This window comes from Chionomys nivalis, chromosome 4 (assembly GCF_950005125.1).
Source record: "Chionomys nivalis chromosome 4, mChiNiv1.1, whole genome shotgun sequence".
Classification (NCBI taxonomy): domain Eukaryota; kingdom Metazoa; phylum Chordata; class Mammalia; order Rodentia; family Cricetidae; genus Chionomys; species Chionomys nivalis.
In genome coordinates this window covers 70,441,177-70,513,265 of record NC_080089.1, presented here as the reverse complement: position 1 = coordinate 70,513,265, position 72,089 = coordinate 70,441,177, and the positions used below count along the sequence as shown (strand labels likewise).

The 72,089-nt window shown below is 42.7% G+C and overlaps 1 protein-coding gene and 1 pseudogene across 1 annotated transcript; both read left to right on the top strand.

Annotated features, from left to right (window-relative positions):
* LOC130873529 (vacuolar protein sorting-associated protein 26A-like) overlaps positions 1 to 12,077 on the top strand; it is a 26,177-nt pseudogene extending 14,100 nt beyond the window's left edge.
* A 14,145-nt stretch (positions 12,078 to 26,222) lies between these two features.
* Aqp9 (aquaporin 9) lies at positions 26,223 to 59,073 on the top strand. Its single transcript, XM_057768593.1, has 6 exons — positions 26,223 to 26,351; positions 46,284 to 46,410; positions 50,353 to 50,490; positions 52,463 to 52,581; positions 56,305 to 56,522; positions 58,899 to 59,073. Exons 1-6 carry the CDS (start codon positions 26,241 to 26,243, stop codon positions 59,071 to 59,073), a joined length of 888 nt encoding a protein of 295 aa, XP_057624576.1. The 5' UTR covers positions 26,223 to 26,240.
* The last annotated feature ends 13,016 nt before the right edge of the window (positions 59,074 to 72,089 follow it).

The following is a 72,089-nucleotide window of genomic DNA, read 5'->3' as shown; positions in this document are numbered from 1 at the left end:
ATCTGGAATTCCTTTGCCTTTCCTATTGCCTAAAAGATGGCCTCTTATAGTTACTGATTTAAGAGATTGTTTCTTCACTATACCCTTACAGGAAAAGGACAGAGAAAAATTTGCCATCACAGTGCCTACTTATAATAATTCTCAGCCTACTAGGAGATATCAATGGACTAAATAGAGAACCCTTTGTTATACTCAATTCTGAGTTAGTGTGAGTCTACTTTATAGTATCCGCCTTCAGAGAATAGAACAAATTCTAGACAAATAAAGGAGACAAGACAGTTTATTTGTTGATAGGACACATACACTGTGTTTGCTGGAGAGTGACATTAATGATGCTTCTGTTGAAGCCCATGGCAACACAACTCATGGATATGGGGGGTATAATAGGAAGATCCTCATCTAAGAAGAAGATGAACTCAGTCTGAGGATCAGGAGGTTGAGACATTCTTAGGACATTTGTGTAAGGATGTTATCACCGTATTACAGAAACAAAAGTAGAGGGTAAAGATGATATTTCTAAAAAATTTAGTGGTTTTGTTTAGAGGAGGTGTTTCTCTGTATTGCTTTGGCTAGCCTAGAGCTCAGAGATCTGTCTGTCTCTGCCTCTCAAGTGTTAGATTAATTACATCTACCATCATGCCCACCCAGCTCAAGGATTAGACTATGAAGGAATCAAAAGCACAAGAAATAGAAATGAGTCTGCAAAGTCAGTCCCCTTTTCCTGTCACAGAGAGGCAGGAAAGAAAGGGCTTATGAAAAAAAGTCATCCACAAAATATTATTCCTAGAGAAAAGATAAATGTAGTTAAGACCAGAAGGAGGAAAAAGTGGAGAAGTAGACAGTGAAGGAGTTCTTGTCAATCACAAGCTCTCCTGGGGATTCTGAAGAGGAGCTTGGTAGAACTTGCCTAAGCACTTAGATCAAAGCCATTCCTAATGCAGGAGAAGAGGAAACTACACAATGAGTGCATTTCCAACTCAACACAAACAAACAGCATTATAAGCAGAGTACTTTTCCCCCTTTAAAAATGCCTACATTGGGTTTGAAGAGATGGCTTAGTGGTTAAGAGCACTGGCTGCCCTTCCAGAGAACCCAGGTTAGATTCTCAGCACCCAGTGGAGACTCACAACCACCTGCAGCTCTATTTCAGGGAACTGATGCTGTTTTTTGCTTCTGCAGGCATTGCACATGTGTGATACACACACACACACGCAGACAAATACTCGTGCACATAAATAAAAAATTAATATTAAGATTTTCACATTGCTCTTCTTTTAAGTCTCCTATAAAGGAAAATATTTTCATTGCTTTAAAGTGGTTGAAATAAAAGTAATTTTTCATTAAGTGAAATAATTATTCTCCTATAAACATTTTTCTTCTTTAAGTGATACAATAGAACACATTCCAGAATAGCATTATTGGATGGCAGACAAAACACTCAAATGAAGGTCACAGTGTCTTTAAAGGGTACAGAATTGCTTTCTGGCAGACATGAGAGAAGGATCCACTCAGAAGCTCCTCCAAACACTCAGAGGCATGCATAGAAACTTTGTCCCAGGAATGTTTACTCCTCTTCTTCCAACAGATGAATGGAAATAATACATGATTACTCTCTGGATCAAAGTGTCTCAAGTCTTTAAAGGAAAACATTATGGATGGGAAATGATGGGGAAAAACAGTTATCAACAGTCATCCAGTGGCAGAGAGGGGTGGGGTGAGAGGAGAGGGTACTCTTGGCGGGGCAGCAGTGTAAAGCTGTAGAGTTAGGAGTGCAGGGTATTAGTGACTTAGGATGTCCCAGCTGGGAGAAACTAGAGATGAGATGAGAGAGATAAACCACAGTCATTTGGCTGAAAACCTGTAAGGCTGGGTACAGATATGGGCTGATCTGATAAGGAAGAGGAAGTCCTCAAAAATTTAACAGGGGATTGACCAGGTAAGAGTTTGAGATTGAGAGAAGAAAAAAAACTGCCTGGGTTGTTGAAGACTGTTAGGAGAAAGGCACTTCACAAATTTGGGGCATGGATTGTCATGACACATTGAACAATGAATGGCCCCTCAAAGATCCCAGGCTCTAATTTATAGAGTTCATGAATGTTATTTTATGCCAGCAAGGGTCATGGTGGTGCAAATATGGTTAAGTTAAGGAAGTTCAGATTGGGAGAGTAAACTGGGTCACAAGAGAGGGGCCAGTGAGTAAGTACTGAGTTGTGGGAGATGTGAAAACCTAGGACTCCAGTCCCACAGGGAACAGGTCACAAACCAAAGAAGGCAGCTGGCCTCTGGAGGCTGAGAAAGGTGAGGACTGGAATAACTCTAAGATGAACAGCCTTCTAAAGACGATTGTTTCAGAATACTTGAAGATACTAATGAAAATTATTAGTTTGCAAAGAAAATGTATATATTATGCAAATGCATGATGTCTTTAAAGTGATATTTAAAGTGATAGTAGAAGTTTTATAAGTCCACTCACAATCATCTATGGGCATTCTAGAGAATATCTGGATCCCATGCTTAAAACACCTTGGAGCTGATAGATTATTTCAGTGTATACTTAATGCATATAACAAAAGTCTAAACTGTATTGATGAGGTAAGGAAAGTGGTGTAAACCTGAGTTATTATAGCAGAAGTTCAATACCTAACATGAGAACAAAGTTCTATCAGTGTTCACTCCGGGTTTTGAAACCTGGGGGAACAAGGGAACAGGATTGTCAGCAAGAAATGGAGAAGGTGAAGGATTGGGAGCAGGCTCCATCAGTAAAGATAAGCATAACGACCTGTGACCAGACCCCCAGAAATCACACACGAAAAAGAAAGAGCTAGGCATGTTTGAGTGTGCATAGAACCCCATCTGGGAAGCCAGAGTCAGATGGATTTCTGGAGTTCACTGGTCAGCCAGCTTAGCCTAACTGACAAGTTCTACGGTAGTGAGAGCCCTGACTGTAAACTAACAGAAGAGATGGGCAGATTCTTGGACCAGCACTTGAGGGACAACACTCTGGCCTCCACATGCATGCATACACATCAGAATGTGTACTTCCACACAAATGCACACCTTCATATACTTGCACTCCCATTCACAAGTACCACACACACACACACACACTCACACACACAAATGGAGACGATGGAAAGACAGACAGGCAAGTTTGCAGGGAAAAGACAGGGGTTAGAATTCATGGTATGGCAGCCACTGTGAGTTCAGAATCAAATTCTGAACTTCCCAGGCCTTGGGATCTTGTGGTGGGGGATAGAATATGAGGAAACTCAGAGATGAGAGATGAGGGTCAAATAGAATGACTAAAGTGTAGCCAACAGCTCTGTTAGTCAGGAGCTATTTTGCTAGCAAGGAACAGAGTGGGGCCAAAGGGCCTGGAGTTGCATTTCACTGATCCATCAGAAGAGGGCGTAGCAAGCATTCTGGAGGAAAGCATGGACTTGGGGTTTGGAACTGCCTTGATGTGGATCAGGATTTATCCAATGCTGTTCATTCCAGGTAGACAACAGGAAGCCTATTTCCAAGTCGTTAAATGCAGTGACCGAGCTGGCCAGAGGGCTCAGTTCTTAAGAAACCTTGCTGCTCTTCCAGAGGACCTGAGTTTGGATGCAGATCTTTTTGTGGTAACGTGGCATGGCATGTCTCTAGTTTCCTAGGACCTGTGAATGTAATACACTTGGTACTTTTTCTGAGTCTGTTTTATGCCTCCTTTCATGTCATCATCTGCCTGACTATCATATAAAGGAACACAGAATGATGTTTATGAAGTGACTTTTGTGGTGCCTCATGGTGCTGAGTGGTGTCTGCATGGGGTCAATGGAAAACAAGCTTAACCTATCTAATCACATCTGCCCTGTATCACACGCCAAGAGGGTGTTACTCGAAACCATTACTACTCATCTGTGTTGTGAAACTTCTGAGGCATGATGTTGTCATAAAGGAAAGGGCTGTTTGGAATCTAGAAAAAGTACTGACAGAGAGGAACACTAATGTGTGGTAGTTACTAGGTGTCCTATAAATGATGATAGACATTCCATTTGCTACTCAAAGCTGGCCTCTGAGGTTTACATTAGAATAATCTCTTTTGCACAAATGGGGAGACTGAGAGACAAAGATGGTAATTCCCTACTGAAAGTTTCCTGCCTACTAAGTGGTAAAAGAAAAATAAAAATTCAAGGTCTCTAACTCTGGGGTCTTCAAGCTCAACCCTGAATTCTAATCTCTCTCAAGAATAAGGAAAATATTTTCATCACTGCTTGCCCTGAGTGCCAAGTCATGACCAGGGAACTGGTTCCTTCCATGGGTAGGTCCCCAAAGTTAATACAGGTCATAACACAATCAAGCCAATGTCTGAATCTCCTCCAAGACAAAATGATGAGGGTAAAGATGTTGGGCTTCAAGTTACAAAGGGTTTCTTGGTTACATAAGAAAAGGAATAGGAACTGTTGAAATTTATCTGGAAGACAGGTGTGAGGACCAGGACCATCTAAAGCAAGGGAAGAGACACAGGGTGAAAACCTGGTTTAGAAAAGGGGAGTAGGAATAATAAGGAGTCCCAGGATAGAAGGCATCAACTTTGGAAAGATGTATGTAGAATCAAGAAGGAGAGCCCATGCTATAGAATATGAAGTAATTCCTTCTTTTGGAGGGAATAGCCTTTAGGTAGAAGGAGAAGTTTGGTTATAAGGTTTTGAGGAGCTGATGAAGGCAGCCAGTTCTTTGGTCCAGTTCGTGTTTGCTAAGATTCCAAGATTCCTCACCTGTATGATTCCCTGCCAAGGATGCATGTCCAGGTGCCAACAGGAGTAAAACACCTGCCTGTCACACAGTAAACTGAAAAGTAGGCATTTGGTTATAAGGCAAAGTGAACTTGGAAGGTGAGTCATCTTCCAGGACCTTTGTTTTTCTTCCTGCCTTCTTCCTCCTCCTCTTCTCTTCTCTTCTCTTCTCTTCTCTTCTCTTCTCTTCTCTTCTCTCCTCTCCTCTCCTCTCCTCTCCTCTCCTCTCCTCTCCTCTCCTCTCCTCTCCCCTCCCCTCCCCTCCTCTCCTCCCCTCCCCTCTCCTCTCCTCTCCTCCCCTCCTCTCCCCTCCCCTCCCCTCCTCTCCTTTCCTGTCCACTCTTCTCTTCTCTTCTTCTCTTCTTCTCTTCTTCTCTTCTCTTCTTCTCTTTTCTTCTCTCTCCACTCCCTTTTCCTTTCTTTCCTCCCCTCCCCTTCCCCCCTTTTCCTATTTTTACTTTGAGTCAGGGTCTCCCAATGGATCCCAAGCTGTCTTGAAACTTAATCTGTAACCCAAGTTGGCCTTGGACTTTTGGGTTTTTTTTTTCTTACTTTTGTTTTTTTTTTGTTTTGTTTCTTTAATTAATTAATTTATTTATTAAAGATTTCTGCCTCCTCCCCACAACCGCCTCCCATTTCCCTCCCCCTCCCCCAATCAAGTCCCCCTCCCTCATCAGCCCTAAGAGCAATCAGGGTTCCCTACCCTGTGGGAAGTCCAAGGACCTCCCACCTCCATCCAGGTCTAGTAGGGTGAGCATCCAAACTGCCTAGGCTCCCACAAAGCCAGTACGTGCAGTAGGATCAGAAACCCATTGCCATTGTTCTTGAGTTCTCAGTGTCATCTTTATATATGAGGCTATCTCAGACTTTTGAGAGACGGAATTACTGCCATCTTCCCAAGCATGAAGACAACATATTGAGTCTCAGTCAGTTCCATTCAATCAAAATCCTGCTTTCAAAGAGAGTCGTTTTTAGTACACAATATTTCTTTTTATTCTTTGATGTAAGTTTAACATTGCTTGATGTAAATTCCGTACATTTATAAATGTATTTTGATCACATCCACCCTTTCCCACCCTTCCCCCAAACCCTCTTCTACAAATCCCCTCCAACTTCATCTCTCCACCCCCTCCTCCTCCTTCACTCACTGAGACCTGAAAATTAGTGCTGCTTGCATGTGAATAGCTGAGGGGCCCATCCACTATCAGTGGCCACACCCTGACTCTCCCTTCTCCAGGAGCCTTCAGCTACCACTGGGTCCTCAGATTGGGTTGAGGGTTTGTGAACCCCTCCTCCATCCATGCTGAAATACTGAATGACTTGATCTTGCTCACAGCTGCTGTGAGTTAATGCAATGGCCGAGGCATGTGCAGAAGTCTGCATTTCACACAATGCTCCTCCCCATCCTTTGTCTCTTACATTCTCTCTGCCCCCTCTTTCCTGATGTTTTCTTAGTCTTGAGTGTACATGATGCTATAGGTGACCTACTTAGGGCTGAGAGCTGATTGTCACTTCTTCCATAAGAGAGTTTTTCAGACTTTCATTACCATCTTTATAGGGGCCCAAAGTTGTAGGAATTCTATATACTAAGACTTATTTCACTTACTCATAACTAATGATATTATATTCCATAACATTCCAGAAATCTTCTATTCTCCTTCAGTTTCTTCAGGTTCCCCAAGTTTCACTACAGGTGAAGTCTATTTTTGAAGTAAAATATTCGGGAAATACTTTGCTCTATTTTTCTCTATCATACATACAAATGCAAAAGCAACCTCCCAGTTCTTCTTTCAACTAGACTTTTGGCCCTGACCTGCCTACTGTCCTTGAAGGAAACCAATGGACAATAGTTCTAGAGGGAAGAGCTAGGGGAGGGATTTGTGTTCAGATCCTGACCTCACCACAAGATGACTGGAAGTCACGGGGTCTTTATGCCTTTGTATGGCAAAGTGGGTAGGTTATATATACAAAGAACCACCTTTCCCACCCACCCCTAATTCTGTGACCTTATTCATTTATCTGCAAGAAAGTGGGAGTGTTAATAAGTTAATTTCTTTGGCAACAACTTGCCAAATGAAGTGGCTGGTACCTAGCAACCAGCTGGTCCTCATCTCTGCTTCGATTTTACCCTAAGTTACTTGATAAGATAGAACTTGTGTACATTCACCAAATTTGCCAAGACCATGTTCATGAAAATGCTAAGTGGTAGAAGAGAAATATTTGTCTTGGGCTCCAGGGCTGTTTTTCTTCAATCTCCTGTGCCAAGGACCTAGTGCTAAGTACATAGTCACTCAAAACTTAGTCCATTGTGGTGGCGCACATCTGTACTCTTAGTACCAGGGGATGCTGAGACAGGAGGATTTTTAAATTTAAGACCATGTAATTAACCCTAGTTTAAAATGTTTATCAAATGTTTGTTGAATTGTACAAAATCAATGGAGAAAATGAAAATAACAAATCACACTGTACAAACAGCATAGGCAATATGTCCAGTCAATGTGTTTCAAGACAGCAGGTCAGACCACTTTTAAGGTATTGTTTACAATTTTCCATGTACCAAATATAAAACATCTTTAAAGTTACAGGAAAATGTTCATATGAGGATACTTTGATAACCATTTTGAAGCAAACTGATTATAATGTTTTCTTTATTGTCCTTCAAAAACACACCAAATGTCAACAGTCAAAAAGGCTTTGATATCATGGAACAAACATGCACTGGGGAGCCTTGCTTCATTTGGTCAACATGATTTCCCTTAAACAAATTCTCTCTGTGCAAATGTTCATCATCTTTGAACCCAAAAGATCAATGGCTAAAGCTTGGGGGAGGGCATGAAAGGCCTGGATCTAAGGATGCTCTATTTATACACACAGTAGCTCTGACTATGTTCCACTCAGATACCTCAGTCGAAATGAGTTGACTTTTAAAAGCTTCTTAACTGCCCATGTGATCATTAATCGATGACTTTTCTATTCGTCAATCCATCTGGGAAAACTACTAAGCTAAGTGGCGATGGGATTAACCACTTGGAAAAAATCTATCTTGGGTCAGCAATGAAAAACTTCAGCAGCTAAAATCCTCAAGCCCAAGATCTGAGTTCAATTCCCCAGGACCCACATGGAAAGAACTGACATTGAAAATTGTCCTCTGACCTCCACATGTGTAGGTTACATGACACCAAATGAATAAAATGTTCAAAGAAAAAAAAAGGATGTTAAAAAAATAGTTATCTGAATAGATAGGGCTGGAGTCTTCAGATTCTGTGGATTAAACGTGAAGATGTGCATAGGTTTCTTACACAGCATCTGTCCATCAGAACTATGGAATTTCAAGACACACCTTTGGCTCTCAAAGACAAAGGTTTTGCTGTCAGACTCAGTGCTGTGCACTGAGTTTCTGTGTCATGATCCATTCAAAACTACATTTTGTTTCCAGGTTTCTGGAGGCCATGGAACTGTATTTTCTACTTACTTGTGAAGTTAATGTTTTGATTTGTAAAATCGCCCTCTGTGATTTCAGACGAGTAACACTTTCCCTGCATTTATGTCTCAGTGTCTTCAGAAAGACAATGGGGAGCCACGGAATGGTCCTCAGGAACGGATGTCAGGTCTTCTCTGAGGACAAGATAAGGAGTCACCTACCTGAGAAATACATAGGTGACCTCTACTGTTTCTTTCTTTCCATCATTTCACAGCAAGTAAGCCATTAGGAGAAGAGCTCTAAACACTGCTCCTTTGTATGTAATGACCCCACAAGAAGTATAAATTGTCTGTATAGAAACTTCTAGAAGAAATGTGTTCTGCTGTGGAGCTTTTATTGGCCCATTGATGTTATATGTGAGTGATGGCAGGACTGGAGAGTTAGCCCAGGGGTTAGGACAACTTCCTGCTCTTGTAGAGTGCCTAAATTCGGTTCCCAGCACCCATACGGTGGCTCACAACTACCTGTTAACTCCAAATCTTGGGGATCTGATGCCCTTTTCTGGCCTCTGAGAGCACCGAATGCTTGTGTACATGCACTCAACACACTCAAATAGACACATAAATAAAAGTCACAATTTTTTTTAAAATGATTAGCCAGGAGACACTTACTTGCTAGAACAAGGAGCTCCCAGGCTCCCGGGACTGGAGTGAGGGCTAGCAAGCACTCAATAACCAGCAGAGATTGAAGGGGGAATCTCCCCATTGGCAGAGCTCAGAAAACAAGCAATGAACTCATGGTCCATCTGCTGAGCAATCAGGAATGCTCTGCTTAGCTTCCCAGCTAGAGAGAGGCAAGGGGGTGGGAGATACATGGAAATACTGGGGAACAAAAGTCTTACTTGGATCTTTTCTAGTTCACTGTTAAAGTGTGAGGCATGAACACTCTATTTTGACTCCCCACCTTAGTAAATAATTTGGGTTCCTCTCATAATAACATGGCAGTCATAGTGCTAAGTGCCTTGCCGCTTACACTGACTGTTATGGTCATGTACTGATGTCCAGCTGTGTGCCTTTGTTATTTTGCTAGTTTGTTATTTTGAAGGCAGGAATGCAGTGGCTCACTCCTGGCCTGTGTGACCAGCTGCATGCCATCAGGAGAAGCACATGATTGGGCCTGTGGAATCAACACAGGCCTAGAGACGCGTACTGGACAAGCGTGTGGCCCTGGTCTTACTCTCACAGTGAGCTTCAGTTCTACTCAAGGACTCTTTCCCCAATTTTGTGTATTTATTCTACAAATAACACAGTGATAAAGAAACTCTGAAAGTACGAATTAAAATCCATTTATAATTCCAGGTTTCCTTTCAGGTTTTGCTAAGTGGGATTTCCTCGTGTGTTTGAGCAATAAACAGTAGGAGATTGGGCTCAGGGGTCCGAAGACTGCAGTCGGAATCCTCACGCACTCATCGTCCTGCAGCATGGCTTGGGGCAGGTCACTGCTCTTGCCTGTCTTCGGTTTTCTCACTCTTAAAGAGCGGGGTCTCTTCTCTAACCCAGCATGTACCTGTGGAAGTTCTGTGTGCCATGGGCATACTAGGTCCTGAGTGAATGGTGAATGCCAATTCTAACCTTCAGGCTCTCACAGTATAGTAGGAAACACAGACAAATAAGACCTTGCCTCTTATGCTTGCCTTTTTGTACCTTAGAGGATTGTTTTGGAGTCTTAACAAGATACTTCTTGAAAATGTATGATAAATTGTGATGACCTATTTTGTGTGTGCATGCATACATATGTGTACCTATGTGTGCATATTCATGTGAGTGCATGAGTATGGTATGCATGTAGAGGCCAGGGGACAACTTCTAGTGTCTGACCTTTCTTTTCTTTTTTCCGTGTTTTTGAGATCATGACTCTCACTGGCCTAGAGCTCACAAATTAGACTAGGCTGCCTGACCAGTGAGTCCAAGGGATCCAGCCCATGTCTCCCTCCCCAAGACTGATTAAAAGCTTATACTACCATACTTGACTTATTTTTTTTAAAACATAGGTTTGGGGAATTGAACTCATATCTTCATGCTTGCAAGTCAAGTTGCATGTCAACTTTATCCACGGAGCTATTACCCCCATCAATGAAGAGCTATTTTTAGAAAAATACTTACAAATTGGTCTTCTGTGAATAATTTCATTGTGAGATGTTCTGTGTCTTCCCTGTAAACAAAAGATCTATAGTTTTTATATATAAGAATGTAGTTAGATCTGTATATATGCATGTGTGTGTGTGTGTGTGTGTGTGGTTTATGGACTTTCAGTAAAGTGGGGTGGTATTTCTGATGCAGAATGTTTGGCCCAGCTCTGTAGAAATGCACAGGGTTCTGTGTTGCCTCTTCTCAAAGGCATATCCATCTCTCATCAGTCTCAAAGAGACATAATTTCTGACCAGAGATGCAGATAGGAAGACCTCAGGATAAGGAAATGACAAGATATTGTTGACAATAGTCAACAAGCCCAACTGTGAGGAGCTTTACAAGCAGGCACAGCTGAATTCATGGAGTGGCTATTTGTCTGAGTATAGTGAGTGCTAGGCAGCAGGAGTTTGTTGTCAATGTTATGGACATGGTTTTTGCTTTTTCTTTGTGTGTTTTGTTTGCTTGCTTGTTTTAACCTAAGCTAATGTCTAAAAGCTTATTTCTGGGATTTTGTAAGTACCCCTGTGCCAGAGTTCTTGGGTAAAACAAGCTATATCAGACTGTCCCACAGCTGAGGAAATCCTGAAGAGGGATAGCCTCTGAAAAATGGGAATGTCACAGCATCTGTCACAAGCCACATTCACACCAAAATCTTATCAGTAGTGTTGGCTTCAAAACCCATTCCCAAGGTTGAGAGCTCTCCTGAAAGGAAGCTGAGTGACATGGGCACCTAGTGGTGGTAACAGTGAATTCTCTTGGAGCCTTTTTTGTCCTGTTTGTGAACTCGATGTTGCCCTTAATCATGGGGAAGCCAGAAAAATGGCAGCAGTGGAAACTGAAGAAGGCAAAGTAGAAAAACACTATCCCTTCTATAATGAAGGATCTGTTTCAAGAAAGGTAGTCCTGCCTTTCAGCATCCTGGAAAGAGGCTAGAGCAATAAGGAATTAGGATTGAATTTGTAGGTCAAATTGAACTTTTCAATGACAAGAGTAATACTCATGAATCACAATCCTAGCGTCAGCTTTACCCAGAGAACTGACTCAGAGCAGAAGTTATGATCTGGGATTTATCCAAGTGGAAAACCATGTGAGTCATACATCAGTACCAGTGTCCGCCTGAGGTATTTTCTTAAGGTGATGGTTGTGAGGAGGCTGGCAGACTTAGTGAAAGAGTGAAGTCTTATTGTTCACCAGCTTGCTACCTAGCCTGATGTCAACTCTGCTAAAATGGAAGTGGGCATTGAAGACTGTCTGCACATAGATTTTGAATATACTAAGTCAAAGTATCATTTAAAGCATGTGATCCTTGGAAAGCTTTACTTCTTATCAGTGAGAATGAAAACACAACACACGGAGTTACAGCCGACCAAGAAAAAGACCACAGGAATTGGAGCCAGCACCATAACAGAAACAGAAACAAAGGCTAAGTATGAAGTAATGGATGGAGCAGCAGCAAAAGGAGAATCTATTTCCATGGCTGTTCTTAGCAGGGTATGACCCATTTCCCGCAATGAGGGGTGTGAATAAGAAGTTTTCAGTAAGGTGCTCTTTGAACCTCGGCTTGTTTGTGAGAGACAACGGGTACTTCAAGCAGCAGATCATCCTGCAGAGAAAGCACCCGAGGAACTGAGAAAGCAGAGGATGGACTCTCACCAGCAATTTGAATTTCCAGGATCACAGGCATCCTGAGATGCGAGCAAAACAGGACAAAGCAGCAAGAACAAGAGCTTTAGCCAAGAGGTGATGCTCAGCAGGTTAAAGTTGGTCGCAGCACGGGGAATGACCAACTCCATGTCTGGCAGTCTTCCTTGTCCTAAAGTGTTGCGTGTGTTTTACAGTATGACCAAAGAGTCTTTGTGGGGGGGGGGTGGAGGGAAGGGGGACCTTCCCAAGTTTGATTTGGGTTCAACTTATTGTCAAGCATCTCTTGCTGTGAAAAAGCTGTGGCAAAGTTCATTAACTCATACAGTGCAGGTTCCCTTGAGCCCTTTAGGCCACACCAAGAAACATGAAACAGCACTGCTATTTTTGAAGGAACTGAGTGCATTATACACACTATCTGTATGTACCTGTTCACACGTGGGGAAATAAGGAGCTGGACCTAAGGGCTACATGAGTAAGTCAACTTAAAGAAGATTCGGGTCTCAGCATCCATGTCAGGCAGCTCACAACCCTCTGTAACTCCAGCTCCAGAGCACAGGACTCTTTTACTGTCTTCCATGGGCACTACACTCACATGCACATACACCACAATACAACATGCAGAGAGACATAATTCAAAATAAAACAAAATTTTTAAAAGGAAGAAAATGGTTTTAGTTATCAAAAGGTGAGGTGAATAGGGTTTGGACAGGAAGCCTAGCAGGAAGATAACATTCTAGTTGAAAAGTTATTATCACAGGCAGGAGTTCATAGGCAGAAGTGAGCAAGGCATGGTGTGAAATCCATATGAGTCCTCTCAAGTGAATACAGTTTCATGTTGAGAATACTGAGGTGTATATTTTGGCAGCCACAGAGGACTCATACTCATTTGTTGTCTTGGCCCATGTTCTGCTGCTGTAACAAAATACCTAAGGGCAGATAATATATAAAGACAAGAGGAGTATTCAGCTCACAGTTCCTGGCTGTATCTTGCATGGTAAAAGACAGCAAGCTCGCCACTTTCACCATAGCCCATCTGCCCACAGAGTCATTCATTCAGCCATAGACTCATGCATAGTCCACAGATGGATGCATTCATTTACCAGGGAAGCCCTCACTCTCAGCACTGCTACACTGGGAACCAAGTTCCCAGTGAATGAACTTTTCAGGGACCATCACAGCGGGAAATCTTAAGTGTGGATTCTGGTCTTCACCTTAAAGATAATAGGGGAGTGTAGGGTAAAAGTCCAGCCAAAGAAACCCACCCGGACTCTGAAACCAGAGCCATTAAAGAAATGATTTAGCTCTAAACCCGGACCCAAAGAAATGTACTCTGACTCTAAAAACCAGTGCCAAAGAAACATGTTTTGTTCCTAGAATCAGAGTCAGTGAAAGAAATATGCCCTGACCCCAAAACTAGAGCCAAAAGGCTTAAAAAGGCCAGTGAAAGAAACACAGTTTGGCTCTGAGATCAGCCATCTCTGCCCCTGACCAACTAAACTAACCAATCTCTGAGCAGGGAAAAACTAACCAATTCCCCTCCCCCATCTCCCTGAGAAAACTCCGCCCCTAAGAAGCCCTATCTATATAAGCTCTGTGCCTGTTCAGTTAGCCTCCGCTCTTCTTGCAGATGCAGCCACTTTCCTGGATTCTTCCCTCCCAATTAATCTCTTGACCGAGGTTTGGGCAGAGACAGAGGGGAGCAGGGCTGTAACACTTTCCCTGTGGAAGCCTTCCCCTAGCAGTGCCAAGATGTTACAACTTCGCAGGAGAAGTCAGAAGAGGAGGCAGAGTAGGGCTGGAACACTTTCACTGGGGGAGCCTTCCCCTAGCAGAGCCAAGCTGCGGAGCGCCAGAGCCCATTTGTAACAAGTTCCCTAGGAAGCCCTTTCCTGGGTAGCAGAGCTGTCACATTGGGGAAACCTTCCCTAGAGCAGGGCTGTAAGCTGCTAAGCTTACTGTGGTCTGTGCTATCCCCTGGCTCCCGGCTGCCAGAGCGCCCTTCCACACGAGCTGTAACAGTCAACAATCTCTGGTTCCCACTGCCAGGATCCCTTTTCTTCTGAACGGTGACACCTCCAGGGAGTCACTGATTGTTATAAAAGGAAAAGGTGTAAAACCATTTTTTAAAAAAGATTTTGTCCTTTCAAGCAATATGACACACAAGGCAATTCTGACTTTGGGGAGTGGGAGCTCATTTAGTCCAACTCAATATTATTTTTTCTTTTCAATTCAAAATGAAGGGGCAGGAGAGAAGACTCAGTTTTTAAGAGCACTTGCTGCTGAGCGTTTGTCTCCCAGCTCCCAATCACCTGTCATTCCAGTTACAGGGAAGTCTGATGTCCTCTGCTGACAGACCACATAGGCACCTGTGTGAACGTGCACATACCCACACACAGATATACACACATGTACATAAACTAAAAATTATAAAAATAAACCCTATACGTTTCTTTTATTATTCCTATAAATACTGACATTTAGAAGGTTGACTTTGTTACAAAAAAAAAAAAAAACCCTTTTCTGTAATGTTGAGAAGCCACTTACGTTTCAAGATCTGTTGGCTTATAACACTGACAACATAAATCATTGTGAAAGGGTAAGAATTTACAAAAATTTGTGTGTGCATGCGTGTATGCACATCTGTATTAACACATTACAGCTGTAAATTATAATGGCAACAAGAGGGTCTTGTTTACCATGTGCTGGTTAATCTGCTTACGAGAACTCACGCCCCTACCTCTATTCTATAAGCCTACTGCACAGATTCACTGAGTCTGGCACATTCCAAATACATGCTTGTAAAGTGACCTTGTACTGGTAAAATAAATCATTCTACAAGACTGACCGTAAACATAAAATGTAGATCTAATTTTTACTCAACAGATTGAAAACTGAGGACTGAGAGGCAAACAAAAATATAACTAATAAACACAAAAAAATGGAAGTAGTAATTATTATTTAAAGAAGAAGACATAAAATGTTTAATGTTCAAAGAGAAAAGTTTACTTTGACAGAAAGCATAGCTTACTGAGAAGCTGTGTTGATGATTAAAATTCATACAATAACAGCTTAGGGTACAGAAGAGCAAAACTACATACAGCAGTTTCTCTTTCATACACAGTTACATATGCATGAGATCTATGTGGTTATATATATAATATATTTATTATTTATATATGTGTGTGTGTGATTTTACTCATAGGCATATGTGTGTACCTACCTATATGTGTATATGAAGGAATAGATTTCAGGATTTGGCCTTGTGCAGTTTTAGGAACTATTTGGCTGCCTCTGAAAGATTTATTGCCTTATCCCTGAAGCTTGAAGTTCATAGGACAATCAGGAAGAGAATATGGGTGGGGAAGGTCACCAAGAGGGAGGCATCAAGAGTACTCTGGAATCTGCCATCGTCATGTGGGGTTTATAAAAGCAGACTGATATCCACTGAAATTCATCAGTTCCAATTGCCTCTGACCTTGGATGACATGAACAGCCTATAGAAGCTAGGAGGCTTCACTGTGGAGTTCCATCTGCTCACACCTCGTGTGGGGGCTGAAGAAGCTGAAGAAAGAGCCAGGCAGCATGGAAAGGCTGTAGGTGTGGATATGGCCTCATTCCAGCAAGGTGAGCCATCAGCTGAGTGACAACATATGAACTACAAACCTCTGACCTCTGAAGCTGTCGCAAGAGTTTCTCTCAGGACGCACCCTACCAAGAGAAAGGAGAAATGGGGGAGGGGGGATACACTCAGCTTACCAGAGTCACAGGCAACACAACACTAACACAGACAGCAAAACTTTTCCCCGAATTGAAAAATATGAGATAGATAAAGAGGAGCAAGCAGAACTCTAGGATGGCCCCTGGGTTTTCCTGATCTAGCATACGTACACACTATGGTCCTCTGAGTATGAGCCGGACTTTGTGAACAGAAAAAGAGCTTGCCTATGTGCTGTGATTAAGTTATGTTAGAGTGCACAGGGGCCACCCGATGCAAGATCCCCAAATCAGTTGACGTTGAGATGATAAGAGGATAATTATTCCCAATGGATATAGTTCATTAGGTGAGCCCTTAAAGTGTACTAAAATCTCCTCAAAGTAAATGATTTCAGTCTGAAAAGATCTGGGGAGGAGGTCACACTGTAAGAACCAAAGGACAGCTGCTACAACCCACAACCAATTGCTGGCCACACAAAGAAAGCCTTAGTCTCTCAACAACAAGGAAAGGAAATCCGCCAACACCTTGAGGGCGCCCACACACTGACTTTTCTCTGGCCGAGCCTCCAGATGATGGCATAGCAATCAACGCCTTGATCTCAGCCTCATGAGGTCCCGAGCAGAGAAGCATCAACACCAGGCTGGATTATTGGCCCCTTGAATCTCTGCCATAACACATCTGTGTTGGTTGGAATTAAGCTTGAAATAATGGTGGTAATTTTGTTATGCAATGTAAGAAACTACTACACTCATTACAAAGCAGCACAAGTTTAAATAATCACAAACCTTGACTACATAAATATATAACTTCGTGCAATGCAAAGATAGACTTTGGAAGTTTCCAGAACTTTAAAAGCTTTGATCAAAAGAAAAAAAAGAACTTTGATCATATATCTTAACCCCACGGACTTTTTAAAGATATTTCAAAGCTGAAATCTTAGACAACACATTTCTTTCCTAAATATTCAGAAATCAAGCTAGTCACTAGCAATAAAACTTTCCAGAATGAGCATTCCTGAAATCACGTTATGGACAGTCATTTGGTCTTATCCATTTGCATCTATGCAGCTACTCAAGAGTGAAACATTTAAAAATGTAACTAGCTAATAACATAAAAATGGAAGAACTTATTTAACATGAACTCATTCCATACTCCAAAGCCATTTGGTGAAATTTAATGGCCATCCTTGTTTAATTTTACATCTTAGCGAGTGTGGAGCTACAGCTTGGTGATTAAGAGTTCAATCTGGAAGAATAACAAAATAAGAGGTTTCTAAAAAAAAGTGAATGAGTTATCATTTGTTTTATAGCTGATTTCTCAACTTCTTTATGTGCCTTCTTTTTAGAAAAATTTCAGAGATTAAATGCTGCTTTAAACTATGGTACTTAGATTTTGTTAGATTGACAAATACATTAATGTAGTTAAATTGGTTTTAAAATACATTTAATTTTTTTTATTTATTATGTATACAGTGTTCTGCCTCCATGTATAACAACAGGTCAGAAGAGGCCACCAGATCTCATTGTAGATGGTTGTGAGCGACCATGTGGTTGCTGGGAATTGAACTCAGGATCTCTGGGAGAGCAGTCAGTGTTCTTAACCTCTGAGCCATCTCTCCAGCCCCTAAAATACATATTTTTATCTGGAACCAAAATCACATGCTAAGACTAGTTTGACCTTTGAGATGATCATCTTATTTTACAATCATTTGCAGTGAAACAATGTTCCAGTGAGCTTTAAAATGCATACGGTGCTAATTGGTAAAATTATTAGTAAATTATTGGCCTCAATATTTTACTGCTAACTTGCAAAATTACAAGTGTTTTTACATAAGAAAGTGCATAAAATTTTTAAAGAAAAAATTTTGTTCTGTTTTTTTCAGAGGACCTGAGTTTGGTTTCCAAGACCCATATCAGGCAACTCCCAACTTCTTAGCACTGCCGACTGCCATCTGCCTTCCCAGGGCACCCTCATACATGTGGCGTGCACACACACACACACACACACACACACACACACACAAGGGGGGGGGGCAGAAGTGGGAAAATATATAGATATATTTATTTAAATGTCTTAGATTTCAGTCATGCTGGTGTACAATACACCCTTAATCCCAGCTAACCTAATTATTAAGATCCAGGTCAACCAAAGTCTAATAGTGGGCCTTGTCTGGATGAGTAAACAAGTGTGTGTTTTAGAAATTAACAAGAACTCTTAGCATGCTAATAGAAACAATGAACGACGGATCACCAAAGGCATTGTGTTTAAACGGAGGAACCATACAAGCATGCTGGTTTTATTATTGATTTATTACTTTTGTAAAGATTTCAAACAAAACAATAAGAAAAGGAAATAAGGAAATGTTCATATTGTAAGAGAAGAGATATAAATGGATATTATTCAGATTTCATTAATATGTTACTTCAAAACATAAATAATTGTGCTTGCAATGAATTGTGGCTACCCACAGTAGGTAGGTAGTACACAGTAGTAGGTCATCTGTTTTTGTAAGTAGTCTTGTTCAGTCTGTGGGGAAGAAAGAAACACTATAATGGAATCCTGTAATACACACCTGTCTACCTTTACAGGACTTTGTAGAGGCTGTGTTATTGCTTAATATGCACATGAACAACTTTTTTTAAAAATTTGTGTGTATGTTCCTACATCTTAGGTACACACATGGAGGGCAGAAGAAAGCCTCAGATTGTCTGATGCACACACACACACACACACACACACACATTATATTTACACAAACACACATACATATTCCAGTATTAAAACTGTAATTTTAGTTACACATTTTATATTTTTAATCTTTCTAGTATAGTTTGTTTCTTCTCCTCTTCCTCCTCCTCATTCTTCTTCTTATTATTATTATCATTATTATTATTTTGGTTTTTCCAGACAGGGTTTCTTTGTGTAGCCCTGGTTGTCCTGAAACTAGCTCTGTAGACCAGCTGGCCTTGGATACAGAGATCCACCTGCCTCTGCCCCCCAAGTGCTGGGATTAAAGGTGTGCGCCATAAATGAACTTTAGAATTAAAGTTCAATCTTTTCCCAAGCCTAACTAGTGACGCAACATTAGCTTTGTGATTAAAGTAACAGTCTGGTATTTTCCTCATCAGATACCTAGACAGTCTCTCTGTTTACCCCTTTATGTCTTCAAGTACAAGGGCATCATTTCCTCCCCCAAGGCTTAACAAACTTCTTCAAACTTCTCTTTTCTGGAGATTTATCTGCACTTATTTTTGGAACTGGGATCTTGGACAAGATCTTATCCTTCTTTCTATTGTTCATTAAAGTCTAAACTGAATTTCTGTGTGTATGGCTGTAATGGAAACATGTATTTTCACAGGAGAGCCCTGTGCCAGTTCAAGAAGGAACAACCCCCTTCTGAGTGGTGAGCCCAGCGCTGTGGTAACTTCAGAGTTGACACACACAGGGTGACCAACCTCTGGCTTGCCATCACAGTCCTAGATACCAGATCTCTAAAGTCAGAAACCATGACAATGGCATGCAAAATACTATCTCAGCAAAATAAAATCAGGCTTTAGTTTTCTTTGAGACAGTCCTAACTCCCGACAGCTTTATTCCATCTCTCTGCTGAGATGTATCGATCCCCAAATGAGCCCTAGTTTTAAGAACCACACTAACTCAGTGGAAAGGTAGTGAAAGAAGCTGTCCATTTCTTTTTCTTTAAGAATGAGTGGGACAGAGGGAAAGAGGAGGGGGAAGGGTCAAGAGGGAGGGCGGCTACTTGGAGAGGCAGGAGGATCAGGAGTGCGGGGATATTGGGGGTGGGGTAAGGAGAGTGACACTCGGACATAGCCCATCATATGGCTACAATGTTTCCATGCACCCCTCCTCCAGTTCAAAGAAAGGTATTTATGGCCAAAAGGTTATTAAAACTGTAAACACCTTTGTGCTATGAGAAAACAAAACTTTTCCTGTGTTTGTGAAGAGGTGCTGAAGATCTGATGTGAAGAAACGAGGAAGACAGGGCACTGGTGAAAGTCAGTCCGTTTCTAGTTTGCATTTTGGCCAAGTAGAGGCCAGGTAGGTGTGTGTCCATAGAGCAGCCTTGCTCTTGAAAAGGAGTAAGAAGTCAAAGTGAACCTGAGTGCTGAAGTCTGCAATTACAGATCAGAGCACTGAGCCTCAAACCTGTAAGGAACGAGTTTGGTTCTCACAACAGGGAAGAGACACAAGGTCTCAAAAAGACCTGACCAACTATGGCTTCTCAGGTAGAGCCCTCCACCAGAAAGACCCACTGAGGTAGGACCAAAAAGCGGGGAACTGTCATCACCAAACAGGAGGTTATTTAGACAGAGCAGCCTTGAACCAACACTCCAGGTCAACGCCATTGCGTGTCGGGTGCACGGCTCAGGGTGGCGATATCTGGAGATTGGGGATTTGTTTACTGTCACGTTTCTCTCCACAAAGATGAAAGGAAGATGAAGTCGCTGAAGTGAAGAGTCCACCAGAGCCTCTCCCAGAGGATGGCTGAGTGACAGGTGACTTCAGCTGCATTCAGCGTTCCACAGTTAGCCAAGTCCTGCAGCTGGAGCAGGGATCTCACAGGTCATTTCACACGCCCAGTTCACATGCAAAGTTACTATCATCTTCCTATAGAGAGGGCTGCACAGGACGGTGCAGTGGAAAATGAGACTGACTGCGCCCAAATGTGTCTTCCTTGGGATACAGGAAGGATGGCTGGAATCTTGCCCTTCCCATCCTGGCTGGTCAAGAGCTGCAGTTAGCAGGGGGGGGGGGGGGGGGACACGACAGGGGAGGTGAGGAGGTGACATCACAAAGTAACTGTTAACAGCTCCTGTTGTTCCCAGCACCGGGGCACTGTGGACACTTACAAACGAGGTCTCGCAGCTGCCTGGTAAGAGTCTGCTATTGACATTTTACAGTGGTAACATCCCAAATGGAGCTGGGAGGTCTGGGGCTCCATTTTAATAGAACTAGAAATAACCAATTTTCTGTTAAAAGGAGCTTGCTTTACTTAAGTCTTATATTTATGGCACATTTGTACATGAGAATATTGCACAGTCATTAGAAAGATGAATTATACATTGGCATAGAAGGGAACAGAATAGATTCTAAGAGAGCAAAACCAGTTTGATCAAGTAAATATCTCACTTTTAGGAGGAAAAGTATTGTACATATCTACTAATGAGAATCTTAGAGGAGAGCATTCCAATTCTGGTTCTCTCTGAAGCCAGAAGTGGTGATATTTTGATGTTTTACATTAAATGTTTATAACTTTTTTGAGTTAATATGATTTTATATTCAGAAAAGTTTATCCTCACCCCCCCCCCAAATGGGGAAAAAATGGAACAGCCAGATGAAATGCTAATTTGAAGTAAAACAACTTTGAAAGACTGTTTTCAGCATAAGAGAAACTTGGCCTTGTTTGGGGCCCTGGGATAAAGGTCAGTTTCGGAAAGAAAGGAGGTGAGGGGAATGTTAACTGGCTGGAGTCCCCAGAGGCTGGATCAGGGAGCCAGAATGGGGCTCACTGCAGAACGAAGACAAAGGAGATGACACAGAAACAAACCAAGGTAAACTTTTGAGAAGGAAGGACATGAAAAGAAGTATAGCCAATGAACCTTACTTGTTTTTCTCTGGAGCCCCTAGGGGAGAAATTAGCTGTGTGGGAGCTGGAAGGGCCTAGGGGAGGCATGTGCCTGCCGTGGAGAAGGAAGCTCGGTGGGATCCGGATGACCAAGTATATGTGGGAGAACTTGGGAGTCCAGCCCCAAAGAGATGGATGATTGTAATTCATGGTGCAATCTGGAGCCATGGACAGGAAAGGTTAACTGAGGATACACTAGCAGTGTGGACGCTGTGCCATAATTACCTGCCAAGGGACAATCAATACAATGATGTGAGTTTCCCTAGAATCGTCCAGCTGTCCGGGAAGAGAACACTTGAGACAAATCCACGGCCAAGCATACCCACAGTTGGGCTTGCGCAACGAGGATGGAGACGAGAGTCAACAGGTCAGTGGAACCCGAGATGCAGGTAAGTGCATCATGAAGCCAGGCAAGCCGACGGTAAGAACGTGGTGGGAAGAGAGGATGGCTTTGTGAGAATGCTGCCAGGCAGATTTCAGGAAGAGCACGGATGAAAAAACAATGAGGAACGGACATTTCAATCAGTGAAACGAATCTTAGTATTAAAGACTTTGAAAGAGAAACAGTCCCGGGATATGACATAGTTTTCAAGTGTGAACAGACAGAACTGGAGTGGAGTCCAAGGGACAAGGCAGAGGAAGTAAAAAAGTGATGTCAGGTTTGTAAACAATTGATAGTCTCCTGAGTGGGAAAAGTCAGGCACACCAAAGAGAATGCTGGATCCAGGGAGGTTCACATTCAAATGGAATTAAATGCACATTGAAGGCTGGTTTTGAACACTCACTATGGAACTGAGGCCAGAGAGCCCAGCAACTTTAGTTAGAATTGTTAACAGCAGAATGGGTCAAGGTGTTGACTAGTGTGGAGCAACCTCCCAGGTATCTGCCTTTGGGGTTTTGGTTCAGTGTACTTCTTATTTTATTGGGCAGGGTAGTCATTTTGCAGGACTTTGTCACTTAGACTATTAATCCTTAGCAGAAGAGATCTGGTTTTTAATCTCTAGGGCCTAATGCTGTGTCTGATTGGTGGCTACTATTTAGTGAGAAGTTTTCCTAGATGAGTGAGAGGGTTGGATGGATAGATGGATGCATGATAGGATGGGCAGATTGGAGGGGAGGATGGATTAATGAATAAACGAAATAGGATGGATGGATAGGATAAAGACTGATGGATGGATGGGATAGGATATAGATTGATGGCTGGGCTGGAATAGATTAACTTATGGATAGATATCATGGATGGATGGATGGATGGATGGATGGATGGATGGATGGATGGGATGGCTACATGAATGGAAATTACCAGTAGCACTATGCATCCATTAGAACACTGAAGGGAACCACAAAGGTCCCTCCCAAGGTGGAAAAAGGCCAAAGAGATGTTCACTGCTTACTTTTTTAGGGTACTTGGAAGGTTTTACTTGGTGGCTAGGGACAGAAGTGAGGAGTTGTGTTTTGATGGTGAGTTATGGTGATAGTGAATAATAGATGCTAACCTTCGCATTTGCTCAGTCTCCATTTCCAGGCTCTTCACACTCTCTCTCCGGGTCAGTCCTGACAGCTTCATCTGTCAGCTCCCCGGACACACCCTTTTCGAGTGGGCCCACCTTTCTTCCTTCCTCCTATCTCTCATATGCACCTGCAGCTGCACTTCACACAAGTAGGATTCACAGTGCTCATTGTGGTCTGGCCTTTCCCAGGGCTCCTCTCCACGGGCTTTGTGCCGCTTTCCCCAGCCAGCTAAGGACCCAGCGAAATACCTTGATGGGTCCTTTTATTTTCCATGTCCCATCAACCCTTATCATCTTAGAATGCGAAGAATCATTAAACAGCTTCCTCTTCTTCATTGTGAAAACTGTCCCTCAGATCTAGAATAAGGTAACCCCCCTATGTGGCTCTATGTATGGCTGTTATATGCTCCCTTTAATCTGATCTCCAACTCACAGCTAGGATTATCATTTCAATTAGTTAAACTTGTTCATTGACAATTTTTTTTAAATTATATGCACTTACATTCTCTCTGTAGAGGTTTAAATTTTTGCCATTGTTCTTGCTCCTCCTTCTCTTAGTACCACACCTTTTCCTGCTTTTCTCCCCTTTTTTGATTGAGCTATACATTTTTCTCCATTCTCCTCCCTTCCTTCCCCTCCCCTTCTACCCTCTCCCATGAACCCCATGCTCCCAACTTACTCAGGAGATCTCGTCTTTTTCTCCGGCCGCACCACCCTGAACGTGCCCAACCTCATCTGTTCATTGCCCGTGTAATGTGTACGTAGGGCATTCTGTTTAATCTTGGTCCCTACCTTTCTTTATCTCACTCCCCCACCCCTGCCATCCTTCCTCCTTCTCCCCATTGGACCCCTTCTCACATTCATGTCTTTTTGTTTTGTTTGTGACCTATTCGTTTGTTTTTTGTTTTGTTTGTTTGTTTGTTTGTTTTTCTGAGATGGGGTTTCTCTGTGTTTGTTGTCCTAGGTGTCCTGGAACTTGGTCTTGTTGTAGGCAGGACTGACCTCACACTTATAGATCTGCCTGCCTCGGTTTCCTTCCATGTGGGGATCAAAGGCATGTACCACCACCACTTGACTTGTGACCCACTGATTTTAACCAGAGACTGTCTGTGTGGCCAGGGGTTTGGAGATATTCCCTTGAGCCTGGTGGGCTCACCACTTGTTAACACAACTGAAGAAAATGACTGTCTCTTGCACAGAATCCATCAGTTGCCAGTAGTTCATCAGGGACTGTTAGCAGAGGATGAACTTTTCAAAACTTGAAGATCTAGTGATCTCATTTGCCTGCCTAATCTACTCCGATGATTTATGACACTTCTACCCTGACACACAATTCACAAGGCTCAACAGAGTCTGGTTCCCTGACCCCAGCTTATCCTGCACACTGCTCCCTTCATTCTCTCTGGAGGCTAACCGCCGTGGGTGTGTCGCTCATTCTCTGATAGGTACCGTGTTGCCCCACCTACTCCACCCCTCAAAGTCTTACACATCCACTTCCTTCCCCATTTCATGTGAGTAAGCCTTGTGCCTCCTGATCTCAGCTCAGACATGACATCCTGGGAGACACTACAGAGATCTCTCCAACAAGGTGAACTTCCCTTGTCATATTTGAACACAGGAAATGGTCCCCACCTGTGGAGCATGCGTCTCAGCTGCAATTGTCTCTTTGTGCCTGTGTGATTGTTTCCTATCTGTTGGTCTCCATCACCCTCAGTTCTATGACAGGCAGGGAAGACTGCCCTGCTTTTTTGCTAAGGGCTGTGCTTGGCACACAGCAAGTACGCCATAAATATTTATCAGGTGAGTGGATGAACACTCCGAAGAACACCCTTTGTCTTTAAGCTGAAGTCAGAACAATAAAGTCCTGTTTCTCTGGTCTAGCAACCAGGACTTGGGCATAGCGTGGTCATAGGAAACTCTCCAAGACAATGCTATCCATAATCACTTCTGCGTTTTATTATCTTCTCCATGGTCATGTAATCAGGAGCTACAGTCAAAATGCTAGGTTCTACCCTGGGTTTTGCTATAATGTGACTTCTTTGCTCTGAACTGTAAACCTTACCTGCAGCTTAGGTGTTTGGTCCTGCCCTTGGGCTCTCCCCAGCTGCTCTCCTCACATCCTCTCCTCCCTCCTGCCTGCCTGCCTCCTCAACTGGAAAAGACTGGAGGCCTCCTGCAAAGGTAGGGGAGGGCCCCAAAGAAGAATGAAGCCCAGCAGGCTGCTCTGTGGGAGGGAAGGAGGGAGGGAGCACAAAGTGGGTTCTAATTCAGTGGGACTGCCTGGGGGGTATTGAGAGGCAACAGCTGAATTTCATCTTTTCAGACAAACCAGCTTTGGAAAGCAGGCCTTGCTTATTGGGCAGGACAAGAAACTATTGTCAAATGTAGTCTGTTGCCTGCAAAGACCTTGATTCATCAGATTTGAACTAGGCACCTTAGTGAGCCATAGCCACCCCTTTCTTCTTTAGTTGGGGTGGCATACAGTCTGACTGCCCACCCTTCTGGCTCAAGGGACTAGAAGCTCAGCCCTTTGGTGTGTGTTGCTCCTTTCTCTGTCATTTTGATTCTTGAATCCTAAACTTCGCTCAGTAGGAAGGGAAACCGTGAACAAGGGGGAGTTCCCATCTTGTCTGGTAAACTCGCCTTCTTAAGCCTCTCAGATGTCCCCTTGGGTTCATTCACCTGTGGCTATAGCAGTTCTCAGCCACTCTAGAGGACTTTCATGAAACCCCCGAGGCCATGCCAGATGGAAACGAGGGGACTGATCTCTGGGACAACAAGCCTCTTTTTCCCTCACACCCGCAGTCTGTGAAAATCTTGGGCAGAGAGTGTTCAGAGTGAAGGTATTCATAGCTGATCTAACAGTTCTCAATTAACACCCAAACCACCCACTTCCGAATAGGGAAAACAAATCATCAGAAAGACTAAACTGTGTAACATGTGACTCTCTTCGGGACTAAGGGTGGTTTGGCAACACAGCCAACACAGCATCTCTTTTTCTCATCTCCAGGGCGGGGGTGGCGGGAGAGTCAACAACAAAAAAAAAAGCAGTCAGAGAATAAAGGTAATGATTAATCTATCAGGATCATTTTGAGGATTTGGGGTTATAACTCACTAATTCAGCAGCAGGCAGGGCAGTCCCTGAAAGCAGACAAAGATTAAGTCACAGCCTCTAATTAGGACAGCCTTTGCATAGCCAGTATCTCCCCAGCTGTCTCGGGGAATCCGCCAGGAGCTAAGTGTCCGGGTTTGTTTTCTTTTTATGTGGTAGCGAAGGCCAAGGAGCAGAACAAGCGGGCCTTGCTGGAAAGCGCACATCTGGCAGAAACTCCAAGATGCCTTCACAGAAGGAACGCACCAAGAGGAGCCTCACACAGAGGCTGGCCCTAAAGAGCCGTATAGCTAAGGAGACAGTCTCTGAGTTCCTGGGCACCTTTATAATGATCGTGAGTAGTTCTTGATTTCCCCAGTTCTGATCTCATGCCACCTTCCCGGCTGCCAAGCTACTGAAACAGGCGTTTGTTTTGGTTTGTCTTCTTTGATTACCAGATTCAGCCTCTTCCAGGAAGCAGCGTGTCACTTTCTAGGTTGTCTGGCTATTTGGTGACCATGTGAATTTCATTTGCTCTTCAGGTTTATCCCAGACTGCTGATGGGAGCAGAGGATGGGGGTGGGGGTGTGTGGGGGGTGGAGAGCTCTCCTCCTTGCGGTTTCTAAAACGGCTATGTGATGAAAGAGTGAGTTGCTAGAAATCTCTTCTAGTTGAAGAACTGATCTGTGTGCTCCGCTTGCTTCCCATCAGGTGACTGAGTCACCTGGAATAAGCATTAATGGTCAATAAAGATGAACAGCATGAAACAGGCTACCAAGAGAGGTGCCCGGCAATGGCAGTGCTGTCAGATCATCTAACTTTAAAAACAAAACAAAACACACATCCGTTTATTTATTTATTCTTTATGAGCCCCCCTGAGGTGTGTGTGTGAGTGTGTGTGTGTGTGTGTGTGTGTGTGTGTGTGTAAGCAACCTGCTGGAGTTGGCTCTCCTTCCACCATGTCACCATGTGGGCTCACGGGATGGAACTCAGGCCATCAGACTTGGTGGCACCTTTATCCACTAAAGCCATCTCACCACATGGGGTTGGTGGGGTGTATATGTAGTCCTGTGTTGATTTCATATAATTTTCCCCTTTTGATTTAACTTGGCTTCAGCAAATCTCTAAAGATCTTTCAATAGACAGTTAGAAGAACTAACTTAGATATTAATGAGGACTGGGCCTAAGAATCTCTGCAAAGATTTGTTCAGCTATGAGAGGGGTTGGGGGAGAAGAGAGAGTGAGCAGAAACTATTACTAGTTACTAAAGCGGTGTGAGCCCTGGCCCCAGGCTCTTACTGTGCCACAAATAATGGACCCTGAATTCCTAGCTGGACTCTGACCCTTTGCAAAGAGAAAATTATCATCATGAGATGACTATTTATTTTGATTTAACTTTTATAAAGCACTAAAAAACCCTACTTCGGACACATTTGCATTTTCTCAAGAGTTTTAGAGAATTGTCTTCAAGTTTTACACATTAGGAAGTTCTTGGCTTTAGATCATTGAGGGGATAGGGATAGAATGAGTCGGCTGAGTCAAGACAAGAAGAGTCTAAAGATAGCTTTTGGCTTCTGACCTTTCTCTGGTGGGAAGCTCCTACTCATTCTCACCATAGTCAAGCTCAGAACCTCAGTCAGGGCAGTTAGAAGGATAAGAGAGAAAAGAAAAAAGGCCCAGAGTCTTCTTATTCCACTCAGAGCTTCCTGGGAAATTGCCCTTTGCCAGATATGGAGATGGTTGGGTCTTCTTTTAGATAAAGTCTCATTATGTAGCTCTAGCTGGTCTAAAACTCACTATATAGATCAGGTTGTCTTCAGACTCATAGAAATCTGCCTATCTCTGCTTCCAGAGTGCTGGGATTAAAGGTGTGCACCCCCCCATGACCATTTGGGCCATGATATTTGGCAGTCTAACCCTAAAAAAGCTTCGCCACAGGTGGATTTCAGTCTACAGTGACTTATGCAGAAAAATGAAATCAAGCCTATATTAGCTCTCAGTGCAGGCAACAAAGAAGTGAGCTCAGCTTCCTTTTTACAACTGAAAATGTTTTAAACTCTTCCTTAAGATTCTTGTTTCTTAAGAATCAGTTTCATAATTCCATTGCTCATTGAGGAGGTGAACATTGCTTCCAGTCATTCACTATTGTGATCATACAATCTTGCACCACCTTCCCCTATGTCAATATTATCATCCCATCTCTATCCCCAGCACAGGCCCCGGATAGGAGGGCTTGCTGTTTCCAAGGCCAGAAATTCGGAACCTCCACCCCTGCCCTTTTCAAGCTGGCCATAAACCCTGGAAATACTCCATGTGATTATAGGTCATAAGACCCCCATTTCAGGACTCAGCATCATACCCTGGAAGAAGGAATGCTGTTAAAGAGAAGGGCAGAGAAGATTCGGGGCAGATGAGCCTTGCTGGCTCTCTGCTCAGTGACTTTTATTAACTTGTTTTTTTTTGATGCCTGGAATCAACCCCAAAGTCTTGTATGCAATATGCACACACTTTGCCTTTGAGCAATGCCTCCCAGCCACAACCTAGTTATATAGCCTTGCACAAGGCTTTGACACTTCCTCACTTGGCCTCTTGATGTTTACATGGTGGTGTCGCCATAAGACAATTGAACTGAACTGAACAGTCCAGACTACAGCTGACCAGGAGGAGGTGCCTACAGGGATAGGTGTGGATTCTGCACCCCTCCTCTTAGCCATCAATCTTCTCTTCCTCTGTACCCCTTTACAGAATCCTTTAGGAGAAACATGTAAATTCAGTTTTCCCTGAGTTCTCTGAAATGCACAAGCCAAACTAAAGGTACCCCAAGGAGGAGCTTGTAGGAACCTCAAATTAGAATGGATCAGTCTGAAACACAGTTCAAACAACCTGAAGTGTTCACCAATGGGGTCTGAAGTGGGGGAAGGTGACTCTTTGAGGCCTGAGCTTCACCTTGTAGGATCCTTTGCTGTCTCCATGTGGACTGTATCAGTACTGAGTTGGAGGGCATCTCTTTGATGTCTACTGCAAACTGGATGGCTTGGTTGCCAGTGGAGAGTAATCCCACGCCCTTTGGAGTCACTGTGTTCTTCTGCATTGACTTCTATGGTATGAGAACAGTTTCACCCACACAGACCAATTATTCCAGGAAGAAGCTAGACATAGACGATCTGAATGTTGCATGGTAGAAAACAGAACTTTATGTCTTCTGACTAAAGGTAATTCTGTCATGAATGATTAATCCCTATTGTACCAGATAGTTATTTGCTAAATATAATCTAGAACTTTGGTTGTCATGTACTGTTTTATTGAAGCCTTAAAGAGAAATTCAAATAAGAAATGTAGATTTTTCAAACAATGAATTCCCATACAGCTGGATGACAGATGCGGCCCCTAGAGATGGGATCAGTCTCATCCATATTGTATCCAATACTTTCCCCAGCAGGTAGCAGCACCAAGGTAGGGTGGTGCAGTGGATTAGCTTCCTCCACCACACACTCACATGCTATTGCCGTCACTGATTTCTGAAGTCAGGCATCCCTTCCTCAAAGCTCAGACATCCCTCCCTCCAAGCTCAGATAGCCTTCTGCTCTAAAGTCTATACATGTAAGGCAGTTCTGTGGGTTGCTACTGCTTCCCCCAGCTTCTCCACTTAGTGACTGGCATTGTCAGAAGATATTTTACTGATGTCCATCTCAGCTCATTTCTCTATCAAACCTGGACAGAGTCCTTGTTATTTGTAACACATAGTTTTGCTCAAGGTCATCCCGTTACATTATTCCTGGTCTACTGGCAAATGCAAATCTTGCCTGTATTTTTCTAGTAACAATTTGCCTATTGGCAAGATCTGAGAGGGATCCAGGACCACTCTCCCCTCCTTAGATCCCAGGAGTCTGTTGGCATCTTAAAATCTGCTTTTGTTGGAGTCCCCTCAAACTCATTCACACCATGGTTGATATGGCAAAGGCCTGTTGGTAGCCTTTGGGAAAGAAAATGAAAAAAGTCTTTGTAAACTGTGGCTCAAAACAAAAATCACCAAGGCATAAGCCAAAGAACAAGCTGAAATTTGGCCTGTTAGGCACTGGGACCTTTTAGACATAGATTTTATCCTTATTGATGTTAGGGAAAGGTTGGCAATGCATTCGTCTTCTTGCCGAGGGAAGGTTTGTCATTTTAAACTGAAAAGAAGGGAGCCTGTGGCAAGTTCCAGACCTGTATCTGGCTCTTTAGTTGTTTAATCACCAAGATAACCATATTCGCTGTTGCTATGAGTAAATAGTTCTATCAATTATAACAAGTCACAGCTAACTGTTGGCTTCCTTATTATCATTCATAAACAGTTGAGGGCAAGGGAAGAGAGAGACCTCAAAGAGATAAAGGCCCGCACTCAGAAGGTGTGGATTTCTCTCTAATTCTGGATCTTAGGCTTGCCATTTCACATCTTATCCAAGGCTGGAATCCCTTGAGGGAACTGTATGGTAGGTCTGACCCCTTACCCCTAGTTCTCCACACACCTGCCTCAGCATTTCAGCAGATGGAAGCCATGAGCTGGGGGCCATAGGAACCGAATGGTGAATGGGTAGCCAGGCTGATGATACTAGGCATGGTAGCCAGGACCCCGTGTCCAGACACACATGAAATGCAGATATGAGAGAGTCGAAGGCTGGAATCACTTACACCTGGGGCTGGCAGCATGGGATAGTGAACTGCAGAAGTTGTACTGGCCCTGAGATTCCCAGAGAAGCTAGTACTGTCCAGTCGCCCGGTGCTGCACATCTTATGGTCTTTAAAAGTGAGCTTGGTCTCCTTGAGTCTCAGCACAGCTGTGAGAAGTCAGTGTACATGACATGTAAAGCCAGAAATAGTCATAGTATTTTTTTTTGGGGGGGGGACTCCCTTTCCCCTGTTCCTGCCTGGGAGTTCCCCCATCTCTGACTCCTCCTGGGCATCTTGAGATGGCTTTCCTCTGTATCTCCCACCAAGCTCTAGACAAACACAAATAGGACCCTGTAAGTACACACAGACTTAAAGTCTCTTCCTCTTCTGAACTCCTCAGAACCTGTCATGATTTTGTGTGATTTCTCCTAGAGGTGATGTTTGCCTTTCATTGTTCTGTGTGCTTGCATTTCTTTCTATACTTTTCAGGATTGTTCAGTACAAAGTTCCTCTTAACCTTGATGCTGAGAGAAATGTCCCAGCCAGCTTCCTCCTCAGGAAGGGCATCCTTCTGACGTGGAAGCTACAGGCAGTGGGGAAGACCCTTAATTCTCTTCTTACTACCAAAGCCTCTTCCATATTAGAGATGGATCTTTTGGCATCTCAAGAATAAAAGGAAAGCATAACAACTTTAAATAGCTGTATGCCCTTGATCTGTGCCCTCGAAGGAATTCAAAAGAGATTGTCTTGGAACACAGAATACAGAGGGGTAGGGCCGTGGGCAGTGAGGAAGGGAGGAAGCAGACAGAGTAGGCCGCCGGCATCCCAGACCCCGCAGAGTACAGGCTTTTGTACTCCTTGTTCTTGTCCTCCTCCGTGACCGGTCCCTGTTGGTGGGTGTCATCAGATTTCTAGTTCCACTCTGAGAAGATTCTTTGTAAATTATACTGATCAGAAAAGTTGTCACCAAAAATTGTGTGTTCCAGTCGGCAAGAACATTTCCTACCAGGGAGACTTCCAAAGGAGAATATGTGGTCAGCACTTCAAATGAAATAGTTAAGTTTTTTTTTTTTTAAATCACCCTCCTGATTAAAGGAGACACCCACTTTATAGGGCATAAGCCAAGGTAATTTTGGTCTACTCCATTATTCAGAAACACTGAGTACTAAGATAAGGGTGGGTAGGCACATGTCACTGACCCTTCTTGTTGAAAGAGGAGCTGAGGCCCAGGCTGATGCAATTCTGTGTCCTTTGAATCAGCCCTAGAGCCAGCAACCCTGCCTTAGGCTGCTGGGCTTCGTCTCTGCCTTGCCTCCTATGAACACAGAGTTCTCATCTGGACTCTGTCTTTCCTGGAGGACAGAAAAAGAAAAGTGACCAGGTCAGTTGGTCCAGACTGACTTAGCATACTCTAAGCTCTTGTAACACGTGGGTCCTGAGGTGTTTCGGCCATGCGCTCATGGCTCTGAGGCCCTAATGACCATATGGCATATAACTTTCTTTTAGGTTTTCGGTTTTCTTGATTCCCCTGAAGACCTCTTCCCACCCCCACCTCCATCCCCAGCACAGGGTCTCATAGTTCTAGCTGGCCTGGAACTTGCTATGTAGACCAACCTGGGCTTGAACTCACAGAGATCTATCTGCCTCTGCCTCTGCCTCTTGAGTGTTAAGATTAAAAGTGTGCACCATTACTCCTGGTATGAGGCCCCTCTGTCTAATGACAAAGGACCTACGGAGAATTGGGTCTCAAGAGACCCCTTGCTCAACTTCTCTCTTTATGGGTCATAGCCTTTCTGTTTTCTCCCCTATGTACTCTTCTAGCTCATTGCTTTGCAAAACAACCTTCGACGTGGAGCTTTGAATGATAAACACTGAGGGTCATAGGTAGCTAGAGCTTCCAGTAATCTTGTGAGTGGTGAGTTAGAAGGGTCTGCAGTCAGCAGTGCCCTGGCTCATTCTGGCCAAAGATAGTGCTACAGTTTAGATTTAGAAGGGTCTGCAGTCAGCAGTGCCCTGGCTCATTCTGGCCAAAGATAGTGCTACAGTTTAGATTTTAAATCCGACAAAAGCCTGTGTGTTAAAGGCTTGGTCTACAGCCTGTGATGCTATTGAGAGATGTAGGTTTCATGGAGGAAGTTAGGTCACTGGGGACTCTGGTCCTTTCCTTTCTCATTTTGCTTCCTTCACTATATGACTCCCTGACGGTGTATTCCAGACCAAAAGACCTAAGACAAATGGGCCAAACCATCCATTTAAACCTCTTAAGCTATGAGCCAAAATAAATCTTCCTCCGTCTCCATCTTTCTCTCCCTCTACTCTCTTTCTTGGTTTGTTTTTGAGACAAGATTTCATGTAGTTCAGGCAGGCCTCAATCTTACTATGTATAGGTTGGCTTTGAACTGAGCTTTCTGCTTCCAGATCTCACTGTTGGGATTAGAGCCATGTATCACCATGTCCAGTCAATCTGTCCTTCTTATGTGTTGTTTCTTATAGGTATTTTCTTAGAGAAACACAAAGCTAATCCACACAGATAGCTGTCAAGGCTGAGTCAGGGTGATCCTTTTTGTGTACATTTCTCTGAACCATCAGGTTTTTCTCTCCTGTGAAAGCACATGTGTTTAGGACACAGTGTGCTCCCTGCTCTTGTCCTCTGTACCAATTCTCTTCCGGAGTTCAAACATTTTCTTCATATTTATAGGATATGAATATTTATTTTAGAGCCAGACACTAAGGATATTCTGTGGTTTATGAAGGTTAACTGCTTTGCTTTTCACATTTAGAGCTCCGAGTCTTTAGAATTTGGGTGTGTGCTGTAGAGTAAGTGTCTGCCATCCCTGTCTGGAAAGACAACTGACCCAGTCCCATTTCTGAGCAAACTTTCTGTTCTCCATATATTTTGATGACATCTTTTCATATCCCAGTTCACATGTGTGTGTGTGTGTGTGTATATGTGTTTCGTTTCTGTGTCTAGACCAAACAGATTCAACAATGTGACTAATGTCTAGATTTGTACTAATGTCATATTTTTTCTTACAACCACTTTCTGATTATCTTTTATTTTTTAATTGTCGCTATTTTTCAATATTGTCCACTTTTTGTTCCTCTATATTCATTGCAGAATCAAATTATCAAAATTTTTAAGAAAAAATATGGAATTGGTTATCTTGTCTTGGCTTTATGTGTCATTCTTAATACAACTGACAGTTTCAGAATTTTGATTTTTCTCCACCCATGAACACGAAAGTGGATCATTAGTTGGCTTTTTACTAGAATTTTATATTTTGTATCTGTCATATAGATTCTAACATAGCTCTCTTGCCATTGTCAAGGATTTCTTTCTCTGAAGGTAATGACAGCTTTGCTGTGTTCTGTTCTCTAAGCATTTGATTTCTTCTACTGTCATTTGTGTGGCTTAAACCTCTTGTGTGGTGTCAGTAGAAGTCATAGTAATTTTATCATTTTATAGTCAATTTCATGATGTTTTCTCATTAAATGTGAATATCCCTACGGGATTCTGGAGAATACTGTATAATTTAAGAGAACTCTTATTTAGGGCTGATTTTTTAATATTTTAGAATACTATTTCTGCATCAATGAAACACATACACTTATGTAAGAGTTTGAAATAAACACGTGAGTCCCTTTTATAAGCTCGTGTAGTCAATTCTGTTGATAAACAATTTTAGCATTAAATAAGCCCTGTATTCTTCTTACTAATCCCTAATTAATCATACTACACTTGATATGTAATGCTTTATTAAATATTTATATCATAAAAATTTAAAGATTTATTTGTTTTTCATTTATTTGTATAAACATTTTGCTTACATGTATGTATGTATATCAGGTGTATTCATGGTATCTGCAGAGAGCAGAAGAGGGCATTGAATCCCCTGGAACCCATTGCAGATGGTCATGAGCTGCTGTGTGGGTGTTGGTAACCACATCTGGGTCCTCTGGCAAAGCAGCAGTTCTCTTTACTGCTGAGCCAACTCTCCAACCCCCAACACCGTAATTTCTATATATTATCTTCGTCTAGTTTTACTACTAAGGTTTCATGAGCCTCCTGAAATGGGTTGGAATTATTTCTCTCAGACCTATTTTGTAGAATGCTTAGTTTTTAAAAATTTTCATTTTATTTCTTTATCTTTTCGTCTGTGTGGCCATGTGCATGTGTAGAGGTCAGATACCATTTTTCCAGTTCTTGCTTTCCACCATGGGAGTCCTGGGGTCAACTCAGGCTGTCAGACTTGGCAGCATGTGCCTTTATGTTCTGAGATATCTCACTAGCCCAAGAATACTTTCTATATGCTGGGAATTATCTATTTCTTAAAGATTAGTTAGTGTAAACACTGAAAAAGGGAGAGAGAAAGAGGAGAAACAAGGAGGGGTAAGATTTACTTAAATGTTGTAGGTCCAGTTTATATTTTTATGTTCTTGATTCCATTTTGGAAATTGATATATTTGTCTAAGAAATTCAGCTAAGCACATACATGTGCTTCTAGTTCCTGGGAGTCAAGAGGATCAGGATTAATGGCCATCCTCAGCTACATGGCTAGCTAGAAGCCACTCTGGTCTATAGGAGACCCTATTCAACAAACAGCCCCAATAAATTAATAAATTATTATGTTTCATTTGCAATTTCACGCACACTTTTTCAAAGTTGCTAATCCTCTCAAAACTAAGATTTTGAGAGCACCGACTTTGAAATGCATTACAGAGCCTTCTCAGGCCCTTGAAGTCTTCACCGAATCCCAATAGCCACGCCCTCTTTACGGTTTTTAAAAGGTTTCTTTGGTTTCCACTCCAGTGGTTTCTGCTTTGATCGCTCTGTCTTCTCACTGCCTCCACCAGCTTTCCTCAGCCACATCCGCTTCACTCCCCCATGCACCCTCTGGGTGCCCTAAGTGCTTTGCCTTGTGTGTTTGAGGAGTTTGCAAATCCAGACAGCAAAACTCTGACCAGCTATTCCAGCTCCTCAGTCTTGTTTCGTTTCTCAGTTCTCTGTCAGTTTCATTATTACTGGTTTTAAAAAAGATAGGACAATTTCGTTTATCCTTTGACAACACCATATCTGTAAACAACGCATCTTTATCATATGCATCTCGGTTTCCCATCTCTTTCCAGGAGCCCAGCTCTCCCTTCCCACTACCTACAGGCACCTCCCTTCAAGCTCTCTCCTTTTATTGTGTTGGTAATGTTACTAGTGCAGACTTGCTTACATTCACTATCAATTATATTGACTCATTTTCTAATTAAAAAACTAAACGTGTTGTTAGCTTCTATTTCATTAAAATAATAACTAGGATTAAGTTCTCAGACTTAACTTGTCCTGTGTGCTGCTGGTCAACAATTTATGGTTTGACAGTATTCCTGAGGCCTGCCCTCACCTTCTCCATTGTTTTCCTTTTGCTAAGGTCGCCCCCGTTCTGCCTTCACTCGGTGCATACTTTCTATTCCACCCAACACTATTTCTCAGGCCCAACACACTCGAATAATCAATTGTGCCTGTTTGGCATTTGCTGAGACCAGGTGTGTTCAAATGAAATGACTAGAAACCAGAGCTTCTGAGCCTTCAGCTTTGTCTTGATGGCCCATCTCAAAGTACCACTCACTGTCTACACACACACACACACACATTTTTGGCTGGTGTGGGAAGCCTCCGCAAAGGCTTTGTCCTGTCCTTGTTGCTTTCAAAGAGGTAGACATGGAACAAACATGTCTCCACCTCTGTCTTGACTGTGCTCCTTGCTAAAAGATCAATTAGAAATGGCAATTTTTAAGTGGGTACTTTGCAGGTATCGTCACTTTTATTTCTGTTTCTGGTCTGTTGTCAGCCTTTAGGTCCTTACAAACCTACATTTCTTTGGTGGATAGTATGAGAATTTAAAAAAAAAAATGAATTCTAAGATTTTCTACCATATAGCTGAGGGGAAATATTCATGGTTTGTCTTTAATGTAAATATTTCCTGTTCTTGCCGGTTGTGAAGAATTGTGGCCTTTGCCACCTTGTCTTTCTTGTGATCTGTTTTTGGAAATGGTGTGACTTTCTCTATTTTTTTTTTTTGTTTGTTTATTTTGAGACAGGGTTTTTCTAAATCAGGCTGTCCTTAGACTCACAGAGATCCACCTACCTCAGCCTCCCAAGTTCTGGTATTAAAGGTGGGTTCCACAATGCCTGACCTCCACCTTTTTCTGTTTGTCTCTTAGCCACTATTTTATACTTCTCGCCACTTTTTCCTTTGTCCCTGTGAGCACTGAATGTTTATCTCACATCTACCTTGAAACTCACTAATTCCTCACTGCACTGTGTCTAATCTGGTCAACATCAGCCACTGGAACTCTGCAGTGGTATATTATTTGTATTATGATAAATAAATTTTGCCTGAAGACCAGAGGCAAAGCTAAAACCACTAGAGGTCAGGCAGTGGTGACAGCCACCTTTAATCCCAGGATTTGACAAACAGAGTCAGATGGATCTCTGTGAGTTCAAGGCCACCCTGGGCTACACAAGATCAATGCAGAAATAAACCCAGGTGGTGGTGGTCCACACCTTTATCCCAGTACTAGGGAGTCAGTCACCCTTACTCATAGGGAGGAGGGAGAGGCTGTCTGCTTAGTTTGTGGTTTCCCAGCCTTGGTAGATCCAAGACTTCTCTAGTGGCTTGACTGCTTTGCTTTTCTGGTTTTGGGGTTGAACTCCAATTTCTGTCCCTGGGTCTCTATTTATGCTACATTTGGTGCCCAATGTTTGGAGTACGAATTAATGAAAAGCCATTTGCCTGAGGTTTTTAGCTGCCAACATAGGCCAGGGCTGCATGTGGGGCTATAGCCCCACCCAGCTAGGCTTTCTTTCCTTCCTTCCTTTCTCCTTTCTTTCTTCCTTCCTTCCTTCCTTCCTTCCTTCCTTCCTTCCTTCCTTCCTTCCTTCCTTTCTTTCTTTTCTTCCTTCCTTCCTTTCTTTCTTTCTTTCTTTCTTTCTTTCTTTCTTTCTTTCTTTCTTTCTTTCTTTCTTTCTTATCTCTCTCTCTCTCTCTCTCTCTCTTTCCTGTCTCTCTCCACCACTGGTTGCAGATTCTCTGTGAACCCCCTTCTCAGGCTGCTGCCAAACAAGGCAGCTGCCTTGAAATCTAGCCAGGCTTTTACTGTTCTACACAGCAGCAATCAGTCTCAGATCTCCATCAATATCATTGGTAGATTTGGTAAGACAATTGGGAATTCTTAAAGGGAGGAATTAGTTAAAACAGAGATTTTTTTTTCCCACATTAAAAAATGGGGAAAATCGGGCTGGAGAGAGGACTCAGCAGTTAAGAGCATTGCCTGCTCTTCCAAAGGTCCTGAGTTCAATTCCCAACAACCACATGGTGGCTCACAACCATCTGTAGTGAGGTCTGGTGCCCTCTTCTGGCCTGCAGGCATACATGTAGACAGAATATTGTATACATAATAAATAAATAAATATAAAAAACTGGAAAAATCATTATAATGGTGGGATTTGTCTCTATATGATGATATGGTAGAAATTGTTCCATTTTCAAACTGTCAAACTGGCAGACAGTTTGAAAATGGAACAATTAAATGAAAGAATATTTAATTTAGATTGAATTTATGTGATGCCAATTGTAAACATCAGCATTATGATTTTTGTCTTATCACTAAAAAAGTTGATTAATCTGAGTGTTAAGATACAGGCCTTAGAAAAATCTAATAAAATAGATTACAGAGAGATTCAAACCCAGACAAAATAATTTAATGGAGAGCCAATTTCAGCATTGCATAATAAGAATAGAGGAACAGCCTAAGGTTTTCAGACAACCAACTTTAATATATCCAGTAACCTTACAGAAATTTCCAAATGGCAAAGGCTCTGTTACAGCTAACTGCACTCCTGTGCCATTGTTAGATTTAAAGAGATTCAAGGAGGCAATTGTCTCGTTCGACATGCATTCACTTTTTGTGAAGCAAATGTTAAACTCATGGTCAGTTTTTAATAAATTATCCCTAATGACTGAAAAGATTTGGTTAGTGGAGTTTTAAGGACTGGTACACAATTACAATGGAGTACCTGGTTCAGAGAAGAGGCAAAGATTATTGAACAATGGAGTAAAGCTAGAGGTAGGGAAATCTCCTAAGATCAAATTCTTGAAGAAGGAGACTATGCTACTATAGAAGGCAAGTTCTGTATGATGACCACATCCTGGATTTATGCATGGAACAGAACTGGAGAATTTGGAAAGAAAGTTGAGTTATTTACTATAGTTGTGCAGGGGTCAAAGGAAGTCTGTACAGATTTCTTACAAAGAGTGACTTCAGCAGTAAATAGAAGGATACCAAATTCAGAAGCTAGACAAATAATAGTTGAATCTCTGACTTTTTAGAATGCCAATCCTCTATGCAAAAGGATAATTAGGCCATTAAAGGCAAGGTCAGCACCTTTGGGGGAATGGATAAGAGATATAATTAATATCGAATCTCATGAACATGATGATGCATGGATAGGAGAGGTGATTTCCAAAGGTTTGAGGAAAAATCAAAATGATAAATGTTATAATTATGATAAAGAAGGTCACTTTAACAGGGATTGTAGACAAAATATTCCTAGGAACAAGGTTTTTTCCTAAGAAAAATTCATTCAGAGCATATCCCCTCTTTTCTAGATAATGCAGAAGGTGTGGCAAAGGCAGGCATTAGACTAATGAATGTAGGTCAATGAGGACTATTCATGTTAATCCTTTGCCATCAGGAAGCTCCATGAGGGGCTATGCCAAATTCGGCCCCTTTGCCAAATCCAGTTCAGTCCTTTCCTGCCATCCTAGAGGAAACTCCTTTCCAGAGCAATTAAATAACCTAATGCCTATTGTAAGAAACCATACTGCTCTGGATGATAGAACAGTTATAGAAAGGAGACCAAAAAATTCAGGAGAAACCATAAAGCAAATATTTTGGCAAACTTCTATAAATGAACAAAGATCAAAATTAAAAATATGAATAAATGATATTGTCATTGAAGGTTTGGTAGACACAGGTGCAAATGTAACAATAATTGCATCGCAATCTTGGCATTCAAATTGGCCTCTTCAGGATGTAAATGTTCAGTTTTTAGGGATCGGAACTTTATCTCAAGTAAAACAGAGCATGAGATGAGCTGAATATATAGGATCAGAAGGACAGAGAGGAATATTAAAACCATATGTAGCTATACATAGCAGTGAATTTGTGGGGACATGATTTGTTACAGCAATGAAATATTGAGATTAACATTCCCCCAATCATAGGAACAAACCATAAATTATCGTATGTTTCTGGGAAAAATATTAGAAGGTTTTATAAAGAACAGTCACCAACCATTCAGGTTGTACAAGAACAGGGTACAACAGCTGCTGATATTTCAAAGGCATCACAGCCCTACCTTTAAAATGGCTGACAGTCAAACCTCTATGGGTTAAGAGAAACTTCAGGCTTTAGAACAGTTGGTACAGGAGCAACTAGATGCTGAGCATATTGAAGAATCAACCAGCCCTTGGAATTCTTCTGTATTTGTTCTTAAAAGGGAATCTGGAAAATGGAGAATGGTAACAGATTTAAGAGCTGCAAATAAGGTGATTCAGCCAGTGAGCTCTCTATAGTATGGCATCCCTTTGCCTTTTCTATTACCTAAAGGATGGCCTTTTATAGTTATTGATTTAAAAGACTATTTCTTCACTATACCTTTGCAAGAAAAGGACAGAGAAAAAAATTGCCTTCACGGTGTCTACTTATAATTATTCTCAGTCTACTAAGAGCTATCAGTGGGAGGTTCTACCATAGGGAATGTTAAATAGCACCATCCTGTGCCAATTTTTTAAAATCAGCCATTGAAAATGATATATAAGCAATTTCCGCAATCTATAGTTTACCCATTACATGGATGATATTTTGCAATCTGATTCAAATGTAGATACTTTAGAAAGAATGTTTGAAGTAAAGAAAATTTTGCCTTGTTAAGTATTACAAATTGCTCTTGAAAAAATATAAAGAGGAGATTCTATTAATTATTTAGGCTATAAAAGAGGGTTACAGAAAATTAAACCCCAAAAGGTGCAACATAGGAGAGACCGATTACAGACTCTTAAAGACTTCCAAAGACTGTTAGGAGACATTCCCAGCTACGACTCACTATTGGGATAAAACCTGATGAACTGATTAATTTAAACAAAACCTTAAATGGTGACAAGGATTTAAATAGTCCCAGGGAATTACCAGGAGAAGCTGAGGGAGAATTGACTTTTATTGAAGAAAATTACAGAAGACATATATGAAGCATGAGGATGCAAACCTTAACTACATTCTAGTCATATCATCTCCAAATATTCCCCAATAGGAATTTTAATGCAGAGGGAAGATATTATCTTAGAATGGACCTTTTTACCACATAAGCCAAATGGAAAAATTAAAAACTTATGTGGAAAAGTTCTCTGAGTTTATTCTAAAAGGAAAATTGAGACTTCGTCAATTAGGAATAGACCCAGTAGAAATTATAGTACCTTTCACTAATGATGAAATTAACAAATATGGGAAGAAAGTAAACCCTGGCAAAGAGCTTATAGTACATTTTTTTTTTTTTGGAGAGATTAACAACAACTATCCCAAAAGCAAGAGAGTTTGTCTTATGAAGATGGAAATCCTGGATATAGGACTCAACTTTCTGTGGGTTCTGGGATTCAGAACTCAGGTTCTGAACTTGAGTGGCAAGTGCTTTAAACATTGAACCATTTCTCCAGTCCACAGAATGTTGTTTTACACTTTAAAGAAAGTGATAAATACACGGGACCCTTGAGAAGGATCAAAAACAACAATAACAAAATCACGAAGGCTGAGTCTTCCCTCTTACTCTTTACTGCCCCCAGCAATTCATGAAAATCACTCCATCATGTTAGGGTCCAGGTTGTGTACAATAAAGGGTTTGTTACAAGGTTGTGACTCAACTTGTAACTTTTGGAACTTTGAAATAATATTTCTTAGAAATCACACCTCTTTTTCCTTAATCATCTTATCCCAAATTCACTTTTTCCTCTTTTCTGTACTCATGATTACAAGAAAAAAAGAGTTTTATTTTTTTGCTTACATTTAATCTTTCATCAAGTATTGTTTTAATATGAATATTAGAGGAATAAACAGTGCTGGTAGACATTATAGCAGTATGGTCTTTTGGGGGAGGGTGTTGAGACATTGTCTGACATAGGACAGGTTGATCTTGAATTTGATAGGTAGATGAGAATTTCCTTAAATTCTGACCTTCCTACCCCCACCTCCCAAATGTTGGGATTACAGGTGGGCACCACCATGCCTTCATGTGGTGCTGAAGACTGAGCTCAGTGCTTTGTGAACACTGGATAATCACTGTACCAACTGGGCTCTATATCTGGGTGGACTGTAGTCTTGAAGGAATGCCACATAATGTGACATGTCAGGACCGCAGCATTTGGAAATGTTTCAAAAGGCCAATGAGAGCTCAGTGGAGGTGGGGGACGCTTCCTGAAGCAGGAATTTCAGTTCAGAATTAAGAATATATTTGGTTTGGAGGAGCAAGTAAAGAGAAAAGCACACTGTGAGCAGGTACATAGAAGCTGAACCGGCAGATATCAGTTCAAAGGACTCAAAGTGGCTGGCATGTAGATCTGTGTTGGGCAGAAGGGGACTGGGCTTCATGGGACAAGACAATAGAAAGCCTGGATGTGCAGTGATGCCTCTTGGGCAGAAGAGAGACTTTCAGTATATCTGTAGCCTACCTTCTGGCTCCATCACTAGATGGCAAGAGGTTGAAGGTAACCCTGGCTAGAAGCTATAGACAGAAAGTTAAGGAAACTAAAGGTATTGTCACTTTCCTACCCAGAACAATAGTACACACACACACACACACACACACACACCAAACAGATAAACGAACTCACACTATAAAAGAATCAGTCTTTGGAAAGTCTCTGGAAACAAATAAAACCACTTGAATCTTTGCAACTTTGCCCACATTTGATTCTGTGACTAGCAGTGGCACAGCAACTACTCCTGCTGCCTGTCATAAGTGTATCCCTGCCCTGCTTGTTTTTGCCCATAAATAAGCTCATGGTGAGGTTCATGGATGCAATCATTTGAATTCACTGACTCTTAGCTTTCCTTTGGAGTTGACACTTAAAACACCAATATCCTGTGCTTTCATTTATGATCGCCCTTTGCTGTTTAGATAGTGCTTTCATTAGTGTTATCTCCTTTGAACCTTTATTGAAAATACCCATGAAGCAAGCCTGAGGTCAGGCTTTTGCTGTGTTCATTTACACAACCACAAAGCATGCTTTCTTACCCAACAGAAAAGGCAGCACTCTGATTATTTGACATAAAAACATTTGAAACTATTACAGAGACCCAAAAATTTTTCTCTGTGTAAGTATGTATAGTATTGGAAGAATATCTATAGTAGATTCCCTCTGTCTGCTATCAAGTTCAGAATGATCAAAATGGTACAGACAGCAAGGGACATGATATAGGAATTAAGAACATAGACTCTGGGGCTACATGATGCTCAACTTTTACAGCCAACCAGCATGCTATGGAGAAGCACATCAGCATGCAGCAGGTATTCTGGTCTGTACTCTGATTAAAGCCTCGGTGGGTAGCCAGTACCTACAAGGCAGACATCTGAATGCAGGAAGAACTCATATGTCTTCAGACAATTTCAGTGGAACAGAAATGAAATGTCCGGCCGAACCCTGCCCGGATTCATATACAAAATAAACATAATCTTAAATTTGAGGTAGTTCTGTGGAGGTAGAACTCAATGCTCACATGATTTTCTGACCTTCCAGTCTGATAACAGGGACTGTGTCCAGTAGAAGATGCTGTTCTTTGTAGGCTGGCAGTTGAATAGGTTGAGCTCATGAGAGAATGCCTGGTGAAGACAGCTCAAGAGTATAAATAAAAGGTGAAAGAGGCTTTGGATGTACAGTGAAGGACACAACGAAGAGCAGATTCACAGCTTTCTCACACCATCCATCTCCTACATGGTTGAGGGATTTGTCCAGCTCCCCTGGATAAGGAGCTAGATTGTGCACAAGCGAGGTTTTGTCAAGAAGGTGGAAGACAAAATATTACATGTTTCCTCTAAGGAGCTTAATCCACCTAGTATCTGTCTGTCTGTCTATCTTCTATTCATCATGTCTTCCTACCTATGGCCTTAAAGTAGAGGGCATTATCTGGGGGAAAGAGAGGACAATGGATGGCAAAGTACAATGGTATATTGTGAAATTTTAATAATGAAACCCACTGTTTTGTATGTTAACTAAAAATTTTAATTAAAAACTTTAAATTTATGCGTGTGCACGTGCGTGTGTGTGTGTGTATGTGTGTGTGTGTGTGTGTGTGACGTGTGCATGCAGGTATCCTTGGAGACAATGAGAGGGTGGTAGATCCTCTGGAACTGGAGTTATAGGGGTAAACTTGCCTTACTTGGGTGTTGGGAACTGAACACAGATCTACAAGAGCAGTAAAGTGCTCTTCGCTGTTGGGCCATCTTTCTAGCCCCTTAATTTTTGTTTGTTTGTCTTCTGCTTATGTTTTTAAAGACCAAGTCGTGATCTTGTGGGTCTATGAGATATGTGGAGATATGTAGGAAACAAACATTAAGGGCAGATATTAGCATATGCTTGGATGTAGGTCTAAAAAGAAAGCTTAAAGATTGTTTTCTAGGTACAGAAACCAAGACCAACACAGAACTGATTGTAAACTGAACACAGTATAATTGGGTGTTACAGAAGAATTGAATTTCATGTTAGGTTTGGTGAGAAAAATCCCAGTAGATAATGTAATTAAATAGGGTTTCCTGATAGACTAGGAAAACAAAAGCAGGATAAACATAAGAACTGGCTTCTTTTTGGGTCTGAGACTAGGGAAGGCGTTCTAACAGTTCAGCCAACACCACCACACAGGACAGCGCTCTTCTTTTTGGAGGTTAAATAACACACTGTGTGTGTACCATTGTCCTCATTGTTTTTCAGGCTACAACAGAAATATCCAACAAGAAACAACACTAGGTCTAGGCAAATGGCTCAGCGGGTAAGAGTGCTTGCACGAAAGCAGGAAGACCAGAATTCAAAATCCCAGCAGTCATGTTAAAAAACAGGGAATGGCCATGCATGCCTGGGACCCCAATGTTGAGGAGCAGAGACAAGCGGATCCCAGGAGCTTACTAGCCAGTTCAGCTGAAATGATGAGCTTCAGGTTCAGGGTGGGAGCAAGTAAGGTGAAAGCAATAGAGGAAGATGCTAGACATGTGTCCTCATAGACATATACAAGTGTGTTTGCCTGAACACATGTGCATATGCCTGCATACACATGCACATATACCATACACATACAAACAAGACAACCGTAATGCTACATATCTGTGCTGCAGTCTTCTGGATGGAAATTCTGATGAGAGTCACGGAAGCCCCTCATGGCTCACCTTTCCTCCTGCCCCTCCTCTTCAGTCTACAGTATGATTTATACCCACCCCATGCCTCCCAACCCCAGGCGATTTCAACATCCAGGCCTGAAGGGGAGAGATTTACCCGAGTGAAGTCAGACAGGTCAGAGGCCTCTCTAGGGACAAGTCAGATCAAGCTGTTGTGCTCCCCCTAGACCCAAACTAGAGACTGTGCAGTGGAATTCTGCCCAGGAGAGGACTCTTGTTAAGAGAATTAGCAGTCACTTCTGCCCTGGCTGTCTAGAGTAGTTCATCTCAGATGACAATAATGTCCAACCTTACTTTCTGAGGATGTTATTCAGTGCTACTTGCTTAGTTCAGAAGTTGTACTCAGCATTCAATTGACTTGATATTACAAAGTGAAAATGAAGACAGGAATGTTGGCTTAATTCTGACAGTCTTGATGATAGAGATTTGGAGAGGAGGTGATGATCAGTTGGCAGGCTCTAAGTGAAGCCAGGGTGATCTAAAATGGAAAAGAGCACACTCTAATTGCAGCTTGATTTACTACTTGTAGTAAATCAAGGCTGTGGATCAAGTCAAAGTCTTACATGTACCATGCATACCAAGGGCTTATCTCCAGAAGCCAGACTCTTCTGTATTTCCTTAGTCCAGGAATTTACAAATAAGATGAGTGGATGTATCCTTGAAGTGAGGACAGTGGGACATCCAAAGGCCACCTGTGTACCATCTGCCTTCTGCCTTTGGAGAGATGTAAGCTGAAATCACCCTGTATGTGTTGAATGTCTCATACATGAATTCAATTTCTCCAGGGGGCCTCCTTGGACAACCTTGTAATGGTCACATAGAATCACTAGCAAGAAGGTATTTGTGTAGAAATTTTACACATCCAACTAGAATCCTTATTTTTCATCCCTTTGAGAAGAAGAATCTAGACCATGGTGTGAACTTACCTGATTTATAGGTGTAGGCAAGGTGTTTACACTGCATACCCCTAGTAAGATTCATCTGCAACTTAGCTGTTGCCATGAAGACAGCCAGAGCATTACAGTTTGAATTGTTGGGTGTTGAAGGGAGCTGAATTCATGACTTTACTAAAAATCTACACACTGTGAATGTATACTGTGTTAGAGAGTGGTCATAACCACTTCTTTAATGAGTTATTTTGTCCTTTCTTTCTAGGTCCTTGGGTGTGGCTCTGTTGCCCAAGCAGTCCTCAGCCGAGGTCATCTTGGTGGAATAGTCACTATGAATATGGGATTTGCAACAGCAGTTGTCATGGCTATTTATGTCACTGGCGGTGTCTCTGGTATGCAGTAGAAGTCATTATTACAATGATTAATGCAACTGTCCCAATGTACTAGCAGGATTGGCTGATTTACGTATCTTATGTATTATGTCTCCATATCCGGCAAGAATATGTATTGATGTCTTTTTATAGATGATAAAATTTAAATGCCAACGAATAGTTAAGTGACTTATGGGAAGGCAACATTGAACAAAGACCAGATGGGGTTAGCACTCACACCTGAGCCATCCTTGGCTACTGCAAGGTATACTCCAGCAATCAATACTTCTTATTTTATAAATCTCATGCTTGGAAGCCATTTCCCAGATAAGCCTGTGACTAGCTCGGGAAAGACCTAACCAGCAGAGGCAAGTTCTTGGATCTTTATTAGCTATAATGAGAGTGACTAGGTCTTTCACAATGTCAACTCTGTCTTCATGACAGTCTGTGCCTGAGCTAGAAAACATTAACCTGGTTCTTCCCTAGTGGCCAGGCTGACTATGGCCATTTCCAGGGCTCTGCAAAGCAAAATGATGGTGTGCTATTGAATGCAGTCTGGAAACTTAGGAGGGGACCTGGGGCAGGACCAGGTGTTCTGGGCCATAGTGGAGCTACTGTTATGAATTATAATGCAAGTATCTGATATGTAAGATACCTGGTATGTGATCCCTGTGAAAGGGTCCTTATACCCTAAAGGGTAATGACCCACAGGTTAAGAACCAATAGTTTAGAGTATTTTGCCTGCATGATATCCTGAGCTGAACATTGTCAAGCAATCATTTGGTACTAATTCCCCTCGAATTCTGTTAGTGTCATTGAACCTGGCCACTGCCACTGCAGGTCATAGATCTTTGCATTCATTGTTGTATTTGGGGGCTTGAGGAGTCATTGTGGGGGAAAGGATTGAAAAGAGCAGCAGGAAGGATAGCGGAAGCAGGAAGATGCAAAGAGCTGTCCCCTCTGGCCTGGGGACTGAGTCCTGAGCTCTTGGGAGGGAGAATCTGAAATGACTAGAGGCTGCATTTCCAGGTCAGGCTTTGACTCTGACCAAGTTGTCTATGAGAGGCTGTGAGAGCACCCAAACCCCATAAAATGGTGGATGAGCCTGGCTGGCGAATGATGGTGTTGGGTTGGAATGGGAACACGTATCATGACTCTGCGTGGAACTAGCATAGTTCATTCTCTGAGCACCGATGATTCAGCAATGTGCAGGGGCAACACATGTGTGTTCCATGACAGCTACACAGACCACAGCATAAGTCTTGGCATCAGTGGTCACAGGCAGGAATCAGAGAAGACAATTGTGTGAGGGGTGTCTCTATCAAGATGACTGTACCTAACACTGTTTGTAGCCTCATGAGAAGCTCTTTTTGAGGACTCCAAGAACAACCAAGGCATGCCAGACATGAATATAAATGTTGTCCCATTTTGTGGTCATAGACTGGTGAAGTCAGTGGCCTTTCACTTTTAAATATAAAGAACCAATTTTCTATAAAGGAGTTTTAGCATCCTGCTCCATTGTGAATGTGCCATTCAACCAATCAAAGCTTATTGTTATACACATGTAATTATTATACACACGTAATTATGTAATATGCTACTCAAAGCATGTAGGCTGCCCGGTGGTAACTATTTTTTAAAGTAGCATGTGTATGTGTGTGTGCGCACATGTGTGTGTGTGGAGACATGCATAGATGCCATAGAATGCACATAGAGTCCGTAAGTTCTCTCCTTTTACCATGCGGGTCTCAGGGATTGAATTCAGGTTGTTAGGCTTGGTGGTAAGTGCCTCACTGCACCCTCTTAGGCATCTCAGTGGACCCTGTTGGTGACTATTTTTGACATAATTTCTAAGTGAATTAATTGAGAAAGCAGAATAGCCTTGCTCAGTGACAGGAAATTTGTAAAGTATCTATCCCAGAACTGTGTAAGGGTGATAGGGAGTTCACCCAGAACAGAAGCTTTGGAAAGTTCACTTAGCTCACCCAAGACCCACATCTTGAGCCTGTTGGATCCCGACTGTTCCCCGAGGGGGTTCTTTACGTGACTAATACGGTTATCAAAGCAACCTTGGCAGAGTGGATATTTGAGAGCAGGACTCCTTGACCCTAGAGCTCATGTTCTTTCCACTACGCTGCTCTGGCCACGCAGGTCTGTAGGAGGTAGGCTCTGGAGCCCTCTGGACTCCAGCCACTGCTCCCCCTCCCTTTCTGGACCCTCTGTCACCCCTTAGCCCCTTCTCCTCATTCGTGTCCAAAGCTCCCTCCCAGATCTACCCTCTCTGACTCCCAAGCAACTGTCCCTGGACATCTGTCATGTACATCAACTAAACAAAGCCCCTTGATTATTTCATCGGCTCTCTTATCTAAAATGCCTACAAAGTGGCTGACGTCACATGAGACCTGAGACTAACTGGGCTTCCAGGGTGCTTGCAAAATGTAAACCTACCTGCAGGATTTTTTATCTTAGGAGAGAGCTTATTCTAGAAGCCTCTTCTGGCAAGGCACTCCATAGAGATGGTTTGGATCAGAGGTGATTTTTTATGGCCCTCTTATCCTTCCACAGTGAGAGCCTGTATTAGATCACAGATTCTGCCCTGTTAGATTAGCCACGTCTTTTATTCTATCCAGTACCTTGGCTCATCTGCTGTGCTCAGGCTCGTCTCCTCTAAGCTCAGAGACCCTCTTCTCCAGGCTCAGACCCTCCTCCCCTCTAAAGTCTATAAATGTAAGGCATTTCATTTGTTCTGTGGGCTGCTGTTGGATCCTAGTCCCTGATCCCTAGCCCGCCCAGTGTTAACTAAAGACTCTCCACGCAGCCGCAGGGAGAAGAGGAACAGATGCAGCCGGCTCCAGGAATTTCTCATCAGTCTTTGTGTTTATCCAAATTTACGCTTCCAACCTTCCTCCTAAGCTGGCAAGACCCCACAGTGCTCAGAAGGATCCGGGAGACCCCCCATGCTTTGACATCCTGGAATTTCCTTGCTCATGTTCACTGGAGTTGAAAGGCAGGGGTAGTTGTCTCTGCGGGTTAGCAGCCAAAAACCCAGTTTTCAACCTTGAACAGGAGACTCGGGAAAAGCATGGCTTTCTGTGGGGGCTGGGCTTCTAGAACAGGCATGACCATGGTTCTGATGAGGGCCAGGGTTCAGGGTTGTCATCACCCTCATAATCATCATCAGGCTTGTTGTCATCTCTCTTGTTCACACCTCCCCTGAATGCCCACATTTCACTGTGCTCACTTTGGAAATGGTTTTAATTCCCTTCCACATAAAATGCCGTCCCTGTCCTCCAGGTTTACCTTGTGCCCCACCACCTTGCAAGCTCAGATGTGCATATGTGTAACACACTTAGTTTTCAAGGCAGATACATCTTGCTTTGTGATTATTTTTAATTATGTGCATTTGTGGGGGTGGGGTGGAGTACATGCATGTGAGCGCAGGTACATGCGGAGTCTAGGAGAGGGCATCAGATCCGCTGGAGCTCCAGTTACGGATGGGTTTTGGGTTATCTGGTGTGGGTGCTGAGAACCAAACCGGAGTATTCTGCAAAAGCAGTATGAGTTCCTAAGCAAAATACCTCTCCAGTCCCAAGGAGGTTAGAAGGGGATCAAGGGAACCCGGCTCTTATTCAGATAAAGCTTTTGGTGCCTGTTCTGGAACTAGCTCTTGTAGACCAGGCTGGCCTCGAACTCAAGGAGATCCGCCTGCCTCTGCCTCCCGAGTGCTGGGATTAAAGACGTGAGCCACCACTGCCTGGCTAAAACTCTACTTTAAAAAAACGAGTTGCTTACACAAGTTTTAAATGTTTGAATCCCTTTTCATAAGATAAATATTCTAAACCGTCTTTAATAGTGCAATGGATTATTAGTTTCCCTCATCCAACACTCATCTGTGTTTCTGTTTCCCTCTCCCCACGCCCACTTTCTGGCCTCTACCCGCTGACTGTCTCCTCTTCCTTGCAGGAGGCCACATCAACCCAGCTGTGTCTTTTGCAATGTGCGTCTTTGGAAGGATGGAGTGGTTCAAGTTCCCATTTTATGTGGGAGCCCAGTTTTTAGGAGCCTTTGTAGGGGCTGCAACTGTCTTTGGCATTTACTATGGTGAGTACTGACCCAGAGTCCAAAGATTTGGAGGGGTAGTGGGGCAGTCTATGGAAGCTTGAACTTGGTAGGAAGCATGAGACTGAGCAAGAACAGGAAGCATTGTGACAATGAGACCCATGTTATCAACAGGGCCAATTTATGAAGCCTTTTAATAAAATCTGAATCGGCTTTTTAATCTAAAGATGTTTATCTGTGTGGGTCTTTGTTTGTTTGTTTGTTTTTGCCTGTACATGTATGTGTGCACCACCTGTGCATCTGATTATCACAGAGGCCAGAAAAAAGTAGCAGAGTCCCTGGAACTCATGGTATAGAGAGATACCATGTGGGTTCTGGGACTCAAAACTCAGGTCCTCTCTGGAAGAGCAGCTAGACTTCTTAACTGCTAAGCCACCTCTCTAGGTTCCAAAATATAAATCTTAAAATGGAGGGTACAACTTTTAAGAACCTAGTTTTGGGTCCTCCCTGCACTACACTATGAACATAGGCAAAATGCCAGTGGGCTCTCTGCTGCTTTCTCTGATTTGACTACAAATGGGATCCTGCCTGGTCATGAAAGCTGTGGTCCAGGAGATATTCAGGTTATGCATCTGGAAACACACCTTTAAGGAAGAAGCACAGCCAAGAAGCAGGTTGGGTGGGAGTCTCTGCCCCATCTAGCCCACAGTTGGAGCATCTGCTCAGGAGCCGTCTGTAGAAAAATGTGGTCCTGGAGATCACAGGCCCAGGACGAAACCAAGACTGTGGCAGTGAGTAACCCTGTGACTTAAATACATACATGGGGATGAAGCTTGAGGGCACATTCCCATAATCCTAGCACCTGTGAGGATGGATGGTCAGGAATTCAATGCCATTCTCAGCTACAAAGCAAATTCTAGGCCAGCCTGGGTGATTTGAAACTTTGTCTCAGAATAAATAATAAATAAGTAAACATACAAGTCATTAGATCATGTAGGTCCCAGTTTCCTTCTCTGGAAAATGAGGGGCTCCCAAAGTCCTTAGGGCTAAGGAATCTTAGGATCGATCCTGTGGCGCCAATTGTAACATACAAGCTGTTTGCATTCAACCCAAGATGAGCCTTAGAGTGTTTTAAATGGCAAACTTAAGACACTGTTAATCCAAACCCTAGGGAAACCGGTTGTACAAGGAGACCCCTCCCCACAGTGTCTCTCTGAGAATTAAAAGTCTAAGGGAGATCCGAGGTCAGAAACTCAGGGAGCCAGCAGCTCAGCAAAAGAGAGGCATGGAGTAGGTACTATCTGTATCATTGACATCCAGTTTCCCGGCTCTGAGGGCTCTAAAGGCCAACCATAGCATCTTCATTATCCCGATACACCTTCAGGTTCTGAAGTAAATTTTTAGGGGCACTAGAGAGTACTCTAGGAGTTATGACTTCCGCTTAGTTAAAGTTAAAGTCACACTTTGGTTTTGGGTCAATCTTGAAAATTCCAAGAATTCCTCCCACACCCCCATGCTCTCTCAGACCCCAAGGACTAAGGTCCTGGTCCAAGTTTAGAGCTGTTCTTCTTTGATTCCTGTTGCTGTGATAAAAAAAAAAAAAAAAAAAAAACCCTGACCAAAAGCGGTTTAGAAGAGGGTTTATTTCAACTCCTGGGTCATGGTGCATCATGGAAGGAAGTCAAAGCAGGGACTCAAGCAAGAGCTTGAAACAGAAAACATGGAGTGTTTGCTGACTTCCAGGCTCAGGCATACAAAGCTTTCTTAGACAGCCTATAACCTCCCTGAAGAGTGGTGCCAACCCCAGTGAGATGGACCCATCTTCATCAGTTAAGAAGCAAGACAACCCCTCATGTACGTATCCACAGGCCAACCTGATCAAGGCAATCTCTTGGTTGGGATTGCCTTCTCAGGTTACCCTAGGCTATGCCACAGTTTAATTAAAGTCAACCAGAACAGCCTCCCTCAGCCCTTTCTAGAAAACACTAATGTCCCCGAGCTCTGTCTTCCATAGATGGACTCATGGCCTTTGCTGACGGAAAGTTGCTCGTCGCGGGAGAAAATGCAACAGCATTCATTTTTGCAACATACCCAGCTCCATTCATATCCCTGCCAAATGCCTTTATAGACCAAGTAAGTGGAGAGTCAACAAGGACCTGATTTAAGTGGAAAGACATGATAGAACGTGGGGATAAGCATGGAGTGCGTATTAGAGCACTGTAGGCCTGTAAAAAAGGAAGGGTTGTGTTTCCAAGTCAGAGGTCCTTATGAACTGAGCTTTTTTGACAATGATTTTCCCTTGAAGATGCTGATGCCACTTGAAGGGTTCTCAGCTTCCTTTTTAATGCACATAGTAAAAATGTCCGGCGGAAATGAGAAGAGGACACGAGATGCAAACGAACCCACGTAGGAGTTTATTAAGGGGGTTTGTGCTCATGGGCCCGGGAAATGGTGTGGACAGAAGCGGGGATGGTAAAAAACTGCGCGTCCAGCTTTTAAAGACTTCCTAGCACATGTGCACTAGGGGAAAAACGTGCCTACGTCAGACGCTGATGACAGGCGACTCTACGCCATGTGCCTGCATACAGGGCCTTTTGTGTCAGACACTGATGACGCAGATGGCGGGCGACCAACACATGCGCACACAGGGGGTACATGCTCCAGCTTCAGAACCCGGAAGTGCAGCCTTATGGGTGGCTAAAAGAATTACACATAGGTGTTTCATATTAGTTGAGATCAAGACAAAGAGTGGCTGCCCAGACTAGAGGCAAATGAGGTCCAGTTCACTTCTAGTGTCTCTTTGGCACTAAGGGTGATAGCTACAAGAGAAGGCATCTGTCTACCTCCAAGGACTATGAAATATGGTGGTGAACCTGGGGTGTCATGAATCTGTCCTATCTCTCCGTGAGGCTGAGATTTTACCTCTCAAGGGAGATAAGCATCTCAACTAGATTGATATTTGAAGTAACTTCTGCTGGTCGTGGTGACACACACCTCCCAATCATTTGGGAGCTGGAGGCTAGAAGGAGATATTCAGCTTCCTCTTGACAGAATCCATCACCTGGGAAGCATAAAAAACAAAACAAAACAAATTTTGTTTGTAGCACTCTGGGTTGAACCTGGGGCATTGGACATGAAAGGCAGGCTTTCCATCACTGAGTGCCAAAGAATATGTATTATGGCAATTCACAACTGTCTGTAACTTCAGTTCCAGAGGATCGGACACTCTTATACAAATGTACATGCCTACAAAATACCCAATGCACATAAAACAAGAATAAACAAATCACACAAAAAAAAATTTTTTTTAAATATTTTTCGATAAATGGCCTAGTCTGTACATTAGTGAAATTATAATTATGCCATTTTTCTCCATAAGAAGAAGGCTTCAGGAAATTTGGCTTGTACAAAATAAAGGCCTTGTCTCACGAGGACAGCAGTTGCTGGGAGTAGCCGTTGGAGGCCAGTCAGGTGGCTTTTAAATAGTAGGCTATAGGAACTGCGGGAATGATAAACTCTGGATGGTGGGCAGCTTGGGACACATTACCTCTCAGGGTCTTTCCACCTCTGATAGTAGACGAGCTGATTGGAAACAGAAGTTTAACAAGTGGAGAAAAGTGGAGCTCTCTGAAGAGAAGGGAGTCGCAGGAGGGTTGTTTAGCAGTGTGTAAATAGTATGAGGAGAGACAAGGTAAAGAATACGTTGCTGGAGGCATGATGTGGTCCAAGTTTGGGGTCCTTATATCTCTGATATTAGCTACAGTACAGAGAGTGAGATGGACAAAATTAATCTTTCTGGCTTCAAAGCACTAGGAGTCTATTGCTGCAGCCCCATCTGGATGCCTCTGGACGATGGGAACTGTTTAACATGCAGCACCCACAAAACCCCAGAGCCATTAGCCATTTATCTGCCAAGCAAACAAGGCAACTAGGGTACCTTGGAATAGACTTTGGGGATGGGTATTCAAGCATTTTTCCAATTAGTTCAGCTAGCTAATATGTATTTGTTAGATACCTGTGGTTCCAACCCGTTCTTGCTCTACCGTCAGGGTCAGAGGTTCAACTAAGTAAACAAGTGGTTCATTCAAGGTTACAAGGGCAGAGATAAGAGATAAAGTAAAAGCACTAGGCCAGCCCAGGCTTCCACTCTGCCAGAGATGGTCAGGTAGGGCTGCGCAGGCACCGGAGCTCTCTGGAGAAGATGTCTCTCCACACACAAATTCTTTTGACTATGAGTATTTTTGAAAAGTTGGTGAAACACTGAAGGAATTAAACCATAAATTCACCGGCTTTGCTCCCAACCTGCCTCTTCTACTCACCCTCGAGCACATGCCTCAACCTCCGTCTACCTAAGTGCCCTCATCTGTAAGGAGAATAGCAGGGTTTGCTTCATGGGAATCATTACAACTTCTCAGCGAGATGAAGCACGGGATGGAGCCTGCGTGAGGTGAACATGCCGTGCAGCCCGGAAAGCTACCCTTTGGGTGACAGACACTATGTGTACAGCTACTCACAGCTGTCATCTAGGTTGCGAAACAAAATGATGGCTTATAAGTTTAGAATTTGGAGAGAGCAGAAAAATCCCACCACTTGAGAGTGCCTGTTAATGTTTTCATTTTATGTGTATTTTTTTTAAAACGTGAATTTATAATATTTAATTTCTCAATGTTATAAGCATTTTAAAATGTTACCATATAAAGTTTTACGTGTACTTAGTGTGGATGTGCGGATGTGTACATGTGCATGCCATAGCACACATGTGGAAGCCAGGGCACCACTTTTGAGTGTTGGCTCTCTCTTCAACCACATGGACTCAGGAGACTGAGCTTAGGCCATCGAGTTTGGCACCAAATGCCACTATGTACTGAGTCACCCCACTGGTGCTGTTTACAGCTCTTAGCGTCTCTGTAGTAAGTTATGGACTAGACATCCTGTAACGCAGTTCCCTCTTTTGTTATTGATGTTTGCTTCAATGGCTTCCAGTTTCCACTACAACAAACCATGCTTAAGTAAAAGTATGTATTTTAAGATAATTTCCCACAGTTTCATTATGTCTATGAGTTTGACCTATTGAATTGTATGCACGAACTTTGGTTTTTAGATGCATATTGATAAGTTATTGCAGGATTTCCTCTCGAGAGCATGGAGTGTGTTAAGGTGCACTAGAAAACGTCTGGAAAATGGTTTTTCTCTAACTTTGCCACTGTTTGCGTTTCTTTTGTTACAAAGCAGATTTTCCTACTCATTTCATCGGCCTGAGTTTCCCTGATAAGAAATTTCTACCCATTGCCTCTGCACGTTCATCTATTGCTTTCTTGCTTGCTGTCTTTACATCCAGTCTAAGCCAACCCTCCTTCACTTTCTGATCTTGCCAATTGTGCCTCAGTGTCACTGACGAGCAGCTTAGCAGATAGTGTGGTAGTTGAGGACCAGTCTTCTCCGGACTGGACCAGCTGTGTGATGTTCAGCAGGCACCCAATCTGCAATGGGTGACTCCATCAGCATCTGCTTCTAGCATGTCTGTGGAAGAGCCACATGCTTGTCCACTATGTTAGCTGTCACTAACAGGATTTATTTATTTTAAGTGGATGAGTTTTGCCTTTATATATATGTGCACCACGTACTTGCAGTGCCTGTGGAGGTCAGACGAGGGCATCAGATTCCCTGGAACTGAAGTTACAGGTGGTTGTGAGCTGCTGTGCGGGTGCTAAGAACTGAACCCACATCCTCTGCAAGAGCAGCAAGCTGGCTCTCGGTGTCAATCCCAGCTGTTTTAATATCTTCATAGAAGGGGTAACTCTGGGTGAGCAGGTGGACAGAACAGACTGAACTCTGGAAAATTTTCTCCCTCTCCAGGTGCTGTCTACCATGTTACTCCTTCTGATTGTCTTTGCCATTTTCGACTCCAGAAACATGGGGGTCCCCAGAGGCCTAGAGCCCCTTGTCATTGGCCTCCTGATCATTAGCCTTTCTTGTTCTCTGAGCCTCAACACTGGCTGTGCCATGAACCCAGCTCGAGACCTGAGCCCCAGGCTCTTCACTGCTCTGGCAGGATGGGGATTTGAGGTCTTCACGTAAGTACCAATGGTGTCCTGTGTCTGGTGCCCTTCAACAGAGAGTACTGAGCCTTGACTCAGAGATGCAGGAACATGTGGACCAGAGAGTAGAGACTATAGACACTCTGGTTAAACATGAACCATTTTCGTTATATAACTTGTCTACAGATTGACTTGGTGACCAAATCCAGACTAGAACTGAAATATGATGCTGTCAAGGGACTCCTGAGTCCTTCATTCTCCCAGGAACACTTCATTGGACATTAGATATGCAGAAGTCACTGTGATAGACAAGGACATTTCCGAATCAGTGCACACACTAGAATTTGAGGCAGAATATTGACCTGTTTAAAATCTAAATTAATCTAGCATACCATATAAGATGAGTTGAAAAGGGAGAGAGTAGGAGGATAGAATCTATGCCAAAAGACCCACACATTCCTGTGGCAGTCCTAGGAACACAGAGTAAATGATGGTTGCCCTGTGTGTGCACTGAGCCAGGACCCCACAAGTAGTCACACCTGGGCACCTCCTCGCAGGACTTCTGTTTCCGGCACAATGTGTCCAGCTTCAAATAAAGCAGACAGGGTCCACACCGTGACAGAGAGATGCTCCAAAAAGGGAACCGTGGAACAACTAATATGGCTGCTACAGGGATAGCACCTTACCTCTAGCCAAGGCTTCCAGGAAGGTTTTTAAACCAGAGAAGAAAGCAACCCCCTTTGCCGGCCTCTTGCAACAGGGTGCATTCGTATTTTAGGGTGAGGGAAGGGATGCTGCAACCTCTTGCACGAAGTAATAGTGACATCTGGTGGCGGCCGTGCTGAGTCTCAGTTCTCTCCCGTCCAACCCATGTCCCTCCTTGCACCCTCCCTGTGAATGAAGGAACTGAAGCTCAGAGTGGGAGTACCTCCTCAGAGACATTCCAGACTGTCCCAGACTTGAGACCAGGTCTTCCGGAGTCCAGGGCAGTGCTCTTGTTTTCTGCTTTTGTCCTCTCTGATCCAAATCTGCTGTATACAAGACAGGTGTGAAGGCTGTAACCCCAGCACTAAGGAGGCCCAGGCAGGTGAGTCCATGAACGTTTAAGGGAAGCCTGGGCTACATCATGAGTTCCAGGCCACCCAGGACTGCAGAGTTAGACTCTATCTCAGACAAAATATGCTCTAAACAAAAGGCCACAAGGATCAGTCTGTGGCTGCCAAGCATAATCATTCAAAGAGTAGGCTTGGATTCTTCTAGAATCAGCATGCTCTCCATTACACCAGGCAGGAAGGTTTTGAGTTTCTTATGGTTTGGGGGAAGAAGCCCAAAGCCTTGTGCATGAATCCTGAACAAGGGCTTCCCTGCTGTGATGCTCTCCAAACCTTTTCCTGTTAGTTCACAAGAGAAGGCCAGAATCTAGTCAGAGTATAGGGAAATCCTTGCAGGCACCTGTCTATCCTCCTGGTCATCTGCTTTCCCTGAATCATTCTGAACGTTTGTCGTTTTTTAGAAATAGTTTTCCTCAACTGTCTACATCTTTAAATGAGATATTTTGTGCTTCGCTTTGCCTAAGCAGTCATAGAAGTCGTTCCTATGGTGCCACTTAATAAATAAACAAACCAACCTCACAAAGTGACCTACTGTCTCCTGGTCCGTGCCTTTCCTGGAGTGGACAGACCCTGGGTGTTTCTGCAGAGGAAAGGGCCTTGCAGGATGAAGCCCTGCTGAGTGCATGTGTGGCCTGGGCCCCCAGAAATAAGCACTGGTTCTGATGATATTCGGCAGACGTTTAGCAGATAGCTCACACACTGCCTTAGACGTTCTTTAATCTCTAGGAGTTTGCCATCACTAACCGGGAGTCCCAGTTGTTTTCATTCACAACCCCCAAGCTTCACTGGTTGACAATATAGGAAAGACAATTACTGAATAGCCTCTCTAGAGGCCCTCAGTTTGGGCCATGGATGCATGGAGCTGTATATTTTTTATTTTTACATTTTAATGGGGGTATAGGATGGGTGGTAGACACAAACCACCATGTACACATGGAGGCCATAAGACAGCTTGTAAGAACTGTCTCTCTCCTTCCAACACGTCAGTCCTGGGGATCAAACCCAGGGCATTAGGCTGGGCCGCAAGCATCTTTACCCACTGAACCATCTCACTTGCCCAAGTACCATGCTTTCTAAAAGGAAAATAAATAGGGTGCAATCATTCAGTGGGGTCATTAGGACACTGGACTAGGTTCCTGATATCAGGTGTGCTGCAGAGTCCGGGATTGTAATCGCGGTGCTCTAGTGAACGTGCTTATACAAGGTAGGTGTGGGCACAGAAAGAGTCACTTGTGAATAACAAGGCTAGAGATAGCAGGGTGGCCAAGAAGTATCTCACTGACTTCCTGTTTGCTTTCAGAGCTGGGAACAACTTCTGGTGGATTCCTGTTGTGGGCCCGATGGTTGGCGCTTTCTTCGGAGGCCTCTTCTACATTCTTCTTATCCAGCTGCATCACTCGGACCCCGACTCAGAAGTGAAGGCAGAGCCATCTGGGAGCAAGCTAGAGAAATATGAACTCAGCGACAGCATGTAGTGGTGTGACCGGGTCTAGGTTTACTATTTATTTGGTTCTTGCTTCAGAAAAGATGGCATCCATGCGGTATGCTTTGGTGAGAATTGAGGGTAGGGTGGGGAAAATCGACCCACTTTTCTCTAGCCATTTGGGACAAACCATTGCAGAGGGAGTAATGAAAATCTCCACCAGTCACCCCTCCCCAGAATATCACTGGCAGTCTCCCTGGGGCAGCTTTCTCTCCAGCCTGGTTCATTGCATCTTTGATGGAAGGCCTTAGTAATTACTAAGCATTTAGAAACTTGACCATGGACTTGGTAGGATGGCCTCAGAGACATTTACTGCCCTGTGTGAAACAGTGTCACCAAAGGCTCTGCCTTCACAATCTACAAACACGGCATTCTGAAACTGAAAGGTTCAACAGTGACTGCGCTCAACACCTATGAAATGGAAGGAAAGAGTTAACACTCCACCAAGCTGAGCACTGATATTCTCCCAACCTAGGGCTCTAGAAAACAGCAGAAGATAGCTGTGAAGAACTCTGTGACATTTAAAAACCTCAGGACACAAGATAAATTTGGGAAACTGAATGGCTTTTTTTTTAAATGGAAACCATTTGTCAGATTAATCTCTTGCACTTCCCTGCATTTTAGATGGTAGCAATTAATTTCTAGGTCCTTAAGTATATAATAACCTGAAATATGATTTTAACCTTGGTCATGAAAAATACATCGCTCTGTCTTTTTCAGCACAAATGTGTTTTCCTGAAAGCTCAGTTGAGGACAGACCTCTTGAGTAGTCTGTGGCTGCACATCCATGTCCCCAGAAGCCCAAACTAGAAGATAGTGGAAGCTGACCAGGAAGACTGAAGTTGAGGGTAGAAAGAGTCCCTGGGACAAAAGCATGAGGGACAGGCTTTATCTCTCACTAAATGCTTTCCTAAGCATCATCACATTTGATCCCAACAGCCATCGTCAGAGGGAAATAACCATAGCAGCCATTTTTCAAATGAAAATCTTACATGAATTAAGCAAGTTGCCCTTTGTTCTGCAGGGTGCCTTATGCCTTCCAGGAGCTTGCTAACTGATTGAGGGTGTTAGACATTCCCCTCAGGGTTCTGTGGAAGGGGGCACCAGCAGCTTTCAGAACATGTGTGCTTTGTAGAAATACTACTTTCAGATCTTAGGGTGTGAAATCTCCAGATCCTAAATTGTTTGGTATTCCCACTGTCACTGAGGTGTTGATGAAGGAAAGAGTATTAAATACATTTAGGGGGATATTATTGTGTTTAGGATCTTTTTTCCATTTGATAGCTACCAAACATCCTTAGTTCAGAGTTTGTCAATAACTGTCTAGGAATTTAATTTCCTGTGGGGATTTTAGAAAATATTAATTCCCAGTTAGTCTTTTGTAAATAACTTAGGTGATTCAAGCTTTCATCAAGGACTGGAAACATGGACAGGATTGAATTCTATGGGCCTAATTTTTCCTTGAAAGCCATATATAGTTGTCATGATGGGCTTGCTGGTGGTGTTCTCAGTGCCTTCAGTCCCCTGTGGATTACAGCATAGTTCTCAATAGTGGCAATTTTGCTTTCTTCTCTCCATACTCAGAACATCTGGAAACATCTGGAGACATTGACGGTTGTGACATCTAGGACTAGGGGAAAGAGTAATGGTTAGAGATGCTGCCACCACAAGGCGGTATCAAACCCATGTCAGTTATGCCTGGGATGAGAGACCCTGTAGTTTCTGAAAGGTGGGGAGAGAATCAAGATACTGTGGTCCTGAGCCCCGGATTCAGGTTCTATAGGGAGCAGAGAAGGAACCAGAACAGACCTTTGCGGTAGATTTTAATTCTTAGAGCAGGAAGCAATCCAAAATTTGAGATTTTGCAGGGTAGATTGTGCAATAGATCATCCATGCGGGTCCTCATTAAATACCGCGGGATGATCAATGATCAGGATTATAGGAGGAAGTGTGCAGTGTTAGAAGTTCACCCTAGGAAAGATATCTTCATAGAAAAAGCTTCCTTGGCTGGGCGGTGGTGGCGCACGCCTTTAATTCCAGCATTCGGGAGGCAGAGGCAGGCGGATCTCAATGAGTTCGAAGCCAGCCTGGTCTACAAGAGCTAGTTCCAAGACAGCTAGGACTATTACACAGAGAAACATCAGAGAGAGAGAGAGAGAGAGAGAGAGAGAGAGAGAGAGAGAGAGAGAGAAGGAGGGAGAGAGAGAAAGAAGGGGGGAAGAAAAGGAAAGAAAAGAAAAAGCTCCCCTTGTTCCATGCTCAGATCCACTCCTGTCCCAGGTCTACTATGAGCAATGTCTCTGTTGGATTCTTCATCAAGAGACTGTCTGTGAAGTTACTGGGTCTATGCCAGCAGTCACCAGCAGAGCCAAGTCCCTCCTTTGAAAAGATCTCCTGTAGGAATTCTAGTTGCAACATTCCTTCCCACCCCCCTGTCAGTTGAAAAGGTTCCTAGGAACATTTATCTTAACATCAAAACCAGAATTTTCTGTGATTTCCCCGACCAGTTGAGGTTTCAGAGCATGGTTCTACCCAGCAAATAGCTCAGCAATTCTTTAGTTGTTGGATGGGATAAGTGAAGCTAAAAATATGCTTTGATTTAATCCTTAAGGCATAAATTATAATTTAAGTTGCTCACACATACATCTTGTTACATAAGGTATATCAGCACTCAGCAATATCATCATGGGGAAAGGATTGGAATTTCTGATGGTTTATAAGCTTTGTTTAGTCATAAAAATGATTGTTCAAAAATAAAATCTTGTGTGGTGTCCACAAATGAAGTGGAGCTGGTATTAGTACAAAGGGGACAGGGGTTAAGGAGCTTTGTCCCAAGAATAGCTCTATCAGGGAGATGGGGCATCTTCAGAACACTGCATCACAGCTTAAAAGCCATTGACAAAACCTCATAATGAATGTTTCAAGAACAAAAACCTGGCTGTATTAATTTAGTCTCAGGCCATCTCCCATGACCTTCCTAAGAAGTGAATTTGGGCAGAATTTTCCCCCTCCCCACCTCGAAAACATCACAATGAGATGTGTGATGTTAGTTCTCAAACTGAGAATCTAAATTCCCTGGGGTAATGAGTTCACCAATTACAGTCCATAGGCATAAATTAGGATAGCCCTAGTCAGGGTTACTGTGTGGACCCTCTAGGTCCACATAAAAATAAAAGATAACCAATAGTTGCAGATAGACAGACAACCAAACAATCGAGGTCCAACCTCTTCTATCACGAGCAGAGTGGCTCTTATGATGGAGAAGACGCCTCTGCTGTAGTAGAGGGCACATACCAAGTGAGCATGAATAAACTTCTGTTGTCAAGAGAATCTACCAAGTAACAAGCGGTTGTGCAATCTGAATCCCTCAAGGGCTGCATTTTGTTTTGCCTTGATGAGTTACACACACACACACACACACACACACACATGAAGCAAAATAAATGTTAAAGACTGCTGGTGACATAATGGATTATGCTCTTTATCTACTTATGATTTTGGAAGATTAAAACATTTTGTTGTATCCTAAAAACAAACAAACAAAAAACATTGTGGGAGAGGTGGGGGAGGTCCTGGAGGGGTCCAGAGTGCCTGCTGTTTTTGTGGCGGTCAGAAGTTGTTTTCATTATGTAAAGCTTCAGAGGAAACCAATGCCCTCTTCTGGTCCCCACAGGCATCTGCATGAACACACATACACATACACACACACAAATCTAAGAAAGAGTCCTGGGCGCACAACCTCCCCAACCTCTTCAGCCACCAGAATGTGGAGCATTGAGAGGGAATGCTGTTCGATCAGGCTGGGAACACTAGGGGGTGCTAGACTAGGGAGGAAGCAAGAGGCCACACCAGACTTCAGAGTCCAGGCCCTTAGTCACTAATGGCATGGCAGGGTCTCACTCTCATGTCCCAGCAGGAAATGCGTGTGTAAATACAACAGAAGAGTCAGCTCATTAGGGAGCCTGTAATGTGTTCGTATTAGTCACCTTGTGTTGCTATGATGAAACACCCGACAAAAGCTATTAAGGGTGTATTTTGGTTCACAGTTTGAGGGAACGCAGTCCTTTGTGGTAAGGAAGGCATAGCTTCAGGGGCGTAAGGGAGCTGGTCTCAGTGATGAATGCTGCTGATGAGTCTGCTTTCTCCTTTTCTGTCTGAGCCTCGTGTTCGTGGAATGACGCCACTCATTTTTAGGGTGGGTCTTTCTAGCTCAACCTCGCTGGACACTGCCTCACAGTTGTGTCTGGGGCTTTGTCTCCTAAGAAATTCTAGGCCCTGTCAAGTTGACAGTCAGTATCAACAGCACTAGCTGTGTCTGTCTGTGTGTCTGTCTTTGTATATGTGTGCCAGTACTCATGGAGCCCAGCAGAAATCGTCATATCATTGGAGTTGGAGTTACAGACAATTGTGAGCCACCTGCCATGGATGCTGAGAACCAAACTGTGGTCTTAGCCACTAACCTCTCTCTCTATCCAGCTCCCATACTGTCTTTAATACTTACTATTATATGAAGAAATCCATACTCTATAAAATGTTTTAACTTTAAAAGCTGAAATGTGAGCTGGGCGGTGGTGGCACACACCCAGGTGGATCTCTATGTGTTCAAGGTCAACCTGGTCTACAAGAGCTGGTTCCAGGGCAGGCTCCAAAGCTACAGAGAAACTTTGTCTCGAAAAACTAGAAAAAAAAAAAAAAAAAAGGCTGAAACGTGCCATGAATCTATCCCTTTGTGAGCCAGTGATTATGGTGCAAATCTAGAAATCCCCAGGTCACTGCAGTTTGTTGCAGAAGTAGCTACTTGATAATCATTTATTCATTTATTCCTAGGACTTCAGAGCTTTGAAAATAAAACCCAGTACAGAAATAGCACCCTGCTTCCAGTCCAAAACCTTGGTGTAAAGGAAATCAGAGATTCTGATAACCCCCAATTGACTGATTCTGGTACTATTCTGAGAATAAACTGATTTATATTGTCAAAACCAAAAGTAATTTCTGTGGCTCTGGAGGAGCGAGGACCATACTTTACCCACCCCAGAACCTGTCCTCAGAACAAAGCCAAGGGCTGGGCTAGTGATCTTCAAATACGACCGTGAGGGGCTCTGAGTGCTTACATCTGGGAGCTGTCGGGCTGATGCCTAAGAGTGCAGGCAGCATCCAGAGAGACAGTCTGCCGTAGGGTCACTGTAGGAGCCTCTAACTCCTCTGTATCCCCCAAATGAGGATAATGTCCTAGAGGGTGTAGAAAATGCTATGAAACCCTTAAATCCTCCCTGGAGCTCGTTACCATCTCAGTGCCTCCTAATTCTATTATAATTTCATGTTTTCACACCCACTTGCTTTTCTAACATCTAAGAATTTAAAGCTCCCCTCAAAATATCTGCAAGAGTGAATGTTTGCTAAGGTCACCTGGTTTATTTGACTGATTGAGGTTTGACAACCTGCTCAGAGGTGCGCTTAGATCAAGACAGAGCTCAGTATTGATAAGAAATTAACCCAGTTCTTACTTACCTAATTTTTAAATTAAAACAAAATTTTGTTTAGAAATTGTAAAAATTATTTAGAAAGTTAATACAATACCAGTAAAATATGCAGCAGATATTTTTAAAAGGTGATGGTTGTGTGCATGTATATAGGCAGCCCCAATGTCACACACTGCAGAGTCTAACACAGGAGGGCCTTGAGTTCAAGGTCAGTCTAGGCTGCAGAATACAGTCTGAGACTGTATCATGAAGCTACTCTCCAAAAGACTTGAAAAGAGAGGAACAACGTTGCAGGATTTACACAGTCTAATTTAATCTTTAGATGTTCCTTAAAACCATGATAACCAAGACAGGGTCATTATAAGACAAATAGATTAATGAATGCAAGGAAATCAGAATTTGACCGATACGCATGTAAGTATTGATTGCCAATAAGGGAACTGATGTCACCTTCCTGAGGAAGTGAAGTATTTTCTTCAAATGTCATTAACAGCCACAAGAAAAAGAACACACAGAAGCAAAGTTCACAAAATATAATTCAACATGGATCATAGACCTAAATACAGAAGTTCAGCCTGTAAGCTTCTAGAACAAAACATATGTGCAGCTTTGGTTTTGACAGAGTTCTTATATAATACTATAAAAATAGAATAGTTGGACTTTATTACATTAACCATTAAAAGTACTTCTAACCATTAAAAATATACTAAGAAGCTGGATGGTGGTGTTGCACACCTTTAATTCCAGCACTCAGGGAGGGAGAGGCAGGCAGATCTCTATGAGTTCAAGGCCAGCCTGGTCTACAGAGTGAGTTCCAGGACAACCAGGTCTGTTAAACAGAAAAACCCTGTCTCAAAAAAAAAAAAATTAAGAAAATAATTGGGTGTCAGATGGCTCAGTGGTTAACAACACTTGTTGCTCTTGCAAGAGGACTTAGATTCCCAGCACCCATATGGTAGGCCATAATCATCTGTAACTCCAGTTCCAGGGGAGACAACACCCTCTTCTGGTCTTTGCAGACACTACACACTAGAGGTAGGCATATTTGTGTATATATACATATAACACCCACATACATAAAAATTTTTTAAAAGTTTAAGAAAAGAAATGGGGAAAGCCACAAACTTGAAGCAAAAATATCTAGACTAATTGTAGTTAAGACAAACTGATATTTTTTTTAATTTCTTTGTTTTTACATCCCAACCAAAGTATCCCCCCCTCCTCTTCTCCCAGTCCCCCCCCACTACCCACCCCACCCACTCCTTCTCTATTTCTCTTCAGATACTGGCAGGGCCTCCCGTGAATATTGTCCAGCCATGGTATATCAAGTTTCAGTGAAACTAGATACTTCCTCTTCTATTAAGGCTGAATGAGGCAATCTGGTGGGAGGAAAGTGTCTCAAAAGCAAGCATCAGAGTCAGGGACAGCTCCTGCTTAGACTGTTAGAAGTCTTACAAGAAGACCAAGCTACACAACTGTAACATTCTATGCAGAGTGCCTAGGTCAGTCCCATGCAAGCTCCCTGGTTGTTGGTTCAGTCTCTGTGAGCCCCTAAAAGCCCACATTAGTTGATTCTATGGGTTTTCTTATAGTGCCCTTGACCTTTCTGGCTCCTACAAGCCTTCCTCCCCCTCTTCCACAAGATTCCTAGAGCTCCACCTAATGTTTGGCAGTGGGTCCTACATCTGTTTCCATCAGTTGCTAGGTGAAGCCTCTCTGATGACAGCTGGGCTAGGCACAATTGATGAGGATAACAGAATATCATTACGAATCATTTCATCGACTATTATTTTGCTATTCATATTTGATTCCGTCCTAGATGTCTGGGGTATCCTGCCTCAGGGTCCTGGCCTCAGGGATCGTCTCCTCTCAGGGGTTCTCCAGCTGGGCCAGTCATTAGTTGGCCACTCCCAAATTTCTGTGCCCAGCACATCTTGTAGGCAGGACAAACTGTATTTCGAAGGGTTTGTGTCTGGGTTGATGTCCCAGCCTCTGCACCGGAAGTCTTGCCTGGTTACAGGAGATGGCCAGTTCAGGCTCCGTATCCCCTATTGCTAGGAGTTTTAACTAGGGTCACCCTCACAGACACCTGGGAGTTTCCATTGCTCAAAGTTTCTAGCTTATCCCAAGATACCCCCAGATTCCAGATGTCTCTCCTAGTACGCTCTCCCTCCATCCTCCCAATACCTGATCCCTCCTGTTCCCATCCCCTCTTTAGCCCCCTCCCTCTATCCACAGGCAGTATCTAGTCTTAACTCCCCTTCACAGTGAGATTCATGCACAACCACCACCCCCCTGAGACCTTCTTGTTATTTAGCTTCTCTCTGTCTGTGGGTTGTAGCATGGTTCTCCTTTACTTTATGGCTAATACCCACTTATAAATAAATACATACCATGTTTGACAAACTGATTTTTAAAATGGACCATGAATATGATGCCTCATTAAAGTACGTATTTGCATATGCATACATTTGATAAACATATCAAAGAAGTTCACATTCAACTCAGTGCTCTATCCTGTTGTTTTATCCTAAAAGTCTGTGTGTCAAAAACTAAAACAACTTCCTCCAACCACATCAGCAACTCCAAATGGTAAGATCCAGAGCGACCGTAGCTTGTAATTCAGTGTCAGGAAACTTGTCCAGTGGTATAAGTGGGTTTGTTTGTTTTTTTAATGTCATAAAGTTAAACACAGGCCTGCTCTGTAAACTCTGAATTCCACTCCTAGGTATTTATCCAAGAGGGAGTATATGTGAGCTACACACACACAAGCATTATTGTACAAAAATGTTCATGGCATCTTTATTCACTAAAGCTCTAACCTGGACTAAGTCTAGATGGCCATGACATGGAAAAGGAGACACAGTTCTTGATATTCCATGACAAGAGAAGACTTAACAACAAAAAATAACCTGCTATTCATATCAAGTGTGAAAAATATTAAAACATGGTGAACACGTTTTAATCAGATATAAGAAGTACATCATGATTCAACTTTTACATAATTCAAGAAAAATAAAGTACCCAAAAGTGACAGAAACCATAGCAATTAGTTGTGTCATATCAGAGATGGGAGGGTGCAATGTTTGTAATGGGGTTTGGGAAAATGGAAGTGTTATATACTTTGATTGGGTTGGGGATTGTATGGATGTACACACATGTCAAAATTCACCAAACTGTATACTTGAAATAGATTATATAAAGTATCTTCAAAATTATTGTGACTGATTTTTCATCCAAGACAATAGGATTTGATAGATGTGGTGTCTCACACCTATAATCTCAGCTGCTGAGATGCAGAAGCAAGCAGATCCAAAGTTCAAGATAATCTTGGACACCCCAGCAAGACCCTGTTTCAAATATATAGAATAATAGATATCTAGGCAGAGGCTGATCATTTGTTTCCCAGTGGCCCAGACCCAAAATAATCACAGAGAAACTGTATTATTACAACACTGCTTGGCCTATTAGCTCATGATTATTGGCTAGCTCTTTTATCTTTTAATAGGAATGAACCCATTCCTATTAATCTGTGTTATTGCCACGTGGTTGTAGCCTACTGGTAAAGTTCCATCTGGCATCCAGCATCTTTCTCCTGCAGCAGCTACATGGCTTCTCTTTGACTCCACCTATTCTCTCCTCCTCTATCTGTTTGGAATTCCCATCTTGCCTTATTCTGCACTGCAATAGGCCCAAAGCAGATTCTTTATTAACCAATAGTATTCACAGCATACAGAGGGGAATTCCACATCATAGATAGATAAATGCAACAAACACTGTTTTCTATAGGTTAGATGTTGTCAACTGGAAGCTATGGATAGGCTGAAAACAGTGTCAAGGAAAACTGGCAAGTTCATGTCTGTGTCTGTGTCAGATAAAATAGTTTTAAAAAGACTATGAGGTGAAGAACATGTATGTATGTAAAAACAGAGCCACAAAATATATGAGGAAAAACATCGGACAATTGTAGGTCAGATTAAAAATATTCAGATACAGTAGTTGAAGACTTAAATGTTTCATTTCTATTTTTTCTTTGAGAATTTCATGCGTGCCCACAGTGTATTTTGATTGTATTTAACATCCTTTTCTCCCTGCTCCCAACTTCATTCCCCATTTTTTGTTATTTGTAACCCATTGAGTTCAATTTCTTCTACCCATGGATGTGGGACCATACACTGGGGCATGGCTGGCCTACCAGGGACCACACCTCTAAAGACTATTTCACTTATGGTAAGGGTAGAACAATTGCACAGAATATCAACAAGGAAACAGAAAACTTGGAGAACTGGTAAGCAGACAATGGTAACAAACTTCTAGGGAACTCCAAAGCCAATGACAGTAGGATACACATGCTCTTCAAATGAACACCGAACTCTAGGAAAGACTGCATACCAGGCTACAAAACAAGGCATAGTCATTCTGAAACGGTGAGACTTCAACCACAGTTCAACAATTCAATACAACATAGAACCCAGCACTTCTAGTCCTATGTTTTCTTACACCGAGGGTACCGAAAACACGTTATATCCAATGCAGTGTGACAGTTGAGAAATAGTATGTTCACAGTCCCAAACAATCTGAACGCAATCCAAACACCCATCAACTGATAGATCATACAATGTAATGTCTCCGCACAATGGAACATTACGTAACTCTAAAATGATTGAAGCGCAGGTATACACACAACATGGATAACTTTCAGAAACATGGTTGTATTTATATTTCTTATAACAGTTATCCATTGTTTGTACAAGTGTGTGCATGTGTGCCACAGCTCATGTATGGAGGTCAGAGTACCGTTTGGAGAAGTCTGTTTTCTCCTTCCACCACGTGAGTTCTGGGGATTGAACTCGGGTCCTCCAGTTTGATAGTAAGCGCCTTTACCCACTGAGCTTTCTTGCTGACCCAGACACTATGTTAAGTGAGAAAACAAGGCAAACACACAAGGTCACATGTAGTGTGATCATGCTTACATGAAGTGTCCAGAATTGGCAATTAACAGAGACAAAAAGTGAATGGCTGCAGCGGCCGGGGAAGCAGAAAATGGGAAGCCAGGCTGGTGGTGGCTGAGGTGGCAGAATGTTGTGGAGTTAGGACTGGGAAGCCATGCTGGTGGTGGCTGAGGCGGCAGAATGTTGTGGAGTTAGGACTGGGAAGCCATGCTGGTGGTTGCCAAGGTGACAATGTTGTGGAGTTAGGAATGGGAAGCCATGCTGGTGGTGGCTGAGGTGACAATGTTGTGGAGTTAGGTACCGGGTGCTTTCCACTTTGCTGTATATCATCTGAAAGACATGAATTACGGTCTTTGTAAGGGGGGACGTTTATAGTTTGAGAATCTTTTCCTAATTATAAAGGAAAGAATCTGAAGAGCAATCTGGAAGCACTTAGGGATATAACGATGTATTCCCCTGTGAGTCAGAAATCTCATTCCTCTCTGTATACTTCTGAAAATCAGATCCATATGGGTGTATCCATGGGGATAGATACAGTGTTATTCTTGGCAATGGGAGGTAAGAAGCCACTTAGAGTCCTGATAAATACAGTGTGGGGAATGAACATTCGCCAAGAGCGTGCAGCAACTAGTCACGCTCAGATGAACTAACTACAGTATAAATGGATGTGGATTGTACATATGCGTGGATACATGGAACGTCTATTGCTCTCTCTCTCTCTCTCCATATATATATATATATATATATATATATATATATATATATATATGTGTAGATTCACTTCTGTTGCGTGGATAAAATACTCATGAAAATTAACAGGGGATAATGGGTCTATTTTGGCTCACAATTTCAGATTATAGTCTATCAGAAGAAGGTTAGCGGTGGCTTGAGCTTGAAGCAGTTAATTATATCATAACATCATATCCACAGTCAAGAAAGGATAAAAATAAACACATGCATGCTTTGTGCTCACCTAGCTTTCTCTACTTTTATATAGTCCAGGGTTCAAACTCAGAGAATAGTGCCACCCAATTTCAGGGTGGTTCTTCTCATAAAAATTAAGGTGATCAAGATAATCTACCTCAGACATAAGCCAACCTGATCTAGACTATCCCTCATTGAAACTCTTCAGGAGAGAAGTGTGTGTGTGTGTGTGTGTGTGTGTGTGTGAGAGAGAGAGAGAGAGAGAGAGAGAGAGAGAGAGAGAGAGAGAGAAGAGAGAGAGAGAAAGAGAGAGAGAGAGATATGAGGGGACAGAGACAGAATAAAATAAAATGATAGCAAGTGTTGCTTATATAATTTAAAATGCATAAGTACAACTTATCCTTCAGCGATGAGAATAAATACAGCATCTGAGGGTGGCTGCCAGTGGTGGGAGAGGACACAGGAAGCAAAGGCTCAGCATCAAGGGGGATAACAAATGGAAGTAAACTAAGCATGAACACATGCTGCTACCATGCTAGGACTGAGAAGTGGAAATGACCTCTGCCTTGAGTTCTAAAGTAGGAATGAGAAGGAAGAGAAGAGTGAAGGAAGGAAAGATGGAAGACTGATACTAGCTCAGAAATCCATAAATATACACAGAGATGATCTCCAGGAAGTGAGGTGGAGTTGGGTTTATTTCTTCATGTCTTTGATAATTCATATATAAAGAGTTTTAGTTTAATGGGGCTTAGAAATAGCAGTCTTACATATGCTTTGAAGATTTATGTAACTTGTTTATGTGTATGAATATGCATGTATGTCTGTGTACCACATTGTGCAGTACCCCTGGTGGCTAGAGGAGGGCATCTGATTGCCTGGAAGCAGAGTTACAGATGGTTAGATATTAGGATAGCTACACCCGCTTGTTTCTTAGACCCATTTGATTGGAAAATCTTTTCCTAACCCTTTACTCTGAGGTAATGTCTGTCTTTGAGGTTGAGGTGTGTTTCAAAAGGATGGATCCTGCTTTCGTATCCATTCACTTAGCCTATGTCTTTTTATAGGTAAATTGAGTCCATTGATATTAAGAGATATTAATGACCAGTGATTATTAATTTCTTTATTTTTCAGTGGTAGTGTTTGTGTGTTTCTCTTCTTTGGGGTTTGCTGGTGTGAGGTTATCTGTTGCCTGTGTTTTTGTGGGTGCAGTTGGCTTCCTTGGGTTGGAATTTTCCTTCTAGTACTTTCTGTAGGACTGGATTTGTGGATAGGTGTTGTTTAAATCTGGTTTTGTTATGCAATATCTTGTTTTCTCCATCATTGTTGATTGAAAACTTTGCTGAGTATAGTAGTCTGGGCTTGCATCTGTGGAACTTCTGGCTTTCATGGTTTCCACTGAGAAGTTGGGTGTAATTCTGATAGATCTGCCTTTATATGTTACTTCGCCTTTTTCCTTTGCAGATCTTGATATTCTTTCTTTATTCTGTATGTTTTACATTTTGATCATTATATAGTGAGGGGACCTTTTTTTGTCCAGTCTACTTGATGTTTTGTAAGCTTCCTGTACTTTCATAGGGATAGCCTTCTTTAGGTTGGGAAAGTTTTCTTCCATGATTTTGCTGAATATATTTTCTGTGCCTTTGAGCTGGAAT

Bases quoted from the DNA above. Each gene is read 5' to 3' on its own strand.
- Aqp9 (XM_057768593.1), top strand. From the start codon at position 26,241: ATGCCTTCACAGAAGGAACGCACCAAGAGGAGCCTCACACAGAGGCTG. The intron at 26,352-46,283 runs GTGAGTAGTTCT...CTTTCTTTCTAG, and splicing joins TGGGCACCTTTATAATGATC to GTCCTTGGGTGTGGCTCTGT. The intron at 56,523-58,898 runs GTAAGTACCAAT...GTTTGCTTTCAG, and splicing joins TGGGGATTTGAGGTCTTCAC to AGCTGGGAACAACTTCTGGT.